Genomic DNA, 72089 nt, shown 5'->3' on the forward strand with positions numbered 1-72089 from the left:
TCCCTGCCTTCAATGGGAGATTTCCGTATTTTTCAGATTGTGCCCAACAGTTCCAAATTCCCCCACGAGAGGAAACATCCTCTCTGCAGCTACCCTGTCAAGGCCCCTCAGAATCGTACATGCCTCAATAACATCACTTCTCATTCTTCTAAACTCCAAACACTATAGGCTCAACCTGCTTAACCTTTCTTTATAAGACAAACCACTCATCCCAGGAATCAGCCGAGTGAATCTTCTCTGAACTGCTGCCAATACAAGTATATGCTTCCTTAAGTATGGTGACCAAACCTCTATAAAGTCTGTCTCAGCAACGCTATGTGCAGTTTTAGCAAGAATTCCCAACTTTATACTCCACCCCGCCTTGCAATAAATGTCAGCATTCCATGTGCCTTCCTAATTACTTGCTATTTCTACATGCTTAATTATTCTGATTCATGTACAACGATACCCAGGTCCCCCTGCACCGCAGAATTTTTCCATCGCTCTCCATTTTAATAATATTTGTTTTTTACCCCTATTCTTCCAAGTTAAGTAGTCTAGCTCACATTTTCCCAATTATACTCCATTTGCCAATGTTTTTCCCACTCACCTAACCAATTCTAACACTTCATATAACTCTGCACCCTCCTCACAATTTGCTTTCCGACCTATTTTCGTATTGTGAGCAAAATTGGCTACAATTCAGTCGGTCACTTTATCCACTTTATGTAATTCATTAAAATAGACTGTAAATAGCTGCCGCCCATCACTGATCCCTATGGCACCTCACGGGTTACAGTTTTCCTACCGGAATATGACTCATTCATCCCAAGCCTTTGCTTCCTGTTAGTTAGCCATTCTACATCTATTCTAATATATTTCCCCCAGCAGCATAAGCACTTGTCTTGTGTAGTAACCTTTTATGTGGCATCTTATCGAATGCTTTTTGGACATGCAAATGCACTACACCTACTGGTTAGAGATTAACATCAGTAGGAATAGCGAGCACGGAATTCCTAAAGGCAGATCATGGTTGACAAATCCAATTAATGTATTTGATGAAATAACAGTGAAGGAATATTGAAGGGAATGTGGTGGATGCGGTCAATATGGAGTTTCAGAAAGTCTTCGACAAAGTACAACATAAAAGGCATGTTAACAAAATTGAAACATATGGAATAGACCGGTCAGTGTCCAATTGGATAAAACATTGGCTCAAGGACAGATAACGGGGAGATTTGGTAAATTATTTTTTTTTCCAGACCGGAGGATAGTGGATAGTGCTGTTCCTCCCTATCAGTGCTCGGACCTCTGCCCTTTTTGCTCTATATATTAATGACATGCATTTGGAATACAGATTAGAATTCCAAAATGTGCAGATGATGTGATTGCCTGGAACCTGCTGCCTGGGAAGGTGATGGAGGCAGGTAGATGGCAACGTTTAAGAGGCATCTTGACAAATACATGAATAGGATGGGAATAGAAGGATACGGTTCCCGGAAGTGCAGAAGATTTTAGTTAGACAGGCATCAAGATCGGTGCAGGCTTCGAGGACCGAATGGCCTATTACTGTGCTGTGTTGTTCTTTGTTCTTTGTTTTTGTTATTTGATGCCAAACTTGGAGCGATTGCAAACAGAGCGGATGTTGTGAACTGCCTGTCGCAGGAACTAGATAGGCTAGCACAATGGATAGACAAGTGGCAGATTACATTTAATACAGACAAGTGTGAGGCGATGCATTTTGCCAGAAGGCATAGGGTAAGGCAATATAGACTTAATGACACAGCTCAAAACGGTGTGTACGAACAGAGGGACCGGGGGCAGCATGTGCATCAGTCTTTGACTGTGGCAGGATTTATTGAGAGCGTGGTTAGTAAATCTGGTTGCATCTTCGGCTTCATAAATAGAAGCATTGTGTACGAAGGTGTAGAACCTATGCTGAACTGATATAAAGATTTGGTTGGGTCCCAACTAGATCAATGCGTCCAGTTCCAGTCACACTTCAGGGAGAATATGAGAGTCATTGAGAGCTTGCAGAGGAGACTTTTCAGAATGGTTCCAGGAATGGGGGATCTGAGTTACAAGGTTAGGTTGGAAAAGCTGCGTTTGTTCTCTTTGGTGGAAAATAGATTGTGGGGAGTTTTGCTAGAGGTGAACAAGATATTACAGGCTTAGATAAGTTAGAAAAGGAAAAAAAAATGTTCAGTTAGCTGCTGGTGAAAGGGCTAGGGAACACAGTTTAAAATTCTGGGCAACAGAGGCAGGGGGAATATTAGAAACTATTTTATTTATGCAATGAGTGTTTCTGTCCTGGAACTCACCTCCCACGTAGGTAGTGGAAGCGGAGACAATCAATGATTCCAAAAGGAAATTGGATAGGCACCTGAAGGAAATAAACTCGAAGGCTACAGAGAATGAGCGAGGGAGTGGGACTGACTGATTTCTGCTGATAGCCGCCATGGCCTATGTGCGTCGAATGACCTCCTCCTGTGTAGTAAATGATTCTCTATGTCGTAATGACTCTATAAAGGACCAATAAGGTGTATGACTGGTTATAATGAACTATAAAAGCTTACAATGCATTATTATAAAGTTCATAAAATATTATACATCATTATAAATACTATGAATAATTATATAATGTTATAAAGGATTACTCAGGATTATGAAGGGTGATAAAGGGTTATAGCGGAATATATTATTTTCAAAGAATTATTCAGGTTATTAGGTATTATGAAGGGTTATAACGGATTAGAAGGGATTATAATTGGTTATAACGTTCATAAAGCATTATGAAGTGGTAAAGTCTCCATAAATGAGTGTACAGGGCTACGATGAATCACAAAGCGTTATAAACGATTACGATTATTATAAAGTGTTATCAAGTTCTACAAATCATTATAAAGCAATCCAAATTATAGCAATGCATTGTGAAGTGTTATAAATGTTTATAAAGGGTTATAAATAATTATAAAGGATTAGGAAGGATTAAAAGGGTTATACAGGATTACCACGGGGTTTAAGGGATTATTAGCTGTTACAAAGTGCAATAAAGACTTATGAATCATTATAGACTACTGTAAAGAATTGTGAATGATTGTGAGGGATTATAAAGTGCTATAAATGATTGCACAGGACTAGAAACAATTGCAATGTATAATAAACTGTTATAAAGGATTATAAAGGTTTGTAAAGGGTTATAACATATAAAACATATTATGGATTACAAAATATAAATTGATATTAGATGTTATAAAGTATTATAAAATGTTACAGTGGATTCTGAAGGGTTAAAAGGTTATAAAGGATTATAAAAAAAGAAAGAATTCTTAAAGATGTTGAAGGGTTATAAACGATTCAAACGATTATAAAAATAAAAAGGGTAATAAAGAATTACAAAGGCTTCTAAGGACTTATGAAAGATTATAAAAGGTTGCAAAGGACTATACATATTATAAAGATGAGAGATTATTATGAACTGGTAAAAAGGGTTATAAAGGATTATGCTGGTTTATCGGATTATAAAGGAGGACAAAGAGTTAGCATCAGTAAAATAGTTATTAAGCATTATAAATTGCTTTTAAGGATTATAAAGATTATAAAGTATTACAAAAGTTTATAAAGTATTATAACGGATTATCAAGGGTTCTAAAGGACCATAAAAGGTTGTAAATAATTTTGAATTGTCTGAAGGAACGTGAAGTATTATAAAGGTATCTCAAGTTATATAACGGATTATATCGTATTATAAAGCATTATAAAGGGCTATAATTAAGGATTATAAATGTTTATAACGTGTCATAAAATAGTTAAAATGGTTATAAAGTAATATAAAGAAGAGTAAAGGACTATAAAGTATTATGCAGTTCTTAAGATCATTTGTAATGATTCTAAGAATTGTAAACGATGATAAAGTTTCGAAATTATCATAAAGATTTATAAACGGGTATGAAGTACTTAAGGCTGAATCTTCTCACCACTTGCTCTATTCTTCCTGTTGTTGCAGTTTTGGTTGTTGCCTGGTTGCTGTTGAGACTGCCGGTTGGCCGGGCCACTGGTGACGCTTTTCAGCAACAGACTCTGCCCTCAGCGCGTTGGCGGGGTCAGCGCGGTGGACGGGGCTGCTGTTGCCGCATTCCCCCAGCATACTCTGCTCTCAGCGTAGTGAGCTGTGTCAGCGCGATGGGCGTGGTCGGCAGTCATCAGACCCTGCTCACTGTTCATTTTGCCATCAGCATGGGAACAGGCTGCACCCTGTCTCCATAACGATAAGCTGCCCGCCCCATCACCCCACCAACACCTCCCACCCAGACCCGCGCGCCCCACTGCTCTGTCACCATAGGGCCAGTTTTAGGTCCCACCCCGCTGTCATCATAGTGACAGATGCAATACGTCAGCTGCTCAAAAGTGCAATGAAATTAGATGCTGTTGGAAATAGTCAGTGATTCGCTTCCTCTCATTATTGAATGAATTTACCAATTTGAGTAAAGGGATATTTCAACACATTCTTCAGCTGCTCTCTGAACTGAGCCTGGGTCACTGCATAAATCGCAGTGTTTGTGCAGCAACTCAGGAGCTGTAGCATGTAACCCACTTGCAGCAGAAACATTGGTGGAATTACAGACCGATATCCTAAATTATACAACTGGCTCCAGATCGAAACCACCATAAATACTGACCATAACAATATGAAATTTGCCGAGATAACTAACAATAAAATGATCGATTTCCTTCGGCTCTGCATCTCTGGGTCTCTGCGAATCTCCCCAATGCTGTGAGCCCGGAGTCTGCTGCGTGCTCTGCTACTTACTAAAATGTGTCTGACAGTGAAAGCATTGAGAAAAAGAATCACCACAAATGGGGCAAATGGGGTTAGAATGTGACGGAAGAGCTCGATTGTTATCCAGACCCGAGAGAACCGAATACCATCTGTAACAGAACAAAACCAAGGCATGTTCACCTTCGAATACCGACCTGTAAAAATAAAATACCAGGTGATGTTCTTTAAACAGCTCAGCACAGTCACTGTTCCCAGAACCACAGCTGCCGTTTTCTCGGTGCAATATTTACTTTTCAGCTTCTGGCAACAAATGGCCACAAATCGATCAAAGGTGAAAGTGACGGTGAACCAGACAGAACAGTCTGTGGCTGCAAACAGCAGGACTGCGTGGATATTACACACGGGGATGGACCGCAAGGAATTAAGTTGTTCCAGATAAACAATGGGAATGTGCCTCAATATCAGGTCGAAGATAATGACCAGTAGATCCGCCGCTGCCATGGCCACCAGGTAGCGAGTGACACAATTGGAGAGACCACACTTTCGCCGAGACATGATCCCAATCGTCAGCAAGTTAACTGTGAGGAAGGGAAATAAACAGGGAAATTATACATCAGGCTGTGTGCAAAGTTGCCAGTTTGATTGAGGACTCATTGAGATTTCGATATGTGTTCCTGTGTCCAGTGATGCATTGAAGTGATTGTAGCTAAACTAACAAACGGGATGGTCTGTGAAACGGAGGAAGGCAGGCTAGATTAAATGATAAAAGGAAAACACTGAAATAGTCGTTTAATATTACAAAACTTGAGTATTTCTGAAAATAGAGACATATTCTCGCAGCTTTTCGGCTTAAACACACTCATAAGGACAATCCAAAAGTATATGAATGTGAGGAAAAAACAGTAACTTTATGCTATATGAGAAGAAGGTGCTGCTCAGTTGGCAAGTGAAATCTGATTGGTAGAGGCTCTGCCATGGAGAATGCATCAGTTTCCGATGACTGACCGTTAACTGCTAAGCTTTGTTTGCAATTTAAACCAGGGAGCTTGACTCTGATCAGTTAAGGCATTGCCCGGAGGAATGAGCCAACGAATGGATGTCACTTATTTTGTTTAGCTGAAACAGCAGCATTTACTTTACGTGTTGTTTCTGCCTTCAAAGAACAGGGCTCTGTGTATTAATATATGTAGCTTCCAGTAAGTGCAAATTCGCCACACTGCGAGCCCTAATGGCAATCATGAACTGGTTGTCAGCGCACACTTAGTACACTGAAGATTATTTAGGCACCAGCCAGGGACCAGAGCCTGAGGGTGTGAGCAGTGAGAGGCAGTCCGGGTAGGAGTGGAAGCCATAGCCCAGTAACCGAGGCTAGGAATTTGGTGAGAGCTACTAGCCCAGTAACTGAGGTCGGTACAGCAGGGCCTAGAGCCCAGTAACCGAGGCCGGGGAGCAGCAAGTGCCAGAGCCCTGTAACCAAGGCTGGCGAACAACGGCAGCCACAGAGCAGCAACAAAGGCTGGTTAGAATTGACAGCTCGAGGCCACTAACGGAGGTCGGGGAGCAGTGAAAGCCGTGGGCCAGTTAAGAGGCAGGTGTAATCATCAAAGTTGACTTCAAGAGTTTCATACCAGAATAGGGAAGAACGCCGTGCATAATGCTTAAAGGGGCACAATTCGTTAAGTGTACCCAGGAGGGCTTTTTGAACCAGCACGTAGAAAGTCCTACAAGAGAAGGGGCAGTGCTGGACCTAATCTTAGGGAATAAAGCCGGAAAAGTGGTGGCAGTGTCAGTGGGGGAGCATTTCGGGGATTTTGACGATAACTCTGTAAGATTTAATGAAGTGATGGAAAAGGACAAAGAGGGACTGGAAATTAAAGTACTGAATTGGAGGAAGGTTGCTTTCAATATGATAAAACAGGATCTGGTCAGTGTGGATTGGGAGCAAGTACTAGTAGGAAAGTCTACATCAGACCAGTGGGAGTCATTCAAAAAGGAAATAGGAAGAGTTCAGTGCCAGCATGCTCCAGTAAAGATGAAGGGTAGGACCAATAAGTTCAGGGATCACTGGATGTAACGGGATATAGACGATTGTATCAGGATTTCAGATTCAGAGCGCTGAACACAACGGTGACCCTAGAGGTGCATAGAAAGTATAGAGGGGTGGGTTCATGAAAAAGCACTGGTGGGCAAGATAAGTTGAGGCAGCTGATTGGTAAGTAGGAACAGGTGGGTGTTTCTAGCCTATTTTTACTACTTTCAATCGCTGAATTAAATGTAAAGGTAGGGATTTTAGATTCTGAGTGGTAGTGTATGGAGTGGAATAAGGTTCCTACCCTAATTATTACTCTGTATTAAAGGGTGTAACTAAGGAGCTTATTCTAAGGGTAAGTCAGGGCAATAGAGCTCAGCCCTGTGATATGCTCCTCCTGTGAAGGAGGGAAATCTGAGAAACTTGCCATGTCCCTGGCAACGATGTATGCAGGAAATGTGTCTAGCTGCAGCTACTGGTTGACTGCAATGCGCACCTGGATCTGCGGATGGACTCACTGTGGAGCATACGCGATGCGGAGGCCGTCGTGGATAGTACGGTTAGTGAGGTGGTCACATCACAGGTAATGACGTGTCAGTGATCAAGCATTTCGTGGATAGCTCTGTAAAATTTAAGGTACTTATGGAGAAGGGGAAAGATGCACAGGAAATAAAGTAACTGAATTGGGGGAAGGCCGATTTTAATATGATCAAACAGGATCTGGCCAAAGTGGAATGGGAGAGCTACTTGTAGAAACTCTACATAAAACTAATGCGAGTCATTCAAAGAGAGAATAGCGAGTGTTCAGACATGTATCTGCTAAGGTGAAGGGTAGGACCAACAGGTCCAGGGAACCCTGGATGTCAACGGATATAAAAGATTGGATAAGGGAAAAAGGAGGCTTATGGCAGATTCAGAGCACTGCAAACAGCGGAGGCACTGAAGGAGTATAGAAAGTGTAGGGGTTCTTAAAAGAGTAATTACGAGAGCTAAGAGTGGACATGAAAAAACACTGGTGGGCAAGATAAAGGAAAATCCTCAGTCGTTTCATAATTATGTTAAGGGCAAGAGAATTACCAGAGAAAGTGGAGAGCCCATTAGGGATCAAAGTGACAATCTGTGTGCGGATCTGCTGAGGTTTGCAATGATTATTTTTCATCAGTGTTCACTAAGGAGAAGGACGATGTAGGTGTCGAGATTACGGAGCGGGATTGTGATATACTGGAGCATATTAGCATTGAGAGGGAGGAAATATTAGCTGTTTTAGGGGGCTTAAAAGTGAACAAATCCGCTGGCCCAGGTGAGATATATCCCAGGCTGTTATGTAAGGCAAGGGAGGAGATAGCAGTGGCTCTGACACAAATTTACTAATTCTCTCTGGTCACTGGAGAAATACCAGAGGAATGAGGGCAGCGAATGTGGTGCCATTATTCAAGAAGGGTAGCAGGGATAAACCAGGTAATTACAGGCAGGTGTGTCTGACATCAGTGGTTGGGAATCTATTTGAAGAAATTCTGAGGGACAGGATTGCTCTCCACTTGGAGAGACAGGAATTAATCAGGGATAGTCAGCATGGTTTTGTCAGGGAGATCGTGTCTAATTAACTTGATTGAATTTTACGAGGAGGTAACTAGATGTGCAGATGAGGGTAAAATAAGTGATGCAGCCTACATGGACTTCAGTATGGCTTTTGATAAGATCCCACATGGGAGATTGGTCAAGAAGGTAAGAGTCCATGGGATCCAGGGCAATTTGGCAAATTGGATCCAAAATTAGCAAAGTGGCAGGAGGCATAGGGTAATGATCGAGAGTTGTTTATGCGAGTGGAAACATGTGACTAGTGGTGCACCGCAGGGATCCGTGCGGGCACCCTTGCTGTTTCTCCTGTGCATTAATGAATTAAACGAGAATATAGGTGGTATGATCAGTAAGTTCGTAGATGACACGAAAATTGGTGGTGTCATAAATAGTGAGGAGGAAAGCCTTAGATTACAGGACAGTATAGATGGGCTGGTAATATGGGCGGAGCTGTAGCAAATGGAATTTAACCCTGATGAGTATGAGATGATACATTTTGGGAGGGGTTACAATGTAAGGGAATATACAATGGATGGTAGGACCCTTAGAAGTACAGAGGGTCAGATGGAACTTGGTGTGCTTGTCGATAGATCACTGAAGGCAGCAGCACAGGTAGATAAGTTTGCTAGGAAGGCATATGGAATACTTGCCTTCTTAAGCAAAACATATGAGGGCAGGGAGGTTATGATGGAACTGCAGAAAATGCTAGTTCGGCCACAGCTGGAGTACTGTGTACAGTTCTGGGAACCACACTATAGGAAGGCTGTGATTGCACTGAAGAGGTTGCAGAGGACATCCACCAGAATGTTGCCTGGGCCGGAGCATTTCAGCAATGAAGAGAGACTGAAAAGGCGCGGTTATTTTCCTTACAGCAGAGAAGGCTGAGGGGGATATGACTGAGGTATAGAAAATTATGAGGGGCATTGATAGGATAGATAGGAAGAAAAGTTTTTTTCTATTAGCGGAGCGTCAATAACCAGGGTGCATAGATGTAAGATGAGGGGCTGGAGGTTTAGATGGGATTTTAGGATTTTCTTCCGCCAGAGGGTCATTCGAATTTGTAAGACACTGCCTGAAGGTGTAGTACAGGCAGGAACCCGCGCAGCATTTAAGAAGTATATAGAGGAGCACTTTGAACGCCAGACTCGGGGCCAAGTGGTGTAAAATGGGATTCGAATAGATAAGTATTTGATGGCCGGCACAGACACGATGGGATTAAGGACCTGGTTCTGTGCTATATAACTCTATGACTCTATGACATCTAAGCTGTTAGTGGTGTCAGTGGCAGCTGTGTGTGGTGATTTCACATGTTCCCATTTACACCTCATCTGCACGCATCATTTGTTTATTTACTTCTCCCATTACCATTCCATTTTTCATTTCTCTATCATCAATTGGTGATATAATCTCTCCTGTTTTTCACTCTATTACAGACCATGCCATTTGTACTTTCCTCCACTCCCTCCTTTCCCTGCCTGGCCTAAAATCTGTACCATCTGTCACCTCTCCCAGTTCTGACGAAGGGTCACTGACCTGAAACAATAACTATACTTCTCTCTCCACAGATGCTGTCGGACCTATGAATATTTCCAGCATTTTCTGTTTTTATTTCAGATGCAGCATCTGCAGCATTTTGCTCTTGTATAGAAAGTTAGATATTGGACTGACTGAGAGATTCCCTCACCTGTGACAGGCAACACGGAATTCAATTACTTCAATGCAATAATTGGAAATGTGTCCACTGAAAAATCAATGAAACAAATAATCTCAATCATTACTAAGTTAAGTGTAACAAAGGGAAATTCCCAGAAAAATAAAGTATCAGGTTGGGAGTAAAAACACCAGTTTAAAGAAGTTCGGGGTATTTCTGCTGGAGACAGGATTTAAAATAAAACATCATGACAGTATTAGGAAATAGATTTTTAACAGAACAGGAATTGCAACTGGAATCAGAGAGAGGATTGAAAAATAAACAAAATAAGATTATTGAAATAAAATGCGTAATACCAGATTTACAATAAATCTGACATCTTGTAATTACAGATGAGGACAGTCACAACTTGTTTCTCAACATTGTGGTGAATGGCTGTTGTTCGGTCTGGAAAGGGTTTTTGAGTGATGTTTCCCAGGGTTCAGTACTCGGATCACGGTGGTTTCTTATACACCAGCAGAGATCCGGAAATGCTCGTGCTGAAATGACTATCTATATTGCACTCCCTTTAACTCCCCGTCCGATTCCAATCCAACATTCCCATGCAATCAAACTCATGCCATAACATCCTAAACATTTCAGGCCTCCCATATAATCACCTCCCATTCCTCATAATACACCTTGCTCCCGTGCCATACACAACCACCTTCGTAGATCACCCATGCCATCCCAGCCCATGCCGCCCCATTTAGTTTAACTGAGTTTAGTTTAGTTTAATTTAGAGATACAGCACTGAAAAAGGCCCTTCGGCCCACCGAGTCTGTGCCGACCATCAACCACCCATTTATACTAATCCTACACGAATTCCATATTCCTACCATATCCCCACCTGCCCCTATATTGCCCTACCACCTACCTGTACTAGTGGCAATTTATAATGGCAAATTTACCTGTCAACCTGCAAGTCTTTGGCATGTGGGAGGAAACCGGAGCACCCGGAATAAACCCACGCAGACACAGGGAGAACCTGCAAACTCCACACAGGCAGTACCCAGAATTGAACCCGGGTCGCTGGAGCAGTGAGGCTGCGGTGCTAACCACTGCATTCTGAACTACTGTGACATCCACCCTCAACCCACCCATGCTGTCCCCTCTCCATCCTACCATGCTGTCTCCACTCCTCCCCATAATGGTGGGACACCGCTCTATCTTCATCATCAGTAGCCAGCAGTGGAAGCCATAACTCATTAACAGATGCTGGGGAGCCATTAGAGTAGAACCCGATTAACTGAGGCCATCGAGCAGAGTGCGCTGAAGGCCAGTAACTGAGGTCAATGGGTGGTAAAAGGCGGTGACCAGTAAGTGAAATTGTGGAGCAATGAGAGATGGAGCACACTATCTGAGGCCGGGGAGCACTGACAGCTGGAGCCTAGTAACCGAGCCCGGGGAGCGGTGAGAGCCAGTGGTCAGAAACCGAGGCCAGATGGTGGGGAGGTGGAAATATGATAGCATAAACCCAGTTATTGAGGCCGGCGACGCGGGCGGGGACGGGGGTTGTGAAGGGGGTGCAGGAGGGTGGGTACCAATGTGAGAGCCAGAACCCAGTAATTGAGGCTGGGGAGCAGTGAGAACCAGAGGCAAGTAACCAAAGCCAAGGACCAGTGCGAGCGTGGGGTGAGTAACCGAGGACAGGGAGCATTGACAGCCGGAGTCCAGTACAAAGGCCAAAGAGTAGCAAGAGCCATCGCTCAGTAACAGGGGCCAGGAACCTGCCAGAACGCAGAACCAAAGGGTGCGCACAGCGTGCGCTGGGATACTGAGCATAGTAACCGAAGCTAGGGAGCACTGAAAGCCAGAACAAGGTAACCAAAGTGAGGGAGCAGTGAGAATCAGAGCCTGGTAACCAATACGAGAGATCAGTGTGACCCAGAGCCCAGCAACTGAGGCCAGCGAGCAATGCCAGCTGGAGCCCAGTGAACAAGACCACAGCACAGAGAGCCGGAGCCCAGTAATGGAGACCAGGGACCAGAGATGGCTGGACCAAGGTCTGGGAGGAGAGAGAAGAGTGGGGTCTCATTACCAAGGTAAGGAAGCAGCGATAACCGGCGCTCAGGAACAAAGGTCAGGAACAGGGATGGCTGGAACATATTTACGAAGGCCTGGAAGCAGCGCAAATCAGAGTCCAGGAACTGTGGCTGGGGAAGAGTGAGAGCCAAGAGACAGAGCCACTTATTTTGTTTATCTGAATCAGGAGCAATGTCTGTACATGTGCTTTCTTTCTGCAAAGAACAGGGCTCTGTTTACTAATACATGCAGCTTCATGTAATTGCAAATGTACACTTCTTGGCACACTGAGGATTATTTTGCAAATGCTGCCCAATTACGGAATCACATCTAATGTTGGACACTGTGTTTTAAGTTTTGCAAGCACTGGCTTGTTGGATTCAGCCTGTGCATTGCCTGTTGCGACCAGTGGAAGGGACATGTTTGATACAATGCACCAGTTTTCCATTACATTGGTATGCTTGGGAATGTCCTGATGAGTGCACGACGAACAGCTTCAACAACTGGTCTCTATTTTCAGCAATATTGAAATAGTTCAACTCACTGTGGATCATATCGACCCCTCCCCCATTTTCCTTGCAGAAACTTAGGTATTGAGGCCACTATCTGAGGCAGTGCAGCAACAGCAGGAGCCAGCATCTAGTAACAAGGGCGGGGAGCAGTGAAAGTAAGACACAAGTAACTGAGATTGTGGTGAAGTGAGAGCCAGAGCCCAATAACTGGGGTTGGGAAACTGTGGCACCTGCAGCCCAGTAACTGAGGCCAGGGAGCATACAGGGCGGGAGCCTAGTAAACAAGGCCGGTGAGCAGTGAAAACTGGAGCCCAGGAGCCAACGTCAGGGAGCAGAGAGGGTTGGAGCCTCGTTACCAAGGCCTAGAATCAGCGAGAACAGGAGCCCAATTGCCGAGGCTAGGGAAGAGCGAGGGCCAGGAGACAGAGACCAGTAACCGAGGAGAGCGAGAAGCGAGAGCTGAGGGCAGGTCCGTAGTAACTGAGCCTGGGGAGTGGTGAGAGCCAGAACCCAATAGCTGAGGCCAGGGAACAGTGAGGTCTAGGGGTCACTGCACAGTAAGCAAGGCTGGGGATTAACAAGCCCTGATGCCCATGCGCGGACTGGGGCATAGTGAAAGCTGGAGCCCAATAAATGAGGCCAGTGAACAGCGAGAGCCAGAGGCCCATTGGCCGAGACTGGAGGTCATTGAGAGCAAGAGAACAGTTGCTGAGGCTGGTTGTAGTGAGAACCAGTGCCTAGTAGCCAATGCCAGGGAGCAGCGAGAGCTGGAGCCCGGTAAACAAAGGTGGAAGCAATGAGAGCTGGAGCCGAGGAACCAAGTCCGGGGTGCAGTGAAAGGCGGAGCCTAGAGGCCAATAATGGAGCCTGATCCCAGTTTTCGAGGCCAGGAAACAGAAAAGAAATGTCCACAAATCAATTTCAGGAAGCAGCGCGATCTGGACGCCATTAACTGAGGCTAGGAGAGCGGGAGGTAGTGGCCAGTAACCAAGGCAAGGGAACATCAAAAGCCTGAGCCCAGTATGAGAGGCCAAGAGCAGCAAAAGCTGGAGTCTGGTAACAGAAGCTGGGCTACAACAAGAGGCGGAGTCTGGAGCGCAACAACAGAGCGTGGGGTGCAGCGAGAGCTGGAACCCAGTAATCGATGCCAGGGGCACTAAGTTCTGGAACGCAGTTCTCCAGCCCGGGAAGCAGCAAGTGCCAAAACCAAGTAATGGAATCCAGGAAGCAAAAGGGATCTGGAGCCCAGTCACGAAAGCCGGACAGCAGTTGGAATCAGTATCCAGTAGCCAAGACTGGTGTGCAGTGAGAACAGGAGGGCAGTAACCGAAGAAAGGGAACAGCAAGGGCCGGTGTCCGGTAACTGAGGCCAGCTGCAGCGAAAGCCAGTGCAGTAATAAAGGCCAAAGAGTATCAAAAGCTGAAGCCCAGTAACCGAGGCCAGAAACCAGCCAGAGCCCAGAAGCCGAGGCACTGAGTCTGGAGAGCAGTAGGAAACAAATAACATTGACCGAGGCCAAGAGCCAGCCAGAGCCCAGACTCTAAGGCTGTAAGCAGTGAGAGTCAGAGTCCAGTAACCGAGGCCGGTAACATCAGGGTTTGGAGTCCATTAACCAAGGATGGAAATTATAGTGAGAGCCAGTAGCCCAGTTACTGAGGCTGGTAGTAGCAGCGCCTGGAGTCAAGTAACTGAGGTCGGGGTGCAGCAAGAGCCGGAGCCCAGTAACCATGGCTGGTGAACAACGACAGCCAGAGACCAGTAACCGAGGCGAGGTAGAATCGACAGCCAGAGGCGACTGAGGCTGGGGAGCAGTGAGAACCGAGAGCCAGCAAAGAGGCAGGTGCCATCATCAAAATTGTGTTTATCAATTTCAGATCATAACATCTAATCATGTTATTGTATGGCAGCTGTTTGTCGTGATTTTACATGTTCCCACATACACCTTCTCTACACCCATCATTTGTTTCTTTGCTTATCCCATTGCCATCCCATTTTATGTTCCACTATCGTCATTTTGTGATATAATCTCTCCTGTTTTCCATTGTATTATATACCTTGTCATTGGTACTTTCCTCAACTCCCTTCTTTACCTACCTGGATTAAAAACCGTCCCACCTCTCACCTCTCCCAGTTCTGACGAAGGAAACATTAATTCACTGACCTGAAACATTATTTATTTTTCTCTGTCCTGCGATGGTGTCATACTTGCTGAATATTTCCAGCCTTTTCTGTTTTTATTTCAGATTTGCAGGATCTGCAGCACTTTTCCCTTGCATAGAAAGTTAAATGTTGGACTGACTGAGAGATACCCTCACCTGTGACAGGCAGCGCGGAATTCAATTATTTTAAAGCAGTAATTGGAAATGAGCCCACTGAAAAATTAATGAAACAAATAATCTCAATCGTCACTATGATAACTGTAAACACGGGAAATTATAGGGGATCAGACATTAGGTTGGGAGCAAAAACATCAGTTTAAAGAAGTTGAGAGAGACATGTATACATTTATTAACATAGCCAGTGATGGATCTAATTACTGTACCTTTGACAGTTATTTCTGCTGGACACAGGATTTAAAGTAAATCATCACGACTGTATTAGGAAATACAATAAAAAAACAGCTGGAATCAGTGAATGGATTGACAAGTAAATAAAAAAAAACTATTAAGGTTAACATGAGCAATAACAGATTTATAATAAATATGACGACTGGTAAATATTAATGAGTACAGTTACAACTTCAGTACGTTTTTCATATCAACATTGTGGTGAATGGCAGTTGCTTTTCAGACTGGAGCAAGATTTGTTGTCATGGTCCCCGGGTTCAGACCGAGTATCACTGCTGTTTCTTATCAGCGAGCAGAGATTCAGAAATGTTAGTGCTGAAATTAATATCGATATTGTAACTGTGGCACAGTGGCGCAGTGGTTAGCACTGCAGCCTCACAGCTTCAGCGACCCGGGTTCAATTCTGGCTACTACCTGTGTGGAGTTTGCAGGTTCTCCCTGTGTCTGCGTGGGTTTCCTCCGGGTGTTCCGGTTTCGTCCCACATGCCAAAGACTTGCAGGTTGATGGGTAAATTGGCCATTATTGCCATGCAATCCGTCTCATGCCATATCATCCCAAACATTCTAACATTCTCATATCATTACATGCCATTCCCCATCATACACCTTGTTCCCATGCCGTCCCCAACCACCGTCATATACTACCCATGCCATTCTCACCCCTTACCGCCCCACTCCAAACTACCATGATGTCCATCCTCAACTCACCCATGCCATCCTGTCTCCATCCTACCATGCCGTCTCCACTCCTCCTCCACAATGTCGTCGCACCTCTTTCTCCCATCTTCATCAGGACCGCTGGTGGGAGGCCAGAATACAGTAACAGAGGCTGGGGAGCCACAAGAGTTGGGATCGAGTAACTGAGGCCGATCAGCAGGAAAAGGCGAAGACCAGTAAGTGAAACTGGGGAGCAATGAGAGATGGAGCACGCTATCTGAGTCCGGGAAGCAGTGAGAGTGGAAGCTGAGTAAACGAGGTTGTGTAGCAGATAAAGCTGGAGGCTGGTAACCAAAGCAAAGGAGCAGTGAGAGCCCAAGCCCATTAACCAAGGCCAGGGAGCAACGAGAGCCGGAGTCCTGTAACCGAGGCATGACAGCATTGAAGGTGCAGCCCAGTAACCGAGGCTGGGGAGCCTTGAGAGCCGGAGCCCAGCTTTCGAGGTAAGGGAGCGGTGAGAGCTGGCGACCAGTAACCGAGGCTGCACAACAGTGAGAGCTGGAGCCCAGTAACCGAGGCCGGGGTGGTTGGGGTGGGGGTGGGGGTGGGGGAATGTGAGAGCCAGAGCCCAGTAATTGAGGCCGGGGAGCTGTGAGAGCTGGACCGTAGTACCAAGGTCCGAGCCAAGAAAGAGCTGAATCGCAGTAACAGGGACCAGGAACCAGCCAGAGCCCAGAACTCACGGGCGTGAGCAGTGATCGCTGGTATCCGGAGCCCAGTAACCGAGGCAAAGAACAGTCAGAGCTAGAACCAGGTACCTGAGGCAAGGCAGCAGTGAAAGCCAGAGCCAGGTAACTGAGATGAGGGATCAGTGAGAGTCAGAGCCAGGTAATCGAGGCAAGGCAGTTGTGAGAGCTGAAGTCCGGAGCCATGTAATCGAGGCTTGTACAGCAGACACTTCATAGCAAATCAAGCCACTATCCAATCAGAAAAGTGCAGACAGATAGTAATGTGTTTTATTTTTACAGGTTTTATGTTTTTCATCAATACTTCTGCTAGGATACATTAGCTGACATCTCAGAAATTATCTAATAGACATAAATTGGGCTAACATACTTGTCCTCATTCAGTGATAATTGGATTAATTTTCAAAGGGGCCTAGACAGTAAAATATCCAAAGCCATCGCCATTCACTTGACCTCAGTTATATACCAAAACAACCAGTTACAGTAACGGAGGTAAGGATATGATAGAAAGTTAAGTAGAAACAGAAAATGCTGGAAATACTCAGTCGGTCCGGCAGCGTCTGTGGAGAGCGAAACAGTTAATGTTTTAGGTCAGTGGTACATCGCTAGAACTGGCAGTGCTTTGAGATGTAATAGTTTTCCCTCCAGGCAGGGAATGGGAAAAATAAAATCATCAACATTAAGTTAAAAACAATTCAGATCATAAAATCTGATCTCATTATTGGACGGCGGCTGTTGCTGGTGAATCGGCATTTTCCCATGTACACATCCTCTACAGCCATTCTTTGTTTCTTTACTTGTCCCATTGCCAATTTACATTATAGCATCATCCGTTTTGTCACTTAATCTCTCCTGTTTTCCACCCTATTACAGAGTTTTCCGCTTATACTTTCCTTCTCTCTTTCCTTTCCCTGTCTGGTTTACAATCTGTTCCCTCTCTAGGCACTCCCAGTTCTGACGGGGGGTGGGGTCACGGAACAGAAATATTAGTTATGTTTTCTCTCTCCACAGCTACTTCCAGACCTGCTGAAAATTTCCAGAATGTTATGATTTTATAACAGATTTCCAGGTTCTGAAGCACTTTGCTTTGTATAGAAAGTTAGTTATTGGAAAGACTGAGAGATTCCTTCACCTGTGACAGGCAGCACGGAATTCAGTTATTTCAGAACAATGATTGGAAATGAGTCCACTTGAAAATCACTGAAGCAAGTAATCTCTGTAATTGCTAAGTTAACTGTAAACAGATATTGTCAGAGAAATTGTACACCAGGTAATGAGTAAAAAGATGCGTTTGAAGAAGTTGGGGTGACATTTGTACATTGGTGACCAGATTCAGTGCTGCATATAATTTGTGGCAGGAATTTCCCGATGAAAAAAGGGTTTGAATTAAATACTTTTTTATAGTGCTGGAGCTACATAGCGGGTCTGGCAACATCTGTGGAGAAAGGAATTGAGTTAACGTTTCAGAACTGGAAACGGTTATAAATGTTATCAACTTTGAGTAATTGGTGGTGGGGGAAGGGGGAAAGAAGAGCAAAAGGGACGTCTTTGATAGAGTATAGGGCAGGAAAGATGAAATTAAAGAAATATCCTGCAACAGCAGGCAAAGGGATTGGTAAAAGATCAAGGCATGAGTCCAACATGAGTGTTAATGGCAGAATAATGAACAGCTCTGTCTGAAAGGAAAAACATGAAAAACAAGTTTAAGCCCAGCAGAATGCAAAACAAAATGGCAGTCAAGGTCGAAATCCGATTTTCTCCATTTGGTTTAAAGAAACGGCTGAAGGCACTGGGTACTGCAAAGGTTATGGGATAAGAGCAAAGTACTTCAGAAGCTGGAACACTAAAATGAGAACAGGAAGTACCAGGAATATTTAGCAGGTCTGGCAGAATCTGTGGAGGGAGAAACAGATTTAAAGCTTCAGGTCTGCGATCCTTCATCAGAACTGGCAAAATGAACAAGTGAGATGGGGAACGGGGGAAGTGGAGCAAGAAGGAAGCACTGTGATGGGACAGAGTGAGGAGAGATAAAATGGCAGATGCCATGCAACAGAATGCAAATTGAGTACTAAATAGTTGCAGTAAAAGAGAAAGCATGAGTCCAGAGAGAATGCAAAGGCAGAATATTGAATAGCTGTGCACGAAGGCAAAAACATGAAAAGTAATTTAGAGACTAGCACACGCTTAAGAAATGATATAGATAAATTAAATAAAAGTAATAAATAATCAAAAATAATTGGTCTCATGGTCTGAAATTATTGAACTCAATATTGAGTCTAGTAGACTGTAGATTGCCTAATGAAACAATAAGGCATTGTTCCTCGAGCTTGAGCTAATGTTCATTGGAACACTGCAGCAGGCCAAGGACATACATGTGGCTATGGGAACAAGATGGAGCATTAAAACGGGAAGCTACCGGAAGCTCAGGATCATGCTTGTCGACCGAGCGGAGGTATTCTGTAAAGTGGTTACCCAATCTGTGTTTGTCTCCCAATGTAGAGGAGCCCGAACTATGAGCAGCGAATGCAGTATAGAAAATTAAAAAGAATACAAGTAAATCACTGCCTCACCCGACCAACCCTGTTTGTGGACCAAAATAAGCTGTGCCCTGAGCCAAGCTGTTCCAGTCCAGCTGCAACCCAGCAATGTAGAAAACTGCCCAAGTTGAGAGGAGGTGTTGCTGTAGTGGTATTGTCGTTTGATTAATAACCCAGAGGCCCCGAGTATTCCCCTGTGGACATGGGTTCGAATACCACCATGGCAGAGGATGAAATTTTAAATCCATGAATAAAAAAATCTGGGACTAAAAAGCTAATTTAATGATGGTCATGAAACCATTGTTAAAGGTCACAAAAAAGCAGTCTGGTTCACAATTGCCTTTTCGTGAAGGAAATCCACAGTTCTTACCTGATCTGGCCTACATTTGACTACAGACCCACATCAATGTGGTTGACTCTGAAAATTGTCTAGCAAACCACTCAGTTACACCTCTTCCACGAACATTCACTCCCTCCACCAGCGATGTACAGTGGCAACAGTGTGTACCATCTACAAGATGCAATGCACCAAGGCTGATCAGCCCATACTTTCCAAACATGTGACCTCTTCCACTTGAAAGTACATGGGCAGCAGATGCACGCCAATAGCCCTAGCTGCAATTTCCCCTCTAAACCACACACTATTCTGACTTCAACTATATGACCTTTCCTTCGCTGTCACTGCGGCAAAATCCCAGAACGCCATTCTTAATAGCACTGTGGGTCTACCAACACCACATGGACAGCAGCGTTTCAAGAAGGCAGCTCACCACCTGGGCAATTAGGGATAGGCAATAAATGCTGGCCTGGGCAGCGATGTCTATATCCCATGAAAGCAATAAAAACACTAAAAAGACGGACCTGCTGGCATCGACCTCGGCACTGGAAATGACGACAGCAAATCCAGCCTTGTTGATCCTTACTAACGTCTGGGAGATTCTGTCACAGGTGGGGGAGCTGTGCCACAGACTGGTCAAACAACAGCCTGACAAACTCATACTTTCTACATAATTCCTAACGGACCTTGTCCCAGACACGATTATCGCCATTCATGGCAGGGCAGACCCAAAAGAGGTGGTGGGCCTGTGGGAGGGAGTTGCACTGGGAGTCCTCCACATCGACTCCTGAGTCCATGAAGTCTCATGACACAGTCAAGGAACCTCCTGCTGATTACCACCTACTGCACCCGCTCCCCACCCTCGTTCTCAACTTATGAATCAGTAATCCTCCATGTTGAACACCACGATGATGTAGCACTGAGGGTGGCAAGGGTGAAGAACGCACTCTAGGTGGAGGACTTCAATTCCCGGTAGCTCGGTAGCACCACGACTGGTCGAGTCCTGCAGGTCATAGCTGCTGGACTGGTTCTGCGGCAAGCGGAGAAGGAACCAACACGAGGGGGAAATATACTTGACATCATCCTCACCAATCTGCTTGCCGCAGATGCATCTGTCCATTGGTAAAAGTGACCACCGCAGAGCCCTTGTGGAAACGGAGTCCCACCTTCACATTGAAAATACCGTCCATCGTGTTGTGTGGCATTATCACCGTGTGAAGTGGGATGTCTTTCGAACAAATTTAGCAATGCAAAACTGGCATCCATAAGGCACTGTGGATCGTTATCAGCATCAAAATTGTACTCAAACACACTCTCTAACCTCATGTCCCGGCATATTCCCCACTCTACTGTTACCATCAAGCCAGGGTATCAACCCTGGTTCAATGAAGAGTGCAACAGGACATGCCAGGTGTAGCACCAAGCATACCTCAAAATGAGGTGCCAACCTGCTGAAGCTACAACACAGGACTACTTGCATGCCAAAGCAGCATAATCAGCATGGGCGAGACAGAGCTAAGTGATCCCACAAACAACGATTCAGATCGAAGCTCTGCAGTCATGAATGGTGGTGGATATTTCAATAAATAACTGGAGGAAGTAGATTCATAAATTTCCCGAACCTCAATGATGGGGTAGCGCAGCACATCAGTGTAAAATACCAGGTCGAGCTTCCGGAGTGTTGCTGGAACTGCATCCATCCAAGCAGGTCAAGAGTATTCCATCACACTCCTGACTTGTGCCTTGTGGATGGTTGACAGGATTTGCGGAGTCAGGACGTGAATTACTCACGACGGGATTCCTGGCCTCTGACTTGCTATTGTAGCCACGGTACTTATATGGCTACTCCAGTTCAGTTTTTGGTCAACGATCGCTGAAGCCCCCACTTTCAAAAGCATGGCGGTTACCATTGACCAGAAACTGAACTGGAGTAGCCATATGAATACCGTGGGTACAACAGCAGGTCAGAGGCCAGAAATCCTGTGGGGAGTAACTCACATCCTGAATCCCCAAAGCATGTCCACCATCTTCAAGGCATAAGTCAGGAGTGTGATGGAATACTCTCCACTTGCTTGGATGGATGCAGCTCGAGCAACACTCCGGATGCTCGACAACATCCGGGACAAAGCAGCCCGCTTGGTTAGCACCCCGTCAACAAACATTCCCTCCCTCCACTACCGATGCACAGTGGCAGCAGTGTGTACAATCTGCAAGATGCACTGCAGCAATGCACCAAGGCTAATCAGGCACCACCGTCCACACAGTCCACCTAGAAGGACACGAGCACCAGATTCGTGGAAACAGGCACCACCTTCAGGTTCCCCTCCAAGCCACACACCATCCTGACTTGGAACTATATCACTATTCCTTCATGGTTGCTGGGTCAAAAGCCTGGAACACCCTTCCAAATGGCACTGTGGGTGTTCCTACCCTATATGGACTGCAGCGGTTCAAGCAGACAGCTCACCACCACCTTCTCATGGGCTATTAGGCATGGGCAGTAAATGCCGCCTGGTCATTGACGCCCACATCACATAAAACAAATAAAAAAGTATGTCCTGTACATAAAACGCAGGATAAATCCAACCCGGCGAATTACCGCCCTATCAGTCAACTCCTGATTATCAGCAATGGAATGGCATAGGTCGTTGACAATGCTACAAAGCAGCACTTGATCAGCCGTAAACTGCTCACTGATGCTCAATTTGGCTTCTGCCAGTGCCATGCAGCTCCTGACCTCATTTAACCCTTGATAAAAAGATGGACTAAAGAGCTGAACTCCAGGAGTGAGGTGAGAGTGACTGACCATGACATAATGCCAACATTTGACAGAGTATGGCATCAAGGAGCACTAGCAAAACTGAAACCAGTGGAAATCAGGGGGGAAACTTTCCATTGCTTCGAGTTGTACATAGCACAAAGAAAGATGGTTGTGGTTGTTGGAGGTCAATCTTCTCAGTCCCAGGGCATCAATGCAGGAGTTGCTCAGAGTAGTGTCCTGGGCTAATGATCTCAGTTGCTTCATTAACCAACTTTCCTCCAGCATAATGTCAGAAGTGGGAATGTTCACTGATGATTGCACAATGTTCAACACCATTTGCGACTCCTCAGATACTGAAGCAACCCATGGCCACATACAACAAGTCTTGAAAAACGTCCAGCTTGGGCACATAAGTGGCAAGTGACATTCGCGCCACACAAGTGCCAGGCAATGACCATCTCAAACAAGAGAGAATCTAACCATCTCCCCTTGTCATTCAATGGCATTGCCATCGCTGAATCCCCCACCATCAACATCCTGGTTGTCACCATTGAGCAGAAACTGAACTCGACCAGACAGATAAATGCTTCATCCACAAATGCAGGTCAGTGAACAAAGAACAAAGAACAAACAATGTACAGCACAGGAACAGGCCATTCGGCCCTCCAAGTCTGCGCCGATCTTCATGCCTGCCTAAACTAAAACTTTCTGCACTTCCGGGAACCGTATCCCTCTATTCCCTTCCTATTCATGAATTTGTCAAGATGCCTCTTAAATGTTGCTATCGTACCTGCTTCCACCACCTCCCCAGCAGCAAATTCCAAGCAGTCACCACCCTCAGTGTAAATAACTTGCCTCGCACATCCTCTCCAAACTTTGCCCCTATCTCCTTAAAGCTAAATCCCCTAGTAACTGACTCTTCCACCCTGGGAAAAAGCTTCTGACTACCCACTCTGTCCATACCGCGAATAACTTTGTCAACCTCTATCTTGTCGCCCCTCCACCTCCGTCCTTCCAGTGAAAACAATCCGAGTTTATCCAAACTCTCCTCATAGCTAATGCCCTCCAGATCAGGCAACTTCCTGGTAAACCTCTTCTGTACCCTCTCCAAAGCCTCCACGTCCTTCTGGTAGTGTGGCGACCAGAAATGCACGCAATATTCTAAGTGAGGTCGAATTAAAGTTCTGTACAGCTGCAGCATGACTTGCCAATTCTTATACTCTAAGCCCCGACTAATGAAGGCAAGCATGCAGTATCCCTGCTTGACTACCTTATCCACCTGCGTTGCCACTTTCAGTGACCTGTAGACCTGTATGCCCAGATTTCTCTGCCTGTCAATACTTCTGAGGGTCCTTCCATTTACTGTACACTTCCCACCTGCATTAGACCTTCCAAAATGCATTACCTCACATTTGTCCGGATTAAACTCCATCTGCCATTTCCCCGCCCAAGTCTCCAACCGATCTATATTTTGCTGTATCCTCTGACAATCCTCAACACTATCCGTAACTCCACTAACCTTTCTGTCGTCCGCAAACTTACTAATCAGACAAGCTACATTTTCCTACAAATCATTTATATATACTGCAAACAGCAAAGGTCCCAGCACTGATCCCTTTGGAACACCACTAGTCACATCCCTCCATTCAAAAAAGCACCCTTACACTGCTGCACTCTGTCTTCTATGACTGAGCCAGTTCTGCATCCATCTTGCCACCTCCCCTCTGATCCTGAGTGACTTCACCTTTTGTACCAGTCTGCCATGAGGGACCTTGTCAAAGGCTTTACTGAAGTCCATATAGATAACATCCACTGCCCTTCCTTCATCAATCATCTTTGTCATTTCCTCAAAAAACTCAATCAAATTAGTGAGACATGACCTCCCCTTCACAAAACCATGCTGTCTCTAGCTAATACGGTTGCTTGTTTCCAAATGGGAGCAAATGCTGTCCCGAAGAATCTCTCTAATATTTTCCCTACCACTGACGTAAGGCTCACCGGCCTATAATTACCTGGATTATCCTTGCTACCCTTCATAAATAAAGGAACAACATTGGCTATTCTCCAGTCCTCTAGGACCTCACCCAGGCTGGTAATTCTGTGGTGAGCACCTCACCAACTGTCTTCTCAATGCCTGTACACCATCTAGAAGGCTCAAGTCGGATGTGTGATGGAATACTCTCCTTTTGCCTGGAAGGGTGCATCTCCAACAACACTCAGGAAGCTCGATATCATCCAGAGTGGCACCCAATCTACCACTTTCAACACTCACTTCCTCCACCACCAAGGCACCTTGGCAGCAGAGTGTACCAAATAGAAGAGGCGCCTTCGGCAGCACCTTCATTGGATAGACACATGGATGAAAATGGAATACTGTAGGTCAGATGGTTTCACAGGTCGGCTCAACATCGAGGGCCGAAGGGCCTGTACTGCGCTGTAATGTTCTAATTCTAATTCCAAACCCGTGAACATGGGAATGCCACCACCTGCAGCTTCCTCTCCAGGCCACACACCAGCGTGCATTGTAACTATATCAACGTTCCTTCATTGTCGCTTTGTTATAATCCTGGAAGTCCCTTTCTAACAGCAATGTGGATGTACCTACCTGATGCGGACTGCAGTGGTTCAAGAAGGCCGCTCACCACCATCTTCTCAAGGGCCATTAGTGATGGGCAATACATGCTGGCCTGGCCAACGACGCCAACAGCACATGATCGAATAAAAACATAGTTGTTGAACTTAATATTCAGTCGTGAGGACTTTAGAATGCCTAAAAGGAAGATGAGGTGCTGTCCCTCGAGCTTCCGTTTACATTAAATCATTCTGATTGGACTGGCAAATAGACTAAAAGGAAGCATCGATTTCAGCTGGAATCAGCAATTGATCCAGAACTTGATAAAACATGGATTTATCGGATTGCATTAAACATGAGTAAGAAAGGGAGGCTTTGCATTGAAATAGCGCCTTTGACGACCACCGGACATCTCAAAGCGTTATACTGACAATGCAGCATTTTTGAAGTTCAGTCACTGTTCTCATCCAGGAAACGCAGCGCCCAGTATGCAGACAGCAAACTGCCAGAAACTGCCGAAATACCTGTTTTTCTGATGTTCACTGAGTGACACATATTGACCAGGAGACCAGGAATGGCCTCCAATCTCTTATTTGAAATAGTGCCACGGATTCGTTTGTAACCACCTCAACAAGCCTTGGGTAGTGTCTCTTCTGAAAGCTGGCACGTCCAACAGTGCAGCTCTCCCTCAGTATTACACTGTCATTTTGTGCTCAAACCCGAGATTGGGACTTGAAGATAGAATATTGTGATTCAAGTTAGTAACTGGTTGCTAATAAATCAGCACTACACTCAATATTGATAACAGAATTCAGGAGATCATTTACCAACATTTTAGTGAATAGCTGTTTTTGGGACCAGAGAGAGCTTTCCAGTGGCATTCCTCAGGGTTCAGGACGTTGACCACTGCTGTTTATGATATCCATGAATGACTTCGGGGTACAAAGCACAATATCGAAATTTGTAGAAGATGTGAAGTGTGGAGGTCGAGAGAAAAGTGAGGAAGAGTTGTTATCTCTGGGTTTTTGCCCGTGCCACGTGATAACGAAGCGAGGAAGAGGGAGAGAGAGGAGTTGAACACGTGGCTGTAGGAGGGAGGGTTTTGGTTTCCAGGATAATTGGGGCTCTTTCTGGGGTAGGTGGGACCTCTACAAACAGGATGGTCTTCACTTGAACCAGAGGGATACCGATATCCTGGCGGGGGTGGGGGGGGGGGGGGGAGATTTGCTTGTGCTCTTCGGGGGTGGGGGGTGGGTTTAAACTAATTCAGCAGGGGAATGGGAACCTAAATTGTAGTGCCAGTGTACAGGATGTTGAGAGTAGTGAGGTCAGGGAAAAGGTTACAAGGACGCAAGAGGGCACGAGCAAGCAAGAACCTGGTTTAAAGTGTGTCCACTTCAACGCCAGGAGCATCCGGAAGAAGGTGGGTGAGCTTGCAGCATGGGTTGGTACCTGGGATCTCGATGTAGTGGCCATTTCGGAGACATGGGTAGAGCAGGGGCAGGAATGGATGTTGCAGGTTCCGGGATTTAGATGTTTCAGTAAGAACAGAGAAGATGGTAAAAGATGGGGGAGGGGGGGGGTGGGGGTGTGTGGCATTGTTAATCAAGGAGAGTATTACAGCGACAGAAAAGACGTTTGAGGACTCGTCTACTGAGGTAGTATGGGCCGAGGTTAGAAACAGGAGAGGTGAGGTCACCCTGTTGGGAGTCTTTTATAGACCTCCGAATAGTTCCAGAGATGTAGACGAAAGGATAGCGAAGATGATTCTCGACGGGGGCGAGAGTAACAGGGTAGTTGTTATGGGGGACTTTAACTTTCCAAATATTGACTGGAAATACTATAGTTCGAGTACTTTAGATGGGTCAGTTTTTGTCCAGTGTGTGCAGGAGGGTTTTCTGACACAGTATGTAGACAGGCCAACCAGGGGCGATGCCACATTGGATTTGGTACTGGGTAATGAACCCGGCCAGGTGTTAGATTTAGATGTAGGTGAGCACTTTGGTGATAGTGATCACAATTCGGTTAGGTTTACCTTAGCGATGGGCAGGGACAGGTATATACTGCAGGGCATGAATTATAGCTGGGGGAAAGGAAATTATGATGCAATGAGGCAAGATTTAGGATGCGTAGGATGGGGAAGGAAAGTGCAGGGGATGGGAACAATCGAAATGTGGAGCTTATTCAAGGAGCAGCTACTGCGTGTCCTTGATAAGTATGTACCTGTCAGGCAGGGAGGAACTTGTCGAGCGAGGGAGCCGTGGTTTACTAAAGAAGTTGAAGCGCTTGTCAAGAGGAAGAAGAAGGCTTATGTGAGGATGAGACGTGAAGGCTCAGTTCGGGCGCTTGAGAGTTACAAGCTACCCAGGAAGGATCTAAAGGGAGAGCTAAGAAGAGCAAGGAGAGGACACGAGAAGTCATTGGCGGATAGGATCAGGGAAAACCCTAAGGCTTTCTATAGGTATATCAGGAATAAAAGAATGAACAGTTAGATTAGGGCCAATCAAGGATAGTAGTGGGAAGTTGTGTGTGGAATCAGAGGAGATAGGGGAAGCGTTAAATGAATATCTTTCGTCAGCATTTACAGTAGAGAAAGAAAATGTTGTCGAGGAGAATACTGAGATTCAGGCTACTAGGCTAGATGGGATTGAGGTTCACAAGGAGGAGGTGTTAGCAATTTTGGAAAGTGTGAAAATAGATAAGTCCCCTGGGCCAGATGGGATTTATCCTAGGATTCTCTGGGAAGCTAGGGAGTAGATTGCAGAGCCTTTGTCCTTGATCTTTATGTCGTCATTGTCGACAGAAATAGTGCCGGAAGACTGGAGGATAGCAAATGTTGTCCCCTTGTTCAAGAAGGGGAGTAGAGACAGCCCTGGTAATTATAGACCTGTGAGCCTTACTTCGGTTGTGGGTAAAATGTTGGAAAAGGTTATAAGAGAGAGGATTTATAATCATCTTGAAAAGAATAAGTTCATTAGCGATAGTCAGCACAGTTTTGTGAAGGGTAGGTCGTGCCTCACAAACCTTATTGAGTTTTTCGAGAATGTGACCAAACAGGTGCATGAGGGTAAAGGCGTGGATGTGGTGTATATGGATTTCAGTGAGGCGTTTGATAAGTTTCCCCACGGTGGGCTATTGCAGAAAATACGGAAGTATGGGGTTGAAGGTGATTTAGAGCTTTGGATCAGAAATTGGCTAGCTGAAAGAAGACAGAGGGTGGTGGTTGATGGCAAATGTTCATCCTGGAGTTTAGTTACTTGTCGTGTACCGCAAGGATCTGTTTTGGGGCCACTGCTGTTTGTCATTTTTATAAATGACCTGGATGAGGGTGTAGAAGGGTGGGTTAGTAAGTTTGCGGATGACACTAAGGTCGGTGGAGTTGTGGATAGTGCCGAAGGATGTTGGAGGGTACAGAGGGACATAGATAGGCTACAGAGATGGGCTGAGAGATGGCAAATGGAGTTTAATGCGGAAAAGTGTGAGGTGATTCACTTTGGAAGGAGTAACAGGAATGCCGAGTACTGGGCGAATGGGAAGATTCTTGGTAGTGTAGATGAACAGAGAGATCTTGGTGTCCAGGTACATAAATCCCAGAAAGTTGCTACCCAGGTTAATTGGGCTGTTAAGAAGGCACATGGTGTGTTAGCTTTTATTAGTAGGGGGATCGAGTTTCGGAGCCACGAGGTCATGCTGCAGCTGTACTAAACTCTGGTGAGACCGCACCTGCAGTATTGCATGCAGTTCTGGTCACCACATTGTAGGAAGGATGTGGAAGCTTTGGAAAGGGTGCAGAGGAGATTTACCAACATGTTGCCTGGTATGGAGGGAAGGTCTTACGAGGAAAGGCTGAGGGACTTGAAGTTGTTTTCGCTGGAGAGAAGGAGGAGGAGATGTGACTTAATGGAGACTTTTAAGATAATCAGAGGGTTAGATAGGGTGGATAGTGAGAGTCTTTTTCCTCGGATGGTGATGGCAAACACGAGGGGACATAGCTTTAAGTTGAGGGGTGATAGATATAGGGCAGATGTCAGAGGTAGTTTATTTACTCAGAGAGTAGTAGGGGCGTGGAACGCCCTGGCTTCAGCAGTCGTAGACTTGCCAACTTTAAGGGCATTTAAGTGGTCATTGGATAGACATATGGATGGAAATGGAATAGTGTAGGTCAGATGGTTTCACAGGTCGGCGCAACATCGAGGGCCGAAGGGCCTGTACTGCGCTGTAATGTTCTAATTCTAATTCTAAGTCTAATGGAATTCTAAAGGGAATAGCAGAGCAGTTGTGTGGGCGGCACAAGGACACCAATATGCATTGGTAACACGCCATTATTGTAAGTAAACTTGCCAAGGTGTGTGGCAGAAGCATAAGAATACCAAGTAAGACACTGAGCTGTTATGATGTACATTCTGCTATATTAAGCTATTTGGCCAAAATCATGGACAAAACGGTACGCTTTAATGGGTGTGGGAAACGAGAAAAGCGCCTGAGAGGGGAGGTGAGATTTGGACAGGGAATTCCAGAGCTCAGGGCTGAGACAACTGATGGCAAGTCCGACAATGGTGAAGCGATTACAATTAGCGATGCATGAGGAGCCAGTTCTGCATGAGCACAGATATCGAGGATGGTTGTGGAGCTGGAGGAAATTACAGATATATAGAGAGGCGAGACCATGAGGGGGTTTGAAAACAAGGAAAATCATTTTCAAATCAAGACTTTTGTTAACTGGGAGCCAGTGTTGGTCAGCGAGCACTGAGGTGCCAGGTGAAAGGGTCATGGAGCAACTTAAAACATGACCAGCAGCGCTTTGAATTATTTCATGTTTATGGAGGGTAGAATGTGGGAGAGCAGCCAGGAGTGCATTGTAATCGTCCAGTCTGGAGGGTTTCATCAGATCGAATGTGGCAGAGTGAATTTCAAGTACTGTTAAGGAGTTGGAACTGGGCGATCTTATTAAAAGTGTTTGATGAAGCAACACATAAAATTCTTGCGACCAAAATTGGAAATCATGGGATTATCGGATCAATGGCTTCACGGCTCGGATTTTGGCTGAACAACAGATAGCAGAGAGTAGTGGAGAAAGCTTGTTTTTCAGTCTGGAGGGAAGTTCACAGTGGGGTTGGGACCGCTGCTGTTTTGATGTATGTTAATGTCATGGGCATTTGTACACAGGTGAATAATATCGAAGTTTTCATATGGCACGAAACTGGTAAATGCTAATCAACAGTGTGAAGGACAGTAACCTATTTCAGGAAGACAGAGACTGACTGGTGAGATTCGCAGCCACCTTGCAAATGCAATTTAACACTGAAATGTGATGAGACACCTGCTCTTAAGACATGTGAGGAAACGGCATTTAAACTGAACAGTTCAATTTTCATGCGGATGCAGGATTAAAGGGACCTGAGTTATCCGTACCCAGAACTTTGAAAGTTGCAGGACAAGTTGGGAAGTCTTTCAAAAACACAGACTCCTCGACTTTACAAATAGAGGCACAGAGTAACAAAAAATCATAATATTTCTTTTATCCATCATTTGTTAGTTCCCAGCTCAAGCATTGGGTCCACTTAAGAGCATTGCACTTTGGCAAGGATTTCAAGGACTTAGTGGAGAAGTGGAGGGAGTACCAGAGATCAGAACCTACAGTTGCATGGAGAGATTGAAAAAGCTGGGATTGTTGTTTCTCGAGCAGTGAAGGGTAAGGGGAGATTTAATATAGAAGTTCAAGAAGATTTTGATCGGGTAATTAAGGCAAAACGTTTTCTCGTGTCAGAAAGTTCAGTATTAAGAAAACATAGATTTCAAGTAATTACCAAAGAACCAGTGCGGAAATGAGGAAAATTCTCTTACATAATGAGCTGTTGGCATCTGGAATTTCCTGCCTGCAAACATGCTGCTAGCAGATCCAAAAATATATATTTCCAAAGGAAATTTAGCAAATACATCAAAATGAAAAGAGAAAACAAATCAATGCCATAGTCTGGGGAAAGTGGAGGTGAGGTGAATAATTAGATAATGTTTTTCAAAGAGCCAGAATGGCCACAACAGGCAGAATATCCTACTTTTGTGTTGCATAAATCTAAATGACCAGTTTCTTGTTGAATCGGAGGCACCACGCATAATGCTCCTTGGTTAGGTGTAGGTATAAAAAGCGGCCCTGGAAACTCTGGAAAACATCTCCTTTTGCAACTCTTAAATTTCTCTGCAGCCTCTAATGAATTGATTGGTAATGTTGCAGACCCAGAGGTACTGCAATTACAGTCCTCAATCTTTGACTGGAGTAGGGTCACTAAATCCTTTGGCCTCCCTGAATGTCTGCAACAGCTCACAAAACAACCTCAAGAAAACCATCCACAGCACCTCCACTAACTGTGCAATAGCAGGCATAAGTCAAAAGCCTGCATGTTGGATACCTGGGACTTTTAAATAACACTGGAGGGGGTTTCTCGTGCTACTGAACGCATGTTCAACTGTGGGTGACTAACACGGGAGTACAGTGGACATGAACTAGAGTCCTGAAAAACATGGGGAACTGTGCAGGACACGCTGGACGTGTACAACAGTACAAAAGAGATATTTTATGGATCCAGGTTTCCGTAGCATTGGTGCCAGGGAAGGATACAGAAGAAAATAAATTCATTCTAAAAGGCGAATTAGAAAAAGTCTTGAAGGCAACGGATTTGCAGGAATATGAAAAAATAAACAAGGGAAAGGGACTAATTGTTGCGATGAGGCCATGGAGGGATTTAAACACAAGAAATATAATATTAAAATTAAGGTCTGCCAGACCGGAGCCAATGTAGGTCAGAGAGCACAGGGATGATGTGTGATCGGGACTTGGTGAACCTTAGGATACAGGCAGAAGCAGTTTGGATGAGTTGACGTTTGGAAAGCTATGTAACTTGGATGATGGCCAGGATAGCAATGGGATAGTCAAGTGCGGAGTTAGCAAAGGCACAGATGAGGGGTTAATGTAGCAGATGGGCTGAGACAGAGGTGGAGCTGGGCAATATTCGAGATGTTGGTAGTTGGCAGCGTTGGTGATGGAGAGCATAAGGGGTCGGAACTCAGCTCCGGGTTGAATAGAACACAGGGGTTGTTGACAGTCTGTTGCATGTTCAGTCATTGGCTAGGGAGGGAGATGCAGTTCATGGATAGGGAACAGAGTTTGTGAAAAAGATCGGTGAAATCTAAAATTTCAAGTGCACTATTTCAGTGAAACAGCATTTGCACATCTAACGTCTGGAAATAAAGACTTACCAGGGGCAGCAACAGCAGCAAAGATGAGAAAGTAAATTACAACAACTGTATTTCAATGAAAAATAGTTTGCATATCTGATAGCTAGAAAGAGAGACGTACTAGGGGCAGCAACATCAGCAAGGAGCGAGGGGTAAATGAAAAGAACAGTAGTGCAGTTAAACATGACTATGGAATTAATAGCTGGATATAGCATCTTACCAGGTACACCAACAATAGCGAGCAATGGGTAGTAAATGTATTGAATAATCAGAAGTGCAAAATAGATCCGCCATTTTAATGGTAGCCCAGTATAATTGGCAGAAAGATGATCAAAATCCCAGGATAAACTCCGGTTCATTGTTGTAACATTCCCATCTACTGTTCTCATATTCTGGCCCATTGTTGTAATTGTCCAATTTATTTTTGTAAATTGTAAATTGTTGTATCATTGCAATCTATTGCTCTCAGATTCCGATCTATCCTCTCCCTCTCTCTGGAGCCGCTGATCGCTTTTAGTACTGGAGGTGAAAGTGTGGGATCACACATTGAAACGAGTCCCTTATTCATAGAAGAGAGAAACCCTCCAGTGATACAATTAGAGTCCATATAGACTGACATTAAGTACGGTCACTGAACAAACAGGTTCAGTTAACTCCTCTCAATCCAATACGTTTCGCGCCACAATTAAGTATAACATTTAGCAGGCCCAAAAGGGATATATGAGGGCTGACTATGGAAGGAATTGTGGGAAAAAGCAGAGGAACGGGCCAGAATCTTCCAATCCTCCCTGTGTATAGGACTGGCGACAGAGGACTGGAGATTTACAAATGTTACACTCTGTTTAACAAAAGGAGAGGTAGTGCAATGTCCTCGGGTTTCATAAGTTAGAAATCATCAGGCATTAGTCTTTAGAACTGCTGGAGCTCTTTGTTTGTATCACTCAGCTTCCATACTGCTTGGGAAAACTGCCTTTAGGGTGATGTAGTGTTACATGTCACATACTCCAGTGTAGCAGTGAATGTGGCTGCCTGGAGCACCCTAACACATAAAAATAAGTTCCTATCTCGTTGGTTTTTAACTCTTTACAAACAGCATAAAACATCAGTCTTTCTTCAAAATAATGACACCTCCAAATGAGTATTCCTGTTGCACTCACTAACTTTTTTTTCGGAACTAAAAAAAATTAACAGTAGACTATCAGAAATAACCCAAACCACTTTTGGAAACTTATTTAAGGCTTCTTTCCTTTGCTAAACATTTTATTCACGGTAGAACCTAGCTGGAAATATTTTGAACGTCCATCTTGTAGATTTGGTATTTGGCACTTTCCGTGGTGAATTCACACGCTGTGCAGGTGATGTTGTGTGAGATGGTCCTGATTTTGTAGTAGCCGTACTTGCTGTTGCTAATGTTGTGCCACTTTCTGGTGACGTTGTTTGTGTTATCCCATTGGTTCGTGATTAGATTAGAGATACAGCACTGAAACAGGCCCTTCGGCCCACCGAGTCTGTGCCGAACATCAACCACCCATTCATACTAACCCTACACTAATCCCATATGCCAACCAAACATCCCCACCTGTCCTTATATTTCCCTACCACCTACCTATACTAGTGACAATTTATAATGGCCAATTTACCTATCAACCTGCAAGTCTTTTGGCTTGTGGGAGGAAACCGGAGCACCCGGAGGAAACCCACGCAGACACAGGGAGAACTTGCAAACTCCACACAGGCAGTACCCGGAATCGAACCCGGGTCCCTTGAGCTGTGAGGCTGCTGTGCTAACCACTGCGCCACTGTGCCGCCCCTGTTTCCGGTGTTGCTGATAACATTTTTCTGTTTTTTCCAGCTTAGTTCTAGGTCGAATATGGACTCTGTTTCTTCTCATTTCTGCCTCACTGGTGCAGGACCTTGGATTATGAGCTCCAATAACAGCTTTCTCTATCTTCCAGGATTTTATGATTGGATACTGTACGTATACAGTTTATCCTTGCAACAGCTCAGGTAGGGATTTAGCATGCATGATATATCGTTGACATCTTCTGCCTGTGTTTCAGTGAGTTGTTGTTTCACTTCCCCCTGGGTACTTGAAGGATGTATCTTTCATGTCAGAGTTCTCTTATACATTCTTCTATGCAACAGCTCTGCAGGCAGTTTCATGTCAGCCTTGAGAGGTGTGGATCGAAGTCACAATAAGTCAAAGTTTGGGTCTTCCTTCATCTCTCCGATTTTTTCTAAGGTCTCTTTTCACCGCGTGGTCATCTCTTTATTGATACCCGTGTCCCTGTGGCAAGTGAGGTGAAGCTGTTAAGCAAAGTCATTGAATTCTCTGGAGGTGGGTTGGGTGCCATCATCATATTAATTTTCAGGAATACCTTGCTGAAGAAACTAACCTCCTACTGCTGGAATGCTTGGCGTAGCTCTCAACTCTTTTACCTTCTGGACAAAAAGGGAACATTGTATTGTAGTCTGCGACTATGACGTATCATTGTTGATTTTTTCTGAATAATTTGGCTTCCACAGTATGCCATGTCCTGCGTGGTACTTGTGAAGCTGTCATCTCCTCTTTCTCTAGTGTGTGTCTGTAATTCTGGCATACATTGCAGGTAGACAATTTTTTTCCATACCTTTGTATGTGCCTATCCAGATATGGCTCTCAGCTTACACTTCCCATTCCCACTTGGCCTTCATGTATCTTCTGAAGAAGTTCTTCCTGCTTTGTTTTGGGTTTGATCATTCTGGATCCGGCTAGCAGAATACCGTCTTCTAGTGAGATGTCATCTCTGATAGACCAGTACTGCCGTTTTGTTGGCTCTGTTTGATGTATCTTATGAGGCCTTCCCTGGATCACTTGCTGAGAGGGCAACTGTAACTGCGTTTTTGCTGCTGGTATTACGTTCGCTAGGTGATGAACCTTTATATCCAAATCGTTTATATTGTGTTTCTCCTGTGGCAATAACCGAGATACCGTGCCTGACTGTACCATTTTTCTTCCTGGCTTTAATTTCAGAGTGAAATCCTAACTGCAAAGCCACAAGCCTAACCGCTGCGGCTTTGCTGGTGATTTACCTGGATTGATATTGTTGATCTGCTCCGGTGGACGATGATCACTCTCCACTATGAAGTGTCTTCCATCGAGATATGTGTGGAACTTCTCACACCCATACACAACTGCCAAAATCTCTTTTTCTGTGTTGGCATATCTTGCTTCAGCTGATGCCAGAGCTTTCGATGCAAATGCTATCGGATTTTCTTCTTGTACCAGGGCCACTCCCAGTCCTTTCATTGAAGCAACTACTTGCAGATTGGCAGGTTTCTTTGTGTCGTAGTATAGGAGACCTGTCTCCTAACATACTACCTTTTTTGATTTTGTTAACACTCCTGGCATGTGACTCTGACCACGGGTCCTCTCCATCTTCTTTCATCAGATCCTGCTGGCTTGCGGTGCCTTCTGACATGTGTGACATTTAGGAGTTAATGCATTGGATCAAGCGAAGGAAACTTCACAATTCTCCGTTGTGTCTTGGGGCTTCCATTCCGGAGTTAGTAAAGATTCTTTAAGTACTTGTCTTAACTCCATCAGATGTGTACACCATTCAGAAGAATTGGAATCTGGGCACCTTCACAATGCATCTGCCTGCGATTCGCTTGATCCCAGCTTACCTGGTTGTCTCCATGGCTTCATGTAGATGGCTGTCATGATCTTATCATCTACACCATATATCTGTATATCATCAGCCAGGCCAGCTGTTCCTTTACATACTCAGTATTCCTTATCAACATGCTGCTGGAACACATCCTGGCTCACGTCAATTCCAAAAGGTAGACGAAGGAATTTGTGCAATCCAAAGGGTGTATAAGTTTATTTTGGGTTTTGGGACCAGAATCTGTCCAATAGGACAGTTGGATGAGCCGTGTACTGGCAAATCAAATCGGAGTTTATTAAATAAGTAAAAGTACGCTTATCAGCAGGCAGTAGACATTCAGCGATCATTCAGTTCTTGCTTCCCGAAGCTGCTGAGCACAACTGATGTCGTCTTCAACATGTTTGTTCTTTATTCTCTCATGATAACTGCGCATCGTTCCTTATTTTCAGCCCTTTTTTATCCGCTACTTCTTTAACCATATTCGTCTGTATTTTGCCATTCCTCGTATGATTGCCTAATTCTAACGTCACTGTTGTCCCATTGCTCCTTTCCCCGGACTGTCTTCATTGACATATACACACCGTACAGTTGTTTTCTTTGATTCGATCACGTTGTGCCTATTCTATCATTTACTAGACATTTATCCTCTTGTGGAACCTATCTGTTCCAGATAAATCTTAGCATAGCCTCCCATATGTCGTGCCCTGTGCCATCAGCATCATGATTTAATACTTGTGGTTTCAATCAGCCAAGTTCTGCAAACTTTCTGATTTCAGCATTATCATCTCGCTCCCCGATGCCTGCCCAAAGGTCGGGCTAGTACTTTAACACTATCAGGCGTGGCTTAATATCCCATCTTGCATTCCACTTAGCATACATAGCCTTTCTCAGAGCAGATGATATTGCGGGTAAAATCCAGACATTCAATTGATTATAATCCATTACAATTCATTCGTACAAATCATTCCTTCGCTGACGTAATCATAATCTTCTTTAAAAGAACATATCACGATTTTTAAACACATCAATCTCTGGAACTAACAGGAGTTTATAGTATTATCAACAGCGAAGATTCCTAATCAAGCTTCACGTTCCTGAAGGCATTTCTGGCATCAATCGTTCTGAAAGATTGTTTCCCTGCCAGTGAAGGTAGAATCTCTTCCTGTGCTGGAATATGGTCGCGAATACTCTTTATTGCTTGATTATGATCTTTGGGATCCATGCCAATTCTGGCTATCCATTTGGCTTCTTTCTCACCATGCTGGAATTTACCCAGTCTGCAGGCTCTCTGACTCTGGTGATCACCTTTCTTCCTTCCATCTCCTGAACTCCCTTGCAAGTTTATCTTTTAGCTCTATTGGTACTCTATGTGGGGGCTGAATCACTCGCTTACATAGAAACATAGAAACATCGAAAATAGAAGCTGGAGTAGGCCATTTGGCCCTTTAGGCCTGCTCTGCCATTCAAAAAGGATCATGTCAGATCATCTAATTCATTACCTTGTTCCCACTTTCTCCCAATATCCCTTGATCCCTTTGGCAGTTAGAACTGTATCTATCTCCATATTGAATGGCTTGGCCACCTCTCCCTTCTGCAGTAGATAAGGCCACAGGTTCACCACGCTCTGAGTGAAGAAATGTCTCCTCATCTCGGTTCTAAATGGAATATCCCATATCCTGAGACTGTACCCCGTATCCTGTGACTGGCTTTATGGTTGGGTCGATATTGTTGTGATAGTCAAAATCTTCAAAGCATCTAACTGTCTTATCAGAACACTTTGGGGACATTTGTCCCCGATCCTGTTTGCTTTCGATTGGAGGGCGCCTTTCAATGGATGTACGGTCTTCAACCATCAGTGTCGCCTCCTTCCTCATGCTTTATTGAGATCATCTGCAGCTCGCTGCAACTGCTCAACCCGACATAGCAGGACCATCAGTTTCAAGGACGTAGAACATGCACTTAACAACGTTTCATTTGTGTGTCCCTCTGATTTGCGTTGTTCCTCGTAGTCGAATCTCAATTCCCCTGTATGTTGTTAGCACGACGTTGTTTGCTATCAGAGCATCTTTTCTTGGATAGCCATTGTCATCCAAATTTTCTCGAAGTATATTCTGCTACAGTCTGAGCAGGATAAAGTTACTGTGTGCTCCAGTATTAATCTTCACCTTCAGATTTATCGTTGTGCCCTTATTTCTCACCCTCTTCCTGATCTGCATGGTTGTGTGAATTTTGTTTCTCTGGAAACGGTCGCATCCAGACATTTCATGCAGTTGTATGATTCCTATATATACCGTGTGCTCAAACTCATCGTCATTTTCCACGGTATGGACATTTTTATTTCTTTTCCTGTTCATGCGCCCTGTTGCTCTGTCCCTGGTGACTCCTACACCACGTTCTTTCTTTTTTTCTGCACATCTTTACTTAGTGATTGGTCTTTCTGCATGTTTTGCAGATTGATAAATATGAGGGACATTTTCTTCTGTCTGCGTAATCATATGGCCATCCATAACGCCTACACACATTTCTGCCTGTCCAATGTGCATTTTGGTTGCTGTTTCACTGCATCAATCCTGCTGCCTTTCTCTTGAATTAACTGAAGGCAGGTCTTTTCGGAAGTCAATGTCTTCTTCTGTCTGCTCGTGGAGTAATGTGCTCTAGCAGAGCCTACAGCCTGCTACATTTTGAGCTTGTCCATTCCAATTCGAACATTTTGTACTTACTGGGAGACCCCAAATTAGCTGATCTGTCAGTCTTTCATCAGTGTCCTTAAACTTACATTTTCTGGATGCATTTTACAATCTTGTTTAACGCTTACTGCCAAGGTAATTGAATGCAAAAGTTGAGAGGTTATGCTTCAGCGATATAAGGCATTGGTGCGACCACATCTGGAGTACTGTGTACAGTACTGGTCTCCTTATTTAAGGAAGGATGTAAATGCGTTGGAGGCAGTACAGAGAAGGTTTACGAGACTCATACTTGGAATGGGTAGGCTGTTTCACGGGGAAGGATTGGACAGGCTAGGCTCGTATCTGCTCGAATTTAGAAGAGTAAGAGGCGACTTGATTGAAACAGATAAGGTCCTGAGGGTTCTTGACAGGGAGTGTAGATGTGGAATGGATGTTTCCCTTGTGGAAGAATCGAGGACTAGGCGTCACTGTTTACAAATAAGGTGTCGCCCATTTAAGTCAGAGACGAGGAGTTTATTTTTTCTCTCAGAGGGTCGTGAGTCCTTAGAATTCGCTTCCTCAAAAGATAGTGGAAGCAGAGTCTTTGAATAATTTTAAGGCAGACGTAGATGCGTTCTTGATAAGCAAGGGGGTGGAATGTGTTCGGGAGTAGAAAGAAATGTGGATTAATCTGTTCAGCCATGAAATTATTGAATGGCAGAGCAGGCTTGAAGGGCTGATTGGCCTACTCTTGCTCCTAGTTTATAAGTTCATATGAAGGGCGGCACAGTGGAGCAGTGGTTAGCACCGCAGCCTCACAGCTCCAGCGGCCCCAGTTCAATTCTGGGTGCTGCCTGTGTGGAGCTTGCAAGTTCTCCCTGTTTCTGCGTGGGTTTCCTCCGGTTTCCTCCAACATGCCAAAGACTTGCAGGTTGATAGGTAAATTGGCCATTAGCAATTGCCCCTAGTATAGGTAGGTGGTAGGGAAATATAGGGACAGGTGAGGTTGTGGTAGGAATATGGAATTAGTGTAGGATTAGTATAAATGGGTGGTTGATGGTCAGCACAGACTCGGTGGGCCGAAGGGCCTGTTTCAGTATTGTATCACTAAACTAAGTTACTACGTTCTCAATAGGCTCACCTAGCTCCTGTATGAGGCCTTGAAATTCATATCTGCAGATATATTGATTTGATTTTGGCTGGAGATGGGTGCTGAATCTTCCAACTATTTTGTCTGGGTTTCTGGTGTCCTCTTTACTCAGCTCCGAGCTAATAAACAAATGTAATCCTTTATCTTCTGCCCACAGAAGGATATCGCTGAACCACTGCTCTTCATTACTGCCTTTTAGAAAACTGCTAAATCTCAATATATACTTTTGTTTAAACTTCCTAAATGCCTCTATGACCCCGCCAGCCATCCATTTCAATATGAGCTACGGCTGAGCATTCAGAGCTGTGCCTGTGGTCATTTTTGCTTTTGCACAATTCACCGTATCTTAAATGTTTCTCTGGCACCAATGTGGGGCATTTTTGTTTTGTATTTAATGCAGCACTAAATTGATTTAAATATTTGTTGCCACCCTTTTATGTCTTCTGGTTCCCAAAAAATGTCAAATAATCATACTTCAGAACTTCTGAACACTCTGTATATTTCATTCGCTTCTATTCATCCTGGAGAAACTGCCATGCGGCCGGTGTAGTGTTACATATCACATGACTCCAGTGTAGCAGTGAATGTGGCTGCCTGGAGCACACTTACCTATAACAATAAGTTCTCAACTAATTAGCTGTTAGAACTTTCCCTAAAATATAACGATATTCAACAGGTGAGACAAATCATGTAACGAAAGGCCAGTCAGTCCAACGACACTGCCTGAGAAATTTCTAGAGGTCATAACCTAGGAGAAAGGTATGTGTTGTTTGGAAAGACATGGGTTAATAAATGACAAGCAGCACGGATATGATATTGGCAAATCGTGTTTGTTAATCTTCAGCAACAACAATAAATTATGTTTACATAACACCTTTAACATAATAAAATATGCCAAGGCACTTCACAGGCGCTTCAAGAATCAATTATTACACTGCTCCACAAAAGGACAGATTGAGTCAGATGACCAAAAGCTTGGTCGAAGAGGTAGGTATTAACGAGTGTTCCAAAGGAGGAATGCGATGTGGAGAGGTGGAGAGGCGGAGAGGTGCAGGGAGGATGTTCCAGAGCTTGGTCCCAGGCAATTGTAAGTGCGGCCACCTGCGGTGGAGCGATGAAAATCAGGGATGCACAAGTCCCCAGAATTGGAGGAGTGCAGAATTAGAGGGTTGCAGAGTTGCAGGAGATTACAGAGTTCGGGAAGGATGAGACCATGGAGAGATTTGAAAACAAGGATAAGAATTTTAAAATCAGACGTTGCTTCAATGTAGCAGGTCGGTGACTGATAGTTGAACAGGAGTTAGTGTGAGTTACAACACAGGCAGTCGAGGTTTGGATGGCCTCAAGTTTACCGAGAGTGGTAAGTGGTGGAGCCGCCAGGAGTCTGTTGGAATAGTCAAGTCTAGAGGTAACGAACGCAAAAACGAAGGTTTCAGCTGCAGATGAGCCGAGATATGGGAGAGATCGGACGACTTTGTGGATGCAGAAATATGTGATCTTAGTGAAGGTACAAATATAAGATCATAAGATCATCTCGGGGTCAAATGTTAAACTGAGGTTTCGAAGATACCAGCTTAATATCAGACTGTTACCAGGGAGAGGGATGGTGTTGGTTGTTAGGTATTGGACTTTGGAGTGCGGATCAAAAGGAACATACAAACATATGAATTCGAAGGAGGAGCAGGCCATTTGGCTCTTCGAGCCTGCTCTGTATTTGATAAGATCATTGCTGACCTGATCGCCACCAGAACTCGACTTACTTGATCACCTGCTTTAACGTTTAACTCCTTTGTTAATTAAGCGTGTATGTAAGTCAGCCTTTAAAATATTTAATGACCCTACCTCAGGAGGGTTGGATTCCAAATATTTAATTGGAAGACATTACTAACACTGGATGTCAGATGGACAGTTCTATAATTTAGAAAAATTGGAGTCCAGATAAGTGGTGGTGATGTAGAGCTGAGTGTCATCAGTGAATGTAAAATCTGATGCTCCCTTTGCCGCCATTTTGACCTTTCATCCACACAGATATTTTAGTAACGTTTTTCATGCTTTACCTTACTTGATGTTCCCAAATACCAACAGTACCTTTGATCTATCGCAACTAATATGAACACGAACCTGCAAAGTGATCCACAGAATAAAGAAGACTGCGATCTGTTTGTTTCTGCTTCGCCACATTCACCTACAAGCGGATCCAATGCCAATGAGATGAGCTTATCACGGGAGGCCCTTCCACTCAGTCGTAAAAGCTGCTTTCCATGACCTGTGAGTGGGTTTAAGCTGCACCTCGATCAGTCAATCTCAGCAAAAGTAAAACCCCATCAGGGGTTCGATTACAGAGTGGGATCCTGAGATGTTTTTTGTGGCAGCCTGGCTGCTGCTGCTTGTACCTCTCACAATCTGAGAGGTGGTCTCTACCAATCTCCCTCCAAGAGAGCAGTTGGATTAGAGAGTGAGGATCTTGTGCTATTATTCAGATTACCGGCGGGTAACAATTGGAAATTGTTCCTGAGAAAATCCCGGGCGTTGTTTTGTGCTCGTCTCCCTCCTGTTGGTCCAGATGTAAATGCTCAGTGTGGACCGAGTGCTATAAGAATGGCACATTTGTGTCCAGAACATGAAGCTGCGTCTTTGAATCACATCTAGATGATAGAGTTTCCACAGTTTCAGCATCCTGTCTTTACATCAGGGTAATGAATTGAGAATGTTCTTTTTCCAGTGTCGCTGCAATGAATATGTTCAAAAACCTATGGTCATATCCGTTTAATTTTCATTCACTGTCGATTTGAGCCCTCCATTTTCACTTAACAAATTTTTATATTGAGCACCGTTCAAGGGTTGTGTGTGTTCTTTTTTTTCCAAATTAATTCTGTCACCCAGTTTGAGCAGTAACATACAGAACCCGCCCAGCGTATGGCTGAAACCTAATCCAGAGCGATATTTTTTGTCGGTTCGATCAACTGGTTAGAACGTTATGCTAATAATACCAAAGGCACGGGTATTTTCCTAACATTTAATGCCGGGACATTGCAAATAAATTCAGACAAAACGTTGATTGGAGGGAACGGGCGCGGGGGATTATTTTGAATAATATCCATTCCACCTTTGCTACTGGGGTGGAGTAAAACCTTTTTTCTTTAAATTTGCCTTTCTTAGGCTTGTTGATAAATGTTTAACTCACAGCCTGTTCTTCTTAATAGTCGCAACCAGTAACAGACAGACAGATTGTGTCTGAATATCCCATGATGTAAGGAATACGTCAGCTTAGGACAAAAAGGTTCCAATCAAATGTACACCCCAAATAAACAAAAGCAGGTAGATAAATAAAATTTCACTTCAGTCGATATTAATATTCCCCATCCTTGAACATTCTTATTTCAACACAGCCTTTAGTTGTGGAGAAATAACTTCAGTGTAAATCACACTTTTATAATTCGACCAGTGGAAGAGATGCAACATAACTAAAAACTGCCAGAAACCCGAAAGAAGCCAGGGACACTTAGTGTAGCACTCTCCCAGCTGAACTAGTTCTACCTCACATCAAATAAATCGTTACCTCATTCTTTTTGGAGAAAATATAACCCTGGTCAGCATTATTCCTCTCGTGTGCTCTTCACTTCGGGATCTTAGAGCTCAGTGTGTATAAATATTCTGCTGAAATATTGATGAACATAGAAAGATTATTTACCAGGAGAGACCTCACAGTGTTGACCACAGAGTGAAATACCAAGACATGTCTATTGTTACGATAGTACTTCCACTTGTTGTTTCATTTTGTGGACTTGTCTTTTTAAAACTGTAAAGGATTTCACAGATGCAGGACTTTATGTTCTTTTGTTTGTTTTTTTTTTCAAGGAAGATGTCATCAGAAGGTTTTTTGAACTTGGTTTGTAAACAGCCCTTACTGGAGATCACCTTCTAAGATAAATAAACAACATTTACTGGAAAGTATTAACAGAGAAGTGACAAGGCAAGAGCAATGAGGATCAGGAGGATTTTGACCTGCTCTTTGAAGTTTGGTTTTTGGAGAGATTATTTTTGGTTTTGCTTTGGACAGAGAATTGGGGGTGTGGAGAATGTTCTAAAAGGAATTTAAAGAACAACCTTCCACGGACAAACCCCAACTCAGCTACTTCCACCTCTTAGAAAAATGGCTTCCAGCTTTTCAAACTCTTTAAGGAGCCCTGAGAAACAACTGCAGGAAACTAACTGAAATTTTTGCCACATTCCTTCTGAGAGGCCTGCCAATCTGATCTCAACGTCACCTCCAAAGACCTGCTCCAGGAAGATCCCAGTGAAAGTTGTCAATGTGTAATTGGGACGCCAGACATAAAGGGGCAAGCGACATCTTTCCATGTCTTCTTTTTTATCTTTTAAAGTTAGCAAGTATTAGCTGTACACTGCTTATGCAAAGCAGGTTGATGAGCAGAGCTCATGAAGTTTATACCCTGCTTACTGAGTAGACTTCCACAGATTATGAGGTGGCAAAAAGTCTATTCCAGCTGTGTGTGAGCTGGCCCTGAAGATTACTGACAAAAAATTTTGCAACCTCTGGAGACAGCCTGGGCAGATTTATGTAGAATTTCAGCGGGTTAATCAAATTAATTGTGATCGTTGGATGCAGGCATTAAAGGTAGAAACCACGGATGAGGTTCTTAGGGAAGTAATTCTCCTGGAAACATTTTTTTTAAATTCCGTCCATTGGAAAGTATCCATGCAGAGAACCAGAAGGTACCAACAGCCAGACAGGCAGTGGAAATTGCTGACGAACAGAGGCTTCTTGACAAGCCCACACCCTTTGCCCATCATCCCCACAAATGCAAGAAGGATCTCAATAGGGAAAGTGAAAGGAAAGCAAGTAGCTGCGGACAAGAAGGAAGAGTGCGGCAGGCCTCTGGATATCCTCCTCAGGACAGGAAGGAAGGTGCTGAGGGTGGAAGTGAGGTCCAAAAGCCAAGTATTCTCATCATCACAAGGTGAGACGCCGTTGTGCAGAATGCTTAATATTGTAGGGCAAAGCCATGGGATTTACTAGACTACACAAAGCCAATGTTGAACAAGCATCCCTGACTGAGAGTATGACAGAACAGTCTGTATCTCTGACTGCAGTCTAAGTACTAAAACTGTTGTGAATGCGGAATCAGGAACAGGGTACCTGAGAGTTCTCAGTATTTCTTGTCAAAAGGAAAAGTAACACCTTATTCCTCAAATGGGGCAGGTAAACCTATGAATAACTTAAAGGAGCGACACAACATTATTTACTCAGAACAGGCATAACATTTCCACCAGAGAGTGCACTGAATGTCCATGTTTTAGTGAATAAAATTGGTGGGCAGAATATGTCCGTACTTTTATATCAGGTGCAGCTGGAGTGTAAACTATGCCTAATTTTTTCTGTGCAACGCGCTCTGCGGAAGTGCCACCACACAGCCCTCGTGATATTACGCGTTTGGGCTTTCTTAAATGGAGGGAGCTGAGCAACAAATATTCATGACATAGAGGGGGCGGCCGCCGTTTCACTGGCAATGGCATCCAGGCGCCACCGTGCAAGCACCAGCACCATTTTTAAAGGTTTTCAAGCCCTTCAGGATGTATTTACATTGTTGAAAATAGAGACATCTTGTCGAAGCTTTCTGTCTTGCACTCATCAGAACAATATGCAAGAATAACCAATATAGGTGAAAACAATAACTTTTATTGCATGAGAAGAGAGTGCTGATTGGCTGGCAAGTGGACTCGAACTCGTCGAGCTTTAGCCATGGTGAATGCACCAGCTTACGGTGACTGGCAGTTAACTGCCAAGCTTTGTTTGAAATTTAAAGCTTGACTCTGATTGGTCATGGCATTTCCCTGAGGAATGAACTAGCGAATGGCTGTCACTTACTTTGTTCATTTGAAACAGGCGCAATGCGTGCATATTCTTTTCCCACCTGCAAAGAACAGGACCCTGTGCATTAATATATGCAGCTTCCAATACACACAAATCCGATCATTTCTTGCTTTATGTACTTTAAACCTATGAACGGGCCTAAGGCTGTCATTTTTTGGCTCTGAAAAGTGCCCTGTCTATCTCAAATCACCTTGGAAAGGGAATGTATCCCAAGAATTTGAATAACAAGCTAGCTGTTTCACCCTGCTACTATGCAGTAGCAACACGTGTCGGCTTCACTACTAACAGGATGCTGATCTCAAGCCAAAAAGACGTCCTACCTATCACACAAATGAGTAATGTGATATACACTTTTCAATGCCAGCGTGATGCTAGGTCCATAGTAAGTACGTCCCAGAAACTGGCGTACCATAGCAAACAACATGTTCCTTCCACTGCTCGCAGTGAGCAAAGTGCAGGTATTATACACCAGCCTGTGCTTGCAAAACGCAAAACACACTGTCCAACATTAGATGTGATTCCACGATTGGACAACATTTGCTACATAAGCCGCAATGTGCTAAGAGTTACGCTGACAACAAATTTAAGATTGTCAGTAGGAATCACAGCGTGGTACATTTGTGTATACTAGAAGCGCCATACATTAATACGCAGGGCCCTGTTTTTGCCGACAGAAAGAACATGTCCGTACATTGCACCTGTTTAGCTGAACAAAGTAAGTGACAGCCATTCACTAATTCATTCCTTAGGGCAATGTCTTGACCAATCAGTGTCCATCTGCCTTGTTTAAATTTCAAACAATGCTTGTCAGTTAACTGATGCATTCTCCATGGCAACTGCTCCACCAATCAGAGTTAGTTCACTTGCCAACCAGTCAGCATTCCCTTCTCATGCAGTGTAAGTTGTTGTATTCCCCTCCATTGGTTATTCTTGCATATTGGCCTGATGAATGCAAGACAAAAAGTTTAGACAACCTTTCTATTGTCAGTAATTCTCAAGTTCTGTGCTACCAAACGAATATATATTTAATTATTGAAGGTGTCACTGCAATTAAAAAATAATAGCATTGAATCCCCTATCCCCTGCCCCCGCCCCCAACTGAGAATTCAATACATAAATTGACCTACTCTGAATAAAAACACTTATTGAAAGTCTGAAATTGTCCCTCCGACCTTCAGTATCATTGATCCTGAAGCCCTTCACGACTTTCCCCACAACCAATAGATATAGTTTACCTCGCTGCCCCCGCCCGGATCATTTTATTCTTCCTCCCACCCGACCAGTGTCCTGCTTTGGAACTACAACGGAATTCCGAAGGCATGCAAGTTGAGCCAGTTGGCCCTAAAATTGGCGTGCGACAGCTGGCAGCAGCAGGTAAGTTCATTTGCACGTCTGTGCTTCTAATTTCAATATTTTAATGAAGGCCTCATCACTTCGCCGCTTGGGTATGGGCGCACCGAGGCCTCGCCATCGCCACTAATATCCGGTGTGTCATTCCCGTTGTCGTGGTTCACGGCGGACAGCTCCCAGCAGCATTTTACAGGTTTCCCCGCCACAAGCAACACTAATGAGGGGCTGGTAAAATTCAGCCCATTGAGAGAGAGATTGAGTCACAATGAGGGAGAAAGGCGGAGAGAGACAGAAAAGATGTGATACTCAGCATCCCACACTGTCTGCTCTTCATTGTTGGACTCTAACACCTTCCCTCCATCAGCTCGCCCATGGGGAAATGATCCAGTACAGGGGCAGTGGGGTGGAATTGTAGAAAAAAATCAGGACTGGGACAAAGAGAGAGGGATTCCAGCTGTACTCCCTCTCTCTCTCTCGCGCTCTCTCTCTCTCTCTCTCTCTCTCACACACACACACACACACACACACACACACTGTAATCAGCTACCATTCACCTGGGGACAGAGATACAGAGGATGAGACACAGAAACTCACCTCCAGCCACATGGAATTAAAGAATGGTGGCTGATGTTGTACTAACATATCCCAGAATCTGTCACTCAAATAACTCTCTCTTTCGCTCTTTGGCCTCCTTGTCTCGAGATACAATGGGTAAGCGCCTGGAGATGATCAGTGGTTTGATAAGCAGCACCTGGAGTGGCTATAAAGGCCAATTCTAGAGTGGCAGACTCTTCCACAGGTGCGACAGATAAAATTGGTTGTCGGGCCTGTTACACAGTTAGCTCTCTCCTTGCACTTCTGTCTTTTTTCCTGCCAACTGCTAAGTCTCTTCGACTCGCCACGCTATAGCCCCGCCTTCATGGTTGCCCGCCAGCTCTGGCGATCACTGGCAACTGACTCCCACGACTTGTGATCAATCTCACAGGACTTCATGTCGCGTTTGCCGACGTCTTTAAAGCGGAGACAAGGACGGCCGGTGGGTCTGGTACCAGTGACCAGCTCGCTGCACAATGTGCCCTTGGGGATCTTGCCATCTTCCATGCGGCTCACATGGCCAAGCCATCTCTGGCGCCGCTGGCTCAGTAGGGTGTATATGCTGGGGATGTTGGCCACCTCGAGGACTTCTGTGTTGGAGATACGGTCCTGCCACCAAATGCCAAGGATTCTCCGGAGGCTGCGAAGATGGAATGAATTGAGACGATCTTGGCTGACGTACGTTGTCCAGGCCTCGCTGCCATAGAGCAAGGTACTGTGGACACAGGCTTCATACATGTGGACCTTTGTGTTCTGTGTCAGTGCGCCATTTTCACACACTCTCTTGGCCAGTCTGGACATAGCAGAGGAAGCATTTCCCATGCGTTTGTTTAATTATGCATCGGGAGACAGGTTACTGGTGATAGTTGAGCTGAGGTAGGTGAATTCTTGAACCACTTCCAGAGCGTGGTCGCCGATATTGATGGGTGGGGCATTTCTGACGTCCTGTCCCATGATGTTCGTTTTCTTGAGGCTGATGGTTAGGCCAAATTCATGCAGGCAGCCGGAAACCTGTCGATGAGACTCTGCAGGCACTCTTCAGTGTGGGATGTTAATGCAGCATCGTCAGCAAAGAGGAGTTCCCTGATGAGGACTTTTCGTACTTTGGTCTTCGCTTTTAGACGGGCAAGGTAGAACAGCCTGCCACCTGATCTTGTGTGGAGGAAAATTCCTTCTTCTGAAGACTGGAACGCATATGCGAGCAGCAGGGAGAAGAATTTCCAAACAGTGTAGGTGCGAGAACACAGCCCTGCTTCACGTAACTCAAGATTGGAAAGGGGTGTGATGAGGCACCGCTGTGCTGAATTGTGCCTTTCATATTGTCATGGAATGATGTGATGATACTTAGTAGCTTTGGTGGACATCCAATATTTACTAGTAGTCTGAAGAAACCACGTCTGCTGACGAGGTCAAAGGCTTTGGTGAGATCAATGAAAGCAACGTCGAGGGTCATCTGTTGTTCATGGCATTTCTCCTGCTGCTGGCGAAGGGAGAGCAGCATGTCAATGGTGGATCTCTGCTCGAAAGCCACACTGTGCCTCAGGATAGATGGGCTCAGCCAGCTTCTGGAGCCTGTTTAAGGTGACACGAGTGAAGACTTTCCCCACTATGCTGAGCAGGGAGATTCCACGGTAGTTGTTGCAGCCACCGCGGTCACCCGTGTTCTTATACAGGGTGATGATATTGGCATCGCGCATATCCTGTGGTACTGCAGCCTCTTCCCAGCACAGGCAAAGCTGTTCTTGCAGTGCTGAGAGGATAGCAGGCTTGGCACTCTTGATGATTTCAGGGGTAATGCCGTCCTTCCCAGGGGCTTTTCTGCTGGCTAGAGAATCAATGGCGTCACTGAGTTCCGATTTTGTTGGCTGTACGTCCAGTTCATCCATGACTGGCAGAGACAGGGTTGCATTGAAGGCGGTCTCATTGACAACATTCTCCCTGGAGTACAGTTCTAGGTAGTGCTCTACCCAGCGGTCCATTTGCTTGCGTTGGTCAGTGATTGTGTCCCCTGATTTAGATTTGAGGGGGGCGATCTTCTTGACGGTTGGCCCAAAAGCTCTCTTAATGCCATCATACATTCCTCTGATATTTCCTGTGTCAGAGGCCAGCTGAATACGACAGCATAGGTGTTGCCAGTAGTCATTTGCACAGCGCCTGGCTTTAAGTGCTACGGATGTTAACTCGCTGGGGGCTTTCTTGTAGTTCAGCAGTGCGATGCACTTAGCGGCTATGACAGGTTTCAGCACTTCAAAGTGAGATTGAAACCAGTCTGCATTCCGCTTCACACGATTGTCATAGGTGGTCATTGCTGAGTCATAGATGGCGTCTCTGATGTGGGCACACTTGGTCCCTGCATTCCCTGTGGGATGTTTTGGAGGGCTTTTTCAAGTGAATTTAGAAACTTACATAACAGCTGTGGATGAGAAATGCTGGTCGTGTTGATGCCTGGGTGGCCCTTCTGCTTGGAGTGGTGCAGCTTCTTTGGTTTGAGGCTAACCTTGCTGCATACCAGGGAGTGGTCGGGTTCGCCGTCCGCACTGTGGAAGCTGTGTGTGATTTGAACGCTGTTTAAAGAGACTCGCCTTGTGACGATGAGGTCGAACTGGTGCCAATGACGTGATCTTGGGTGTCTCCGAGAAATCTGGTGACAGGGTTTAGTGTGAAAGAACGAGTTGGTGATGCAGAGGTTATGATAGGTACACAACTCAAGTAGTCTCTGTCCATTCTCATTCATCCTACCAATGCCAAATCGCCCAAGGCAGGAGGGCCATGAGTCATGGTCGACCCCTACCCAGGCATTAAAGTTCCCCAGCAGGAACAGGTGTTCGGTGTTGGGGATGCTGCTGATGATATTATGGAGTTCCTCGGAGAACTGGTCTTTAGCTTCAAGTGGGGAGCAGAGTGTTGGAGCATTTATGCTGAGTAGGTGAACAGTCGGTTGGACCGTATGCGTTCCGAGCCATTTGAGGGTGGCTCTATCATGCTGAGCAAAGGGTTTCTGTTGGCGAAGCCCACTCCATGCTGTCTTGGTTCTTCAGGATCCCTACCCTGCCAGAAGAAAGTGTAGTTGTGCTCTCGTAGAGATCTGCTCGCAGGGAGGCATATCTCCTGAAGTGCTGCAATGTCTACATTGAGTCTACTGAGCTCGTGGTTAATGATGGCGGTCTTCCGAGAATCGTTCATTTGTGTAAGCTCTTCCGACAGGCCAGGACGCATAATTCCGACGTTCCAGCTTGCAAAATGAAGGGTTGGTACTTTCTTTCCCTTTTTGGTCGTGCTGTTTGGTGCAGTGTTACAATCCACTTGTCCGGCAATGACCCTGAGCTCCAAGCACCCATTGAAGCAGGTGGACTGTGGTGGGACAGAAATTTAGTGAGCGGGGGCTGCCCGTTTTGAGGCGGGCGGTAGCTGTCCAGTGAGATGCGATGACCTCTCCCACCGACAAAGGCAACCTGTGGCGCCCAATTTCTGCGCCAATTGAGCTGTACTTATCACCTATAACCGCTGCCTTCCGTGTTGATTTGGTCACCGTGAGGCGACTCGGGAGCGACCTCTCCGTGTCGCATGCCTGGGCGTATGTTTAGAAGTTGTGAGTTGCCCAAGCGTCAAAACCCCCCTCTCGGCCTGCCTGGTGGGGTCCAAAGGAGTGCAGAGCCCGACGTTTGGCACCAGTATGGCTGCAGGAACTGCCGGAAACATGCCAAAGGTGACACATGACCGCCTTCGGGGTTCCGCTCCGGATTTTCTGTTAGAGTTTACTCCCGCAGAGACAGGGTGAACGGCTGGCAATCCGGGAAAGGAAAGGAATTCTGATGAGGACGCTGCCAGTGGACGCCAAGCTTGGCCAAATGGACAGGGAGATCACTTGGCCATGTTTGGGGAGCCCGTCTCCGGCGGCGATCAGGAGGAAGAGCGGCCACATGGTCCTGGCAGCGGCTCCCGCTCACTCGGCAACTCAGCGCTGTTTCCACACAAACTTTCCCCTCAACTCCGGCTCGGCTCCCGGATCCCGATCCCGATCCCGTTCCCAGTCGTGGTACACTATTGTAAAAGGGACAGTGGTGGGAGCTGATGCAATGTTTTATTACCTGCACCCCCTCCCGCCCTCTCCCAGCTCACCCCCTCGCATCCCCTTTACACCACCCCCTCGCACCCCCTTCCCAGCTCCCCCCTTGCACCATCCTTCCCTCGCACCCCCATCCCCTGTCCCCTTGTGCCATAGTCCCTGCAGCCCCTCCCAGCTCCCCTCGCTCCCCTTCCCTCCACCACTTCCCACCGCACTCCTCCTCCTCGCACCCCCTCCCCACCGCACCCACTTCCCCCACCTCCTCCCACCAGCATCCACCTATCCCTGTGTAGTGGCCCCAACAACCCCACTGCCTTGTGGGCGTCTCGGGAGAGACCAAGGCTAAGGGAATCTTATACTACATCAGTAATAATAATTGATTTTCTTTGACAAATTCGGGACAATGGTTGCACCTGTTTGGAGGTAAAACCAACTGTTCCAGGAGAGTGGAGAAATTGTGCTATAGCAGCTGGTGCACGGTGTGTGATGATTCCTGGGAAATGGCCGATGCCAATGTTGTCTGCAGACAGCTGGGTTGTGGCCACGCTCTATTGGCCCCACGAGGGGCTACGTTTTACCAGGGTGACGGTGTTATCTGGCTGGATGAGGTGAAGTGCACTGGAAGCGAATCTTCTCTGGCCGACTGTCCTTCCTCATCGCGGGCTCAAACGGACTGTGATCACAAGGAAGATGCCAGTGTGATTTGTTCCGGTAAAGGTGGCAGGATTTGGAGATTGGGTTTAGGGTTCCTTGTATTATTAAATTGACTCATTACTTTGGGAAATTACGAACAGTATTTCTCGTTTAAATGGAAAGTGCTGAAATGTTATCCTCCTGAACATTTCGTATATTCCACAGGACTCGATGTGCTTCCAACTGCTTTCCCGTCCATATCTGCTGGTACTTACCATTATTAGTATTCCAGCTAGCATTAGGGTTTGTATTAGTAGAATTGGTATCGTTGTCATTTTCTGAAGATACTATGAGCACGTTCTCACTGACTGGACCATTTTTTTCTCACTGTATATTTCAAATTGTCCGGTTGAAATTCTGCTCATTCCAGTTTCTGACTGGACCTGAACTGTCCTGTACTCATCAGCAACATGGTGGCACTGTCTCTGTAATTTGGACTGGCTCACACCTTATTCTGGTGCAATGTGCACCACACATACTGGGGAATGTTCAGTCCGACTCATTGCTCGGAAGCAGTGGTTATAATTATTAAATACTTCTTGAAAATATTTTATCATGCAAGACGGACTGTCTCTGTGTTAAACCTTTCTGTATTGTTCTCATTGAGCACAGGGATATAAAACTACTTCCATCCTAGTTGCGGTCTCCTTCGGAGTCCTGCTATTCTGTGTTTTGATCTCACTGATTGTGGTTATACAGAAAAAGTCAATCAGAAGAGGTGAGGCTCATATCTTCCCGTGGATCCAACACAAACTTCCCAGATATTGTGTCATATGCATGCAAAACTCTCGTTCATTGCAGCTTTCTATGGACTGTCCAGTGGCCTTGTTAGAAATATGTATATATATTTTGCTGATTTTCTACATTCAGTCTGCTCTGGAATTAGTAAAATGTGACATTTAAAATAGAGAGTGATTTGAAGTGTCCACATTCACTGTGAGATTTCACCACATAATACATTGCAGTCTGGAAGAATTGTAACAATAGATCGGGAAGTTTAATTGGCATTTTTGGGCTGTGCACTCAGCTATTTATTTGACTGATAATCTTCCTTCATCTATTGGGTATCAATTCCTGCCCTTCATATTCTGGCTCTTGGCATGCAATCTCGAGCTGTCTCCCCGGATCTGTCCGTTATTTTGACAAGTGATATTTGTACAGGACCTTCTCCATTCACCAGCGCTGATTCTACATTCGAAAACAACGCTTCCACTCATATTTCACCCATCCAATTCACTCCTGATTTATTATAAGAAATGGGCCTCTTCATGAAATACACTTTTAGAACAACAAAGAATAGTACAGCACAGGAACAGGCCATTCGGCCTCCAAGCCGACGCAGATCTTGATAACTGTCTAGATTAAAACCTTCTGCACTTCTGAGGACCATACCCCTCTATTCCCATCCTATTCATGTATTTGGTAAGATGCCTCATAATAACATAGAGTTCTTATAGAAATAGCTCGCTCTCTCTTATTAACAAATATTCTATAGCTCGGACAGCATCGGCCTGATATCTCAGCCAAGGATCAGACCATAACAGGCTCTGAAACAAGACAGTCCTAAAGCGGATAAGATCAAGCTTTGTAACCTCACTAGACTGGCAGTCATTTACAAACGATCACAAGCACGCGATCAGGTCAAAGAGTCATAGAGTAATAGAGTTATACAGCACAGAAACAGGCCTTTCAGCCCATCGTATCTGTGCTGGCCATCAAGCATATATCCATTCTAATCCCATTTTCCAGCATTCGGCCCTTAGCCTTGCATGTTGTGCGTGCTGATCTAAATACCTTAAATGTTGTGAGGGTTCCTGACTCCACCACCTCTTCAGGCAATCTGTTCCAGACTCCAGATATCCTCTGGGTGAATATTCTTTCCTCAAATCCTCTCTAAACTTCCTCCCCCTTATGTTACATCCACGCACCCCGGTAACTGACCCCTCTGCTAAGGGGAAAAACGTTCTTCCTATCTATCCTATCAATGCCCTTTGTAATATTGTATACCTCAATCAGGTCCCGCCTCAGCATGTTTTGCTCTAAAGAAAACAACCCTAGCCTATCCAGTCTCTCTACATAGCTGAAATGCTCCAGCCTAGGCAACATCCTGGTGAATCTCCATTGCACCCTCTCCCGTGCAATCACATCCTTCCTATAGTGTGGTGACCATAACTGTACACGGTACTCCAGCTGTGGCCTAACTAGTGTTTTATACAGCTCCTTCATAACCTCCCTGCTCGTATATACTATGCCTCAGCTAATACATACAAGTATCCCATATGTCCTTCCTAACCATCGTATCTCCCTGTGCTTCTGCTTTCAGTGATCGATGGAAAGGTCCGCCAAGGTCCCTCAGACCCTTTGAACTTCCTAGGGACCTACGATCCATTGTATATTCCCTTGCCTTGTACGTCCTCCCAAAATGCATCACCTCACACTTCTCAGGATTAAATTCCATTTGCTGCTATTCACCCATCTTACCAGCCCATCTATTTCGTCCTATAATATAAGGCCTTCCACCTCACTGTTTACAACACCAACAATTCTCGTGTCAATCGGTAAACTTACTGATCATACCTCCTATATTTACATCGAAATCATTAAGGTACAGTGCAAACAGCAAGGCTCCCCGCATCGATCCCTGTAATACACCACTGGTCACTGGCTTCCACTCTCAAAAACAACCTTCGACCATCACACTCTGCCTCCTGCCACTAAGCCAATTTTGGATAAACTTTGCCAAATTGCCCTGGATCCCATGGTCTCTTACCTTCAAAAAGGAAATAGTGAGAGCTCAGGGCCAACATGTTTCCCTAAGGTTGAAGGGCAGTACCAACAAATCCGGGGAAACCTGGATGTCAAGGGATATAGAGGATTGGATAAGGAGGACAAAGGAAGCTTATGGCAGATTCAGAGCGCTGCACACTTTGGAGGCCCTCGAGGAGTATGGAAAGTGTAGGGGTACTTCAAAACGAAATGAAGAGAGCTAAGAGGGGACATACAAAAACACTGGGCAGCAAGATAAAGGACAATCCAAAGGCGTTTCTTTTTAAAGTATATTAAGGGCAAGAGGATAAGAGTAGGGCCGATTAGGGACCAAGGTGGCCATCTGTGTGTGGAGCCGGAGGACGGAGTTTAGGTTTTAAATGATTACTTTTCATCTGTGTTCACCATGGAGACAGACAATATCGGTGTCGAGATCAGGAAGGGGGATTGTGATGTACTTGAACAAATTAGCATTGAAAGGTAGGAAGTATTCGCGGGCTTAAAATGGATAAATCCCCAGATGCAGATGATATGTGACCCAGGCTTCTATGTGAGGGAATGGAGGAGATAGCAGGGGCTTTGACACACATTTTCGAATCCTCTCTGGTACAGGAGATGCATCAGAGGACTGAAGGACAGCGAATTTATTTATTTACTTTGAGATGCAGCACTGAAACAGGCCCTTCGGCCCACCGAATCTGTGCCAACCAGCAACCACCCATTTATACTAACCCTACTGTACTCCCATACCGACACTCGGGGCAATTTACAACGGCCAATGTACTTATTACCTGCAAGTCTTTGGCGGTGGGTGGAAACTGGAGCACTCGCCGAAAACCCACGCAGTAACGGGGAAAACTTGCAAACTCCGCACAGGCAGTACCCAGAATTGAACCCAGGTCCCTGGAGCTGCGAGGCTGCGGTGCCAGCCACTGAACTACTCTGCCGCTCAAATGACATGAACGTGGTACCATTATGCAAGATGGGTAGCAGGGGTAAACCAGGTAATTACAGGCAGGTGCATCTAACATCAGTGGTAGGGAAACTATTGCGAAAAATCAGAGGAACAGGATTAATCTCCACTTGGAGAGGCAGGCATTAATCGGGGATAGTCAGCATGGCTTTGTCAGGGGGAGATCGTTTCTAACAAACTTGATTGAACTTTTCCTCAGTGAACACATTTGTCCCAAGTCTGCTGCAGGTGAACATGTGAGTATGCCGAAAAATAGACACAAAGACATATACACAAATACGCACAACAAAACTACTCCGCATTCATAATACTTGGCTTTGTCACTTTACAATCACAATCTCTGCGATTTGGAAGTGTTCACAGATAATTTACTGTTAAACGCTCGTGGGTTGCAACTAAATTTTAATCTCCCCACCATCCATCTGACAGGTTCTGTCACTAGCGGCAAGGGTTCACTGGCTGGTTTGTACCAAGCAATTTATGAAGAGATTGGGAATGTTCCACCTGGCAAGGTTTCCTATCAGATCCGGCGTTCAGGTCTGTGTTTTATATTTCATGCCGAATTTTCACAAGACAAATGTCACTTCCACTTAAATACCCCATTTTAATTGTCAGCTTACTGACTGAACTCTGTCAGAAATCCGCTCACTATCCCCAGGTGAAGGAGTCCGATCACAGTGCGAGTGTATCTATATCTAGGGGCGGCACAGTGGCGCAGTGGTAAGCACCGCAGCGTCACAACTGCAGCGACCCGGGTTCAATTCTGGGTACTGCCTGTGCGGTGTTTGCAAGTTCTCCCTGTGACCGTGTAGGTTTTCGCCGGGTGATCCGGTTTCCTCCCACAGCCAAAGACTTGCAGGTTGATAGGTAAATTGGCCATTATAAATTGCCCCTCGTGTGGGGATGTGGTAGGAATATGGGATTAATGTAGGATGAGTATAAATGTGTGGTAGATGATCGGCAAAGACTCGGTGGGCCGAAAGGCCTGTTTCAGTGCTGTATCTCTAAATAAAAATAAAATAAAAATCTGTGTCCATAGTAAGATTCCCACCAATCGCAAATGCTTAAAGAACGTGATTTCTGTTTGTTTACAACTATCATGTAATGTTATTCCATTTAAACAAGACCAGAAATCATCACTGCTCTCAGCAGGAGATCGTCACATTGACTCAGATTTCATTTCTCTCGGTGACTGGATTTCTGGATCAGAAACACGTTTCCATCAGGAACTCCTAACCTCAAATCCGTGGTTTCTGCAAAAAACATATTCTAACACTTTGTATTCTGACGTTTAACATGAAATCTACAAATTCTGCTTCATGATACTGGGGCAGCAACACTGCCAAACCTATATAAGTTCTGTCCTGCGATTTAACCATTGAGATCAATTACTAAGGTTACAACAAAACACACAAAAACGATTTCCCTCGCAGATAAGATAAAAGAGTATCCTAAAATATTTTATAAGTATAGTAAGGGTAAATGGTTGACTAGGGAGAGAGTAGGTCCCCTTAAGGATTAGTGTGATAATCTGTGTATGGACCCACGGGAAATGGGCGATGGCTTAAATGAATACTTTTCGTCTGTATTTACCGTGCAGAAGGTCATGGAAGCTAGTGAGTTCAAGGGAGGGAACAGCGATATCTTGGAGCATATCGACATTACAAGGGAGGAGATGTTGGAGGTTTTGAAGCGCATGAAGGTGGATACATCTCCAGGGCCTGACCAGGTGTATCCGAGGATGCTATGGGAAGCAATTGAGCAGATTGCTGGGGCCCTGGCAGAGACTTTTGTATCATAGTTAGTCACAGGGGATGTATCGGAAGACTGGAGGACAGCTAATGTTGTGCCTTCATTTAAGAAGGGAAGCAGGGTGAGCCTTACATCAGTGTAGAAAGGTTATTGCAAGGGATTCTGACAGACATGATTTGCATGCATCTGGAAAGGCAAGATCCAATTCGGGATAGTCAGCATGGCTTTGTGCGTGGGAAATCATGTCTCACGAAGTTGATTGAGATTTTGAGGAGGTGACCTAGAGGATTGACAAGGGTAGGGCGGTGGACGTTGTGTACATGGACTTTAGCAAGGCCTTTAACCAGGTTCCTCATGGTAGGTTGGTCCAGAAGGTTCGAACACATGGGATCCAGGGAAAGGTAGCCAATTGGATACAAAATTGGCTTGGTGATAGGAGGCAAAGGGTAGTGGTGGACGGTTGTTTTTCAGATTGGGGGCCGGTGACCAGTGGTGTGCCGCAGGGATCGGTGCTGGGCCCTCTGTTGTTTGTCATATATATTAATGACTTGGATGAGAATGTAGGGGACATGATTAGTAAGTTTGCAGATGACAAAAACATTGGTGGTATAGTGGACAGTGAAGAAGGTTGTCTAAGGTTACAACAGGATATAGATCAATTGGAAAAGTGGGCAAGGGATTGGAAAATGGAATTTAACGCAGACAAGTGCTAAGTAGTGCATTTTGGGAAGTTAAACCAGGACAGGGCATATACAATGAATGGCAGGGCCCTGGGGAGTCTGGTGACCTTGGAATGCAAGTACATAGTTCCCTGAAAGTGGCAACACTGGTAGACAGGGTGGTGAAGAAGGCGTATGGCATGCTTGTTTTCATTGGCCGAGGCATTGAGTACAAGAGTTGGGACGTCATGCAACAGTTCTACGCATCATTGTTTCGGCCGCACTAGGATCACTGTGTGCAGTTCTGGTCGCTGCACGACAGGAAAGATGTGATTAAGCTAGGGAGGGTGCAGAAAAGATTCACAAAGATGTTGCCTGGTTTGGAGGGCTTGAGTTATAAAGAGAGATTTGATAGGCCAAATCTGTTTTCCCTCGGGCGAATGATGCTCAGAGGGGACATGATAGAAGTATATAAAATTGTGAGAGGCATAGATAGGGTAGTTAGCCAGTGTCTGTTTCCCATGATAAGGGTGACTAAAACTAGAGGGTATAGATTTAAGGTAAGAGGGAGGAGGTTTAAAGGGGATCAAAGGGGCAGATTTTTCATACAAAGAATAGTGTTTATCTGGATTGAGCTGCCAAAGGAGGTGGTGGACACAGGAACAGAAGCAACATTTAAGAGGCATCTGGACAGGTACTTGAATGAGCAGGGCATAGAGGGATATGGAATTAATGCAGATAGGTGGGATTAGTATAGATAGGCATTATGGTCAGCATGGATGCGGTGGGCCGAAGGGCCTGTTTGTATGCTGTACGACTCTATCACTCGAAGAACAAAGCCACCTTGCACTCTTTTCTGCCCCATTATCCGGGGTGGGATTCGGTTTTGGAGACAGCACCGGCCGTTTGAGACTCTGGAGAGGAAAGAGACGGGGACAGGGTGGACGAATTCTGCATTAAGAAACTGTGCGAATTGACTATGTTTTACACTATTGTCTCGGCTCTGATGTTTGAAATCTGACCCACCAGCTGTACTGTGTATTGTTTCAACTACTCGCTGGATGAGCCAGCATTTCAGGTCCATCCCTAGTTGCTCTTGAACCACTGCAGTCCCTGTGATGAATGTTCCACAATCGTGTCAGATACAAAGTCCCAGGACATTGTCAACGGTTGATGATGGTATTATGTTATTTACTCGAACGTCCCAATCAATCTCTCCAATAACCATCCATGTTTGTGTTTAACAATTACCGATTCCATTGAGTCCCTCAATCAGATTGAATATTACACCAGTCACAGTTTGAATGAAATGGATCCTGGATCAGAAAATCCTGAAGGGAACTCCTCCAGTATTCAGGGTGAGTACATTTTTACTTGTTACCATCAGGTTTTTAAATCCATCACGCTGTCTGCTATCTAAAATCAGCAACTAAATATTTCAGAACTTCCTCGCCCTAAAATGATGCTGCTGAAGACATAGAGATTTTCTGAGTGATTTTAGTTTTAAAAAATGGAGAAATAATTTGGATTTCTGCAAAATCATCCCGATTGCGCCATGTAGTATAATGGAAATAAACTTTCAGTTCATGATGTTTTCTGACACTGTTGTCTGGGCGGTGAAATGTGAAATTTGTGTACATGTTGGATGGGTGATTCAATGGGATACATGTGACTTGAACTCGGAGGGCTGAAGTTTGTCACACAGTGACCACAGTCGGGGAGGGAAAATGCCGCGGATAGCGGTGCAAAGGAAGCTCGACGTCATTACACTATTAGGTGATATTCCCGGAATCGGACGAGCTGGCGGGTGGAGGCTCCACTTTAAGGCGCTGGTCAGGTAACTGAGCCTATAAAACAGGAAATGCATGGCAATTTTCTAAACCATTCACAATTTAGTGAAAGGCGGGCGAGAACAACAGTTTTCAGAGACTCGCCACCTGTAAAGAGGGGGAAGGTCAGTGGAAGGTCAGTTGTGGCTGTGAAAAGCATTACGTCACTGGAGGGAGGGTGAGAATTACGGCATTGGCAATCTGGAGGCTGACCTATCTTGCCGATCACAACAGAGGTATTCAGGGTGAGCATCTTCTCCGACGTGTAACATATGTATACAAAGTAGAAAGATTGGTGACATTGAGAAATAAGTGCAGCTATTTACAATAGGTCTCAGCCACTCCGGCTTTGAGGGCTCACATTGTGGAGGAGCATCAGAGATGGAGAGAGCTACAGTCCCCGGGAGTTGGGCTGCATCACCCAGATAGTGACAAGAATCATGAGGCTGGAAGACAGAGTGGATCAACAGGGCACACAGTAGCACGCAAGCAGCATCTTGAGTGCAGGAGATGCTACCCACCAGAGAGGGTTTACCATCAGAGGCTCTTCTTCCTGCAAATGTCAGAGCAGCAGTCTCACTGAAGACTGTGCCTCTCCACGGAGGCAGTCACTGAGCTGTGCACTATGATGGTGGAGGATCTGAACCAATGAGTGGGGGTACCCCTTCTCCAATTTCATTTATATATTTTGTGACATTTAAGGTCGTGAGCTTAATGTTAGGCTCTGCACTCACCTTACCATGCTACATACTAGATCATCTTCCTGCACCGAAGCTTCTTACCTGGACCAACACACGGCTGCACACCTGCTCCTCAGTCTCCTGCCATGCCCTCGCTGCCTGCCTAGCCGGCCTCCTTCACCTATCCCGATGGGGAAAGCGCTTCCCTACTTGACCTTGCTACCTGGAGGAGCACTTCCAGGGAGGCATGAGAAAACCTGGACGCCAACCTTGCTCTGGCTGCTGCCATCTGCCAAACACACAAGTTGTCAGTCCTCCCACTCAATGTCCTACAGTGCTCCTGCCTTTCAATCGATTGCTGGGTGCTTAAAAATATAGCAGGGGCCTAAGAAGACTCAGCTACTGCGACACGATATGGTCCTAAAATTTACCAGCGTCTAATCGCACGACAGCTGAAGATCAGTCTACCCTGGCTGGCTCAGGTAGATTGACGTCTGATGATATCATTCTAAGCATTCAGTGATACAATTTAATTTAATTTCAGTGAAAATCATTATTTCCTGCCAGGTCTGGTTCCGGGTGATAATGATGATGTTCAGACTGGAGCTATTGAAACTCAGGATGGTCACTTGTTGCTGGACAGTGTTCCTGATGATCTCTTCACACTGACAAGTTCCGGCGGTGATCTCTCCACTCTTGGTGAGTTAAACTCCCACAGTCACCAGCTCTCTGTCACTACTTTGAATTTCATTCCAATCGGCGATGTCACAGACCCTGGTTGATTCAAATTCATGCTGTGATTAAAGGAAATTAGTCTAATCAATGCTTGACTTATTTTAGCAAAGACATCCTGATGTTATTCCGTGTGTGATACCTCTCTTATTAACACTCCCACGGGAAATCCTTCAGGTGCTCAATCTGAGCTCTCTGATTCAGGCTCAGCAGATCCACTTCATCTGCTTTCACCCAGCGGGAAACTAACAACACAGTGAATGGAGCTGGAAAACATTCAAATTCCAGTACCCATCACCTGATTGACACTTATTTCGATGACCCGCACTGAAATTCGCTTTCAGTCCAATCATGTATCCATAATCTTTCTCTCCACAGTCTACAGCTCTCAGACCCGCAACGAACCCACTTTCAGTCCAATCATTAATCCATAATCTTTCTCTCCACAGTATGCAGCTCTCAGTCCCGCACTGATCCCGGTTTACCGGTTCCCTCCATTCCTGAAGACAATGAGGATGTTCACTGTGACACGTTCACAATAGTAGACATTCCACCAACGATGGGCCGTGACTGTGTGCTTCAACATATTACATCTACATAAACCCGGTAAGACTAATGCTGTATTATTTGTTTCATTTATTTGTGCTGACAGTGTGCAGTCCCGGATGGTTTTTAAATTTATTTTATTTAGAGTTACAGCACTGAAACAGGCCCTTTGGCCCACCGAGTCTGTGCCGACCATCAACCACCCATTTATACTAATCCTGCACTAATTCCGTATTCCTACCGCATCCCCACCTGTTCTTTTATTTCCCTACCACCTACCTATACCAGGGGCAATTTATAATGGCCAATTTACCTATCAACCTGCAAGTCTTTGGCATGTGGGAGGAAACCGGAGCACCCGGAGGAAACCCACGCAGACACAGGTAGAACTTGCAAACTCCACACAAGCAGTACCCAGAATTGAACCCGCTGGAGCTGTGAGGCTGCGGTGCTAACCACTGCGCCACTGTGCTGCCCTGACATTAATATGATAATGAGTGGTGTTTTCAACACTCAGTGATTCTAAAGTATCAGAGAGACATTCTGTGTACTTACTATTGAAACAGGAGGCTTATTGAAACAGGAATATTCTGAGTCGGGAACATATGCTGTATTTTAGGTGTTTGTTTGATGTTTTGCATTGCTCTAACCCTCTCAAGTCGTTTTTGTTGTCCTTTCAGCTAACAGTCAGCCTCAACTCCTGCAAATGATGTCTGGAGGTGGATCACAGACTGGTGGAAAATATTCTGTGTTAAATCTGAGAGAATGGCATGAACTTTTACAACAGTGTAAACATGCTGAATGTGCTTTACTTCACGATATTAGCACCGCTTTATGTTAATCAATCACCAGATTACTTGGTGTTGAAATAACTAGATTTGGCTTTTCTCCACGTTTTGTCTGAAAGTGTGTGTATTCTGTTTAATTAAAATACCAAACAGAATTGATTTCGGATAATTTCTCTGTCTATACAAATACTGAGATATATCACTCCGCATGTAATTACTGACACTGTCACAGAGATTAAAACCATTGCTTATTAATATTGATTTTGTACGAAGATCGTTCTGTAACCGCTTCACATTTTCATATCCCATTAAAGAATGTTTAAAATACGTCAGGCGGCAAATATATGGTCTGTTTCTTTTACCTGCATTTATTGTAACAGCTTCCTCCACCGCTATATACTCGATGTGGACAAATTACTCCTGTTTATAGAGTAAGTGTTGATGTCCAGTGAAAACAATGCAAAAATAATAAAACATGTATTCAATGGGCGCCTTTGTCAATATTACTTCCAATATTATGGTTCAAGTACTAAATATACACCGATTCCTAGATACAATCCAACGTTGTTTTACTGTGCTGCACTATCCGGAGTGTGGCGGGAGAGCGGGGGAATCTGATCAGAAATTAATGTGTTTTTGCACTTCTGTTCTGAATATCTCAGTTAGTCATCAGTGGAGTGCAATTGTTAATCAGTCGGAAGAACGACGACACCGTGAATTACTCTCCAGCAGATTGTGATTTTTGTGATTGGTTGGCTTACTGAAGCACCCGTATCCACCAGCAGAGGGCGACCATTACTAGATTTGAAAACAGATTCTGCTGGAAACACTACTGGAAAAACAGGTCAGGTGTCATCTGTGGAGAGAGACACAGAACGAACTTTGCATGTTAATACGATTTCTTCAGAAACATATAATATTAGAGACGAACTACATTTAGCAAATACAGAACCGGGAAAAGGGGGCATGAAGAGAGTTAAATAATTAAGGTTTGTGTTCAGATGGAAGCAGGTGTGATTAAATGAATCCCGCCCGCTTTACGCTCTCTGATCTATGTCCCTTTGCTCTGCAACACTTCATTCTCTCAACCCTGAAATTATCATTAAACTTGCTCACAATTGTTTTCTGAAAAGAACCCTGGGAGCCTAAGCTCTAACCCTCTGACATACCTTCCCACTTTCCCCTGGACTATGACCACACCAGCGAACATCAAGTCATCCTTTCCCATACTATCACTGCATATGGAGAGTAGACCTGCGTGAGAAGGGCAGCGGCGGCATGAGATAAAAATCGTTAACAGAGAGCCCCTTCTACCTCTCTCGACCTGGAAGAGCTGAGGTGTGACAGCTCAGGAAAACAGATAGGTGATTGGTAGGTATCTCATCCGGGCCTTTTTTGATTAGCCAAGTGGTTTAAATCACGAGACGTTATTACAGATGATGAGTGCAGTTAAGAAATTCACTTTTAAAGTATTTAGCATCCAAATTAATTAATTAAGTCGAATAGAGACGGCTGGGCAGGCGATGTGTTGCAGCTGTATTATGTGGGAGCTGAGGGACGCCGGTGCGACCCACAGTGACCACATCTGCAGCAAGTGTTGGCTGCTCGAGGACCTTTGGCTCAGTGTTGATGAGCTGGAGTCCGAGTTGCGGACGGTGCAACAGATCAGGGAGCGGGGAGAGTTATCTGGACACTGTATTTCAGGAAATGGTCGCACCCCTTATATTAATTACATCAAAGTTTGAACATGGTTAGGGAAAGCAGGTGTGACTGCGAGTGAGGCAGGTATGGGGATCTGGAATTTAGCTTTGGAGGAGCCTCAGCCAATCCCCTTGTCCAATAGGTACGAGGTTCTTGCTCCCAGTGTGGACGAGGGCACAGACTGCTTGGAGGATGAGCGAACTGACCACTGCACCGTGGTTGAGTGTGTCATTCAAGTGCGGGGAGAAATGTCGTCGTAAAAGAGGATAGCATAGTTAAGGGAATAGATACTGTTCTCTGCAGCAAAGACAGGAAGTCCCGAAGGCTGTGTTGCCTACCTGATGCCAAGTTAAGGAGATCTCTTCTGGGCTAGAGAGAAACATGAAGTGGGAGGGGAATGATCCAATTGTTTTCGCCCACGTAGGTACCAATGACATAGATAGGAATCAGAAAGAGGTTCTGCTGAGGGACCATGAGCAGTTCGGGGCTAAATTAAAAAGCAGAACCACAAAGGTAATAATCTCCACATTACGACCTGAGCCACGTGCAAATTGGCGTAGGGTAAATAAGATTAGAGAGGTAAATGCGTGGCTCAAAGATTGGTGTGGGAGAAATGGGTTCCGATTCATGGGTCACTGACACCAGTACTGGGGAAGAAGAGAGCTGTTCCTTTGTAACGGGCTTCATTTGAACCAAGCTGGGACCAGTGTCATGCTGCAACGTATAACTAGGGTTGTAGATAGACTTTAAACTAATTGAAGGGAAGTTTAGTGAAGAGGCGAAAAGTAATCAAAGTGTGACAGGAAGGGGCAGAAAATATAAGCCGAAGATTGCAGCAGAAATTAGAAGCCAAATGAGTAATAATGGTAAAAAGTCTAAGCTTAAGGCTCTTTATCTGAATGGGCACACATTTATAACAAGATAGATGGTTTGATGGCACAAATAGATATAAATGAACATAATTTTATCGCAACTACAAGACAATTTTGCAGAATGACAAAGACTGGAAACTCAAAATTCAAGGATTTCTGACATTCCGGATAAAAAAGGCAAAGCGGGAAAGGAGTTGAGGTAACTTTGTAAATAATGAAAGGTATCAGTGCAATATGTTGGGCTTGTTGACGCTTATTCATACTGAACAAGCTCGGCATGGTGATCAGAATCCTGGGCTGATTGAACCACATTCAGATTGTACCAGCATGGCATGGCGATCAGTATCTGGGGCTGGCTGTCCCATATTCACACTGTACCAGCCGGGTAAGGTGATCAGTATCCTGGACTGGTTGACCCATATTCACACTGTACCAGCTCGGCATGGTGATCAGTATCCTGGGCTGGTTGACCCATATTCACACTGTACTAGCTCGGCATGGTGATCAGTACCCTGGGCTTCTTGACCCATATTCACACTGTACCAGCTCAGCATGGTGATCAGTATCCTATACTGGTTGACCCATATTCACACTGTACCAGCTCGGCATGGTGATTTGTATCTGGGGCTGGTTGAGCCATATTCACACTGTACCAGCTTGGCATGGTGATCAGAATCCTGGGCTGCTTGACCCATATTCACACTGTACCAGCTTCGCATGATGATCAGTATCTTGGGTTGGTTGACCCATATTCGCACATTGACAGTTCAGCATAGTGATCAGTCTCTTGGGCTGGTTGACCCATGTTCACACACTGCCAGATCGGCATGGTGATCAGTATCTTGGGCTGGTTGACCTACATTTACATTGTACCAGCTCGGCATGGTGATCAGTATCCTGGGCTGGTTGACCCATATTCACACTGTCCCAGCTCAGCCTGGCGATCTGTAAACTGGGTTGGTTGACCATTATATGGGGGGAAAGCGGGAACAGGTTACTGAGTTGTATGATTAGCCATGATCATAATGAATGGTGAAGCATGCTCGAACGGCCGAATGGCCTTCTCCGCTCCTATTTTCGATGTTTCTATGTTCTATGCAGGGGTCTAACACTGCATTCTTAAAGGCAGGAGGATAGGACGATGCACAGGGATCTTCCTTTGCATTCTGAATGGGATGCGGCCTGGGATTACTGGGGGGAAAGTTGTGCTGGCATGAAGCGCATTAACATGTGCCAGCCCTCCGTTAACAGTGTGCTCTCTGTGTTTGTGAGGGGCCAATGGCACACTAGGCACCCTGTGTGAGTGGAGGGTGCCAGAAAGGGCAGGAGAATTAAGGTTATGTGGATGGTGGGGGCAATCGATTCAGCTGGTAGGATCTTGATGTTGTCATGCTGTGCCACTCTAAGTGTTGGCCAAGTTGGGAAATGCCATGGCACCCCACATAGTTGATCCAGGAAAGCATCTGATGTGCCTACCAACGCCAATCCTTGCCCTATTAGCAGCCTTCGAATATATGAAGGGTGCAACTTTATTTATCACATGGCAACAGATTTGGCTCGTCCGCCATTGTGTGATCCACTGCAAGTGAGGATCCGTATGTGCTGGAAGCAATACCAACAGGCAGGTGCGATCCGTGTAGAGGCCCCTGGTCGTGAGCAGCAGACATCAAGGGGACCTGGCCATTACGTTTGCCGTGCATCTACCAGGTCCCACATGATATACCAACAGATGTCAGATCACCAGTGTCAGAGGAGATTGTGCATATAGAGATGGTGGTGGCATGTCTCTGTGCCCTGCTCAAGGATGACCTGCAGCCCATGGGCTCCTGTGGATATCCCATGCCTTTGTTTCTCATCGTTACAGCGGTTCGCGAGCCTAATCCCTTTGAAGCCTTTTCGGGGCCCACCAGAGACCTTTGTTGGGTCATGCAGTTAGAAGTGCACCGCTGCATCAGGGAGGTCACCAATGCCCGCACCGGATGGCCAGCGAGGATGTTCACTTCAGGCCGGAGACTCACAGTCAGACCCAGAGGGCTATTGGTTCTGGCATCATTGCCGGAGAACCATACGTTGTAATGTTCATAGACTGCACACAAGTGGTCATCAGGTCTACTGCCACGCTACCACCTGCAGACGCAATATTAAAGGAGCCCACTTAATCCAGGTGAAGCTGGTATGTGAACACCACAGTTGCTTGCAGTGAATGTGTGACCACCTCTCAGGAAACTGTCATGACACCTGGGTCTTGCACTCGTCCCGGCCACCACCACTGTTCACTAAACTGGCCAGAGGGAGGGGTGGCTTCTTGGAGATAAGGGCTATCCATTGCAGACATGGCTCCCAACACCAGTGAGAGACTCCACCACTGCTGCAGAGGAGAAGTACAACGCCAGCCACTGAGCTACAAGAGCCACAATTGAGCAGCTGATCGGCATGCTGAAAGAACGCCTTCAATGGCTGTATGGATAGGGTAATGCCCTGTACTACAGGCCGAAAAGGCCAACTCTTTTCTTTGCTGGTCTGCACAAGTATGCACCCAATCGGGGCCAGGCCTGGTATGATGAGGAGAGATGTCAACAGATTCCTCCTCGGAATATGAGGACGCTGAGGACCGACAACATGAAAGATACATTGGAGGGCAGATGACACCCAGGCTCTGCACACAGGGCTAGCAGTGAGCGAGGGACGTACAGAGGTGTAATATCAGACAAAGGCTGTCTGCTCCATAGGAACCACCATGAGCTCTGCAAGCCACACTGATGCAATGTCCATGTCACTGAGTCCCTGGAGACGCTCATGAGTAGTCATTGCATGGTAATGATGTTATTGCATACGTTGGCACTCCTGAAGTGCCAAAGGTGCAAAGGGATGTGACGTTGCCGCTACATGCTGGCACATATCACTCCCACAGAGAAAACGAATGTGCAAAATTAAGATTATTCACCCAAGTGCAGCATGCCTACAAGAGGGAATGTTACACTTAAGTGGGTGAAGAGAATCACGACTTCACAGGACATTGGGACGCAGCAGGGTAAGTATATGACAGCAACGCGGAATGTGTTAGGGTAACTGAGCAGGTCAGGCAGCATCTGCAGAGAGAGAAGCAGAGTTAACTTTCAGGTCTGTGAACTTGGACAAGTTAATTCTGCTTCTGTCTCCACAGATGCTGCCTGACCTGCTGGATTTATGCAGTACTTTCTGCTTTGCTGCCAGATTGACAGCAGCCCCACTCCGCAACAGTCATGTAAGTATTTCTCGGACGGCTGTCAGGAAACAGGTGCTACAGCGCTCTATATTAGTTATCAAGCGTAATTTAACAATTAACCAGAACAATAAACCCTGTGTATTCGGGATAACATCTAAGTTAGCAATTAACTGAAACGTTTTACACTCTACTTTAGTTATCAAGTCTAATTTTACAATTACCAAGAATTTTATACCCTGTGCATTCGGGATGAGATCTTATTTCACAATTAACTGGAACAATTCATGTTATGTATTAGATATCATGCCTAATTTAACAACTAACCGGAATATTATGCCTTGTGTATTATTGGTGACATCTAATTTAACAACCAACTGGAGCGTTTTACACTCCGTATTCGATACCATGTCTAAAAAAGCAATTAACCAGAATATTATAACCTGTGCATTAGAGATGACATTTAACTTGATAATTTATTAGAATTTGAAGCACGCTATACTAGTTATCATGTATAATTTAACAATTAACTAGAATATTATAACTTGTGTGTTAGGGATGACATCTAACTTAACAATTAACTGGAACATTTTACAAACTATATTCGTTAGTTTGTCTAATTTAACAATTAGCAAGAATATTATACCCTGTGTTTTCCTGATGACATCTGATTTAACAAGTGGAACGATTTACGCTCTTTATTAGTTATACTGTCTAATTTAACCATTAACCAGAAGATCATTCCTTTTGTATTTGGGATGGCATCTAATTTGACAATATATTGAAATTTTATACACTCTTATTAATTACCATGACCCATTTAACAATTAACCAGAATATCATTCCTTTTGTATTAGGGATGGCTTCTGCCTTGACAATATATTGGAATTTTATACACTCTTATTAATTACCATGACCCATTTAACAATTACCCAGAATATTATACCCTGTGTATTCAGGATGACAGCTAATTTAACAATTCACTGAAACATTTTACACTCGACATTTATCATCATGCCCAATTTAACAATTAACCAGAATATTACACCCTGTGTATTCGCGATGACAACTAATGTAACAAATGCCTGGACGTTCTATACTCCGTATTAATCATCATGCCCCATTTAGCAATTAACCAGAATTTTATACCCTTTGTATTCGGGATGACATCTAATTCAACACCTAATGGGAACATTTTGCACTCTGTATTAGATATGATGTCTAATTTAACAATTAACCAAAATATTATCCACTACTTAATATGAATTACATCTGATTTAACAATGCCCGGAACGTTTTCGTCTCTATATTATTTTGTATGTCCATTCAAACAATTAACCTTAATATTATCCCCTGTGTGTTATGGATGGCATCTAATATAACAAATGCCTGGAACGTTTTACGCTCTATATTAGTTATCATGTCCATTTTAACAATGAACCTTAATATTATCCCCTGTGTGTTATGGATGACATCTAATATAATAAATGCCTGGAAAGTTTTACGCTCTATATTAATTATTATGTCCATTTTAATAATTAACCAGAATATTATATCCTGTGTATTATGGATGGCATTTAATTTAGCTATTAATTGGAACATTTGCTCTCCCTATCGGTTATTTTGATTTGATTTAGAGATACAGCATTGAAACAGACCATTCGGCCCACCGAGTCTGTGCAGACCATTAACCACCCATTTATACTAATCATACACTAATCCCATATTCCTACCACATCCTCACCTGTCCCTATATTCCCCTACCACCTACCTATACTAGAGGCAATTTATAATGGCCACTTTACCTATCAACCTGCAAGACTTTTGGCTGTGGGAGGAAACCGGAGCACCCGGAGGAAACCCACGCAGACACAGGGAGAACTTACAAACTCCACACAGGCAGTACCCAAAATTGAACCCGGGTCGCTGGAGCTGTGAGGCTGCAGTGCTAACTACTGTGCCACTGTGTGGAGTTTGCAAGTTCCCCCTGTGTCTGTGTGGGTTTTCTCTGGGTGCTCCGGTTTCCTCCCACAAGCCAAAAGACTTGAAGGTTGGTAGTTAAATTTTCCATTATAAATTGCCCCTAGTATAGGTAGGTGGTAAGGAAATATAGGGACAGGTGGAGATGTGGTAGGAATATGGGATTAGTGTAGGATTAGTATAAATGGGTGGTTGATGGTCGGCATCTCGAAACTAAACTAAACTAATGTAACAATTAACCAGATTATCCCCTGTGTATTAGAGATGATATCTAATTTAAAAATTAACTGGGAAGTTTTACACTCTGTATTAGTTAGCTTGTCGAAGTTAACAATTAATCAGAATATTTTACACTGTGTATTTGACATGACATCAAATTTAACAATTAACTGGAACATTTTACACACTCTATTAGTTGTAATGTCTAATTTAACAATGAACAAGAATATCATCACCTGTGTCTTAGGGATGACATTAAATTTGACAATATATTAGAATTTTAAGCACGCTACACTAGTTATCCTGTGTAATTTAACAACTAACCAGAATATTACAACTTGTGAATTAGGGATGATATCAAATTTGACAATTAGCTGGAACATTTTACACTTTATATTTGTTATGATGCCTAATTTAACAGTTAACAGGAATATTCTACCCTGTGTATTAGGGATGGTGTCCTATCTAACAATTAACAGGAACAATTCATGTCCTATATTAGTTAACATTCCTCCTTTTACAACTAACTAGGATATTCACCCTCTGTATTAGGGATGACATCTAATTTAACAATTAGCTGCGACGTTGTACTCTATAAATTAGATATCATGCATAATTTAACACTTAATCAGAATATTATAGCCTGTGTATTAGTGATGGCATTTAATCTAACAATTAACTGGAACAATTTATGCTCTATATTAGTTGTATTTCCCATTTGAGAATTAACCAGACTATAAGCTGTGTAATGGTGAGTTCATGTTGTTTAACAACTTGCTGGCATGTTTTATACTCTATATTAATCATGTCTCTGTTGGAAGCTGCAGACGGAAGATCTCCAGAGGAGATGAGGTCAGTGACAGTCCCGGGGGAATCGGAAGAAGTGTCTGAGTGTTGGCACTGAGCGTCTGCAAGGTAGAGGTCGGTACACCAGACAATAACAGCACCACCCTTATCTGCAGGCTTGATGACAATGTCGGGGTTAGAACTGAGACTGGCATGTTCAGAGCAGGGATAGTTTAGAGTGAGTGTGGGTGGCAGAGAAATTATGATGACACGCTGACAGTTTTCAATGAAAAGATAAAGAGCTGTTAAGAGACCAGAGGGAAGGGTCCAGGTAGAGGGTGCATGCTGGAGGCGGGTGAATGGGTCTTCTGGCCGGGGAAGGACTCCTGTGCAAAGAAGTGAGCATGGACGTCAAGGCAATGGAAGAAGAAGTTAATGTCGTGCCAAGCACGGAATTCATTGATGTGGGGGTGTAAGGTGATTAAACTGAATCCTTTGCTGAGTACCAAAAGTTCAGCATCAGAGAGGGGAAGGTCAG

At 44.8% G+C, this 72089-nt stretch overlaps 1 protein-coding gene across 1 annotated transcript; it reads right to left on the reverse strand.

Annotated features, from left to right (window-relative positions):
• Positions 1-4438: 4438 nt before the first annotated feature.
• On the reverse strand, positions 4439-32405 carry LOC137362358 (probable G-protein coupled receptor 139). The gene is made up of 2 exons (XM_068026770.1): positions 32225-32405; positions 4439-5337 (listed from the first exon to the last, which is right to left on the reverse strand). Exons 1-2 carry the CDS (start codon positions 32403-32405, stop codon positions 4439-4441), a joined length of 1080 nt encoding a protein of 359 aa, XP_067882871.1.
• Positions 32406-72089: the final 39684 nt, after the last annotated feature.

This window comes from Heterodontus francisci, unplaced genomic scaffold (genome assembly GCF_036365525.1).
Source record: "Heterodontus francisci isolate sHetFra1 unplaced genomic scaffold, sHetFra1.hap1 HAP1_SCAFFOLD_236, whole genome shotgun sequence".
Lineage (NCBI taxonomy): Eukaryota > Metazoa > Chordata > Chondrichthyes > Heterodontiformes > Heterodontidae > Heterodontus > Heterodontus francisci.

Excerpts from the sequence above, each read along its gene's own strand:
- LOC137362358 (XM_068026770.1), bottom strand. The coding sequence starts at position 32,405 with ATGGGCCAGAATATGAGAACAGTAGATGGGAATGTTACAACAATGAAC. Across the intron at positions 5,338-32,224 it reads CGCTATTGTTGGTGTACCTG|TTAACTTGCTGACGATTGGG; the intron begins GTAAGATGCTAT and ends CCTTCCTCACAG.